At 35.5% G+C, this 68,673-nt stretch overlaps 9 protein-coding genes and 2 non-coding genes across 12 annotated transcripts in view; 8 read left to right on the forward strand and 3 right to left on the reverse strand.

Moving 5' to 3' along the window:
- The first annotated feature begins 8,047 nt into the window (after nt 1-8,047).
- TRNAM-CAU lies at nt 8,048-8,131 on the forward strand. The gene is given in 2 exon segments: nt 8,048-8,085; nt 8,096-8,131. It is a non-coding gene; the product is annotated as a tRNA-Met (tRNA).
- A 96-nt stretch (nt 8,132-8,227) lies between these two features.
- Nucleotides 8,228-8,311, forward strand: TRNAM-CAU. Its single transcript is given in 2 exon segments — nt 8,228-8,265; nt 8,276-8,311. It is a non-coding gene; the product is annotated as a tRNA-Met (tRNA).
- Nucleotides 8,312-16,461: 8,150 nt separating this feature from the next.
- On the forward strand, nt 16,462-19,155 carry LOC115999070 (auxin-responsive protein IAA27-like). The gene is made up of 5 exons (XM_031238817.1): nt 16,462-17,298; nt 17,665-17,894; nt 18,157-18,298; nt 18,474-18,535; nt 18,745-19,155. Exons 1-5 carry the CDS (start codon nt 16,787-16,789, stop codon nt 18,777-18,779), a joined length of 981 nt encoding a protein of 326 aa, XP_031094677.1. The 5' UTR covers nt 16,462-16,786; the 3' UTR covers nt 18,780-19,155.
- Nucleotides 19,156-19,767: 612 nt separating this feature from the next.
- Nucleotides 19,768-26,974, reverse strand: LOC115999068. 2 transcript variants are annotated; one of them, XM_031238816.1, is made up of 6 exons: nt 26,759-26,974; nt 26,509-26,584; nt 22,710-24,744; nt 22,357-22,428; nt 20,889-21,597; nt 19,768-20,655 (listed from the first exon to the last, which is right to left on the reverse strand). In XM_031238816.1, the coding sequence occupies exons 3-6, from the start codon at nt 24,676-24,678 to the stop codon at nt 20,052-20,054; spliced, it is 3,354 nt and encodes a 1,117-aa protein (XP_031094676.1). In that variant the 5' UTR covers nt 24,679-24,744; nt 26,509-26,584; nt 26,759-26,974; the 3' UTR covers nt 19,768-20,051. The 2 variants fall into 2 exon arrangements, with proteins under 2 accessions (XP_031094676.1, XP_031094675.1); XM_031238815.1 differs by lacking the exons at nt 26,509-26,584; nt 26,759-26,974 and adding an exon at nt 25,745-26,047.
- Nucleotides 26,975-30,437: 3,463 nt separating this feature from the next.
- LOC115999267 (aldehyde oxidase GLOX1-like) lies at nt 30,438-32,687 on the forward strand. The gene is made up of 3 exons (XM_031239121.1): nt 30,438-30,890; nt 31,005-31,162; nt 31,247-32,687. The coding sequence occupies exons 1-3, from the start codon at nt 30,477-30,479 to the stop codon at nt 32,409-32,411; spliced, it is 1,737 nt and encodes a 578-aa protein (XP_031094981.1). The 5' UTR covers nt 30,438-30,476; the 3' UTR covers nt 32,412-32,687.
- A 5,765-nt stretch (nt 32,688-38,452) lies between these two features.
- On the reverse strand, nt 38,453-40,458 carry LOC115999531 (aldehyde oxidase GLOX1-like). Its single transcript, XM_031239377.1, has 2 exons — nt 40,407-40,458; nt 38,453-39,851 (listed from the first exon to the last, which is right to left on the reverse strand). Exons 1-2 carry the CDS (start codon nt 40,456-40,458, stop codon nt 38,677-38,679), a joined length of 1,227 nt encoding a protein of 408 aa, XP_031095237.1. The 3' UTR covers nt 38,453-38,676.
- On the reverse strand, nt 40,363-42,611 carry LOC115999266 (aldehyde oxidase GLOX1-like). Its single transcript, XM_031239120.1, has 3 exons — nt 42,150-42,611; nt 41,878-42,035; nt 40,363-41,793 (listed from the first exon to the last, which is right to left on the reverse strand). Exons 1-3 carry the CDS (start codon nt 42,558-42,560, stop codon nt 40,587-40,589), a joined length of 1,776 nt encoding a protein of 591 aa, XP_031094980.1. The 5' UTR covers nt 42,561-42,611; the 3' UTR covers nt 40,363-40,586.
- Nucleotides 42,612-44,626: 2,015 nt separating this feature from the next.
- LOC115999264 (aldehyde oxidase GLOX1-like) lies at nt 44,627-47,137 on the forward strand. The gene is made up of 3 exons (XM_031239119.1): nt 44,627-45,157; nt 45,278-45,435; nt 45,865-47,137. The coding sequence occupies exons 1-3, from the start codon at nt 44,651-44,653 to the stop codon at nt 47,030-47,032; spliced, it is 1,833 nt and encodes a 610-aa protein (XP_031094979.1). The 5' UTR covers nt 44,627-44,650; the 3' UTR covers nt 47,033-47,137.
- A 2,372-nt stretch (nt 47,138-49,509) lies between these two features.
- On the forward strand, nt 49,510-51,445 carry LOC115999532 (aldehyde oxidase GLOX1-like). The gene is made up of 3 exons (XM_031239378.1): nt 49,510-49,944; nt 50,044-50,201; nt 50,278-51,445. Exons 1-3 carry the CDS (start codon nt 49,510-49,512, stop codon nt 51,443-51,445), a joined length of 1,761 nt encoding a protein of 586 aa, XP_031095238.1.
- A 1,189-nt stretch (nt 51,446-52,634) lies between these two features.
- On the forward strand, nt 52,635-54,674 carry LOC115999930 (probable xyloglucan endotransglucosylase/hydrolase protein 26). The gene is made up of 4 exons (XM_031239887.1): nt 52,635-52,827; nt 52,928-53,028; nt 53,144-53,337; nt 54,037-54,674. The coding sequence occupies exons 1-4, from the start codon at nt 52,662-52,664 to the stop codon at nt 54,443-54,445; spliced, it is 870 nt and encodes a 289-aa protein (XP_031095747.1). The 5' UTR covers nt 52,635-52,661; the 3' UTR covers nt 54,446-54,674.
- An 8,277-nt stretch (nt 54,675-62,951) lies between these two features.
- The window catches only part of LOC115998687 (protein phosphatase 2C and cyclic nucleotide-binding/kinase domain-containing protein-like), a 9,616-nt gene continuing 3,894 nt past the window's right edge, over nt 62,952-68,673 (forward strand). The window contains exons 1-8 of the mRNA XM_031238318.1: nt 62,952-64,692; nt 65,969-66,100; nt 66,207-66,437; nt 66,583-66,708; nt 67,286-67,348; nt 67,476-67,558; nt 67,959-68,190; nt 68,275-68,585. Coding sequence (XP_031094178.1) covers nt 63,658-64,692; nt 65,969-66,100; nt 66,207-66,437; nt 66,583-66,708; nt 67,286-67,348; nt 67,476-67,558; nt 67,959-68,190; nt 68,275-68,585 — 2,213 coding nt within the window. The 5' untranslated portion in view covers nt 62,952-63,657. The remainder of the gene's footprint in view (nt 64,693-65,968; nt 66,101-66,206; nt 66,438-66,582; nt 66,709-67,285; nt 67,349-67,475; nt 67,559-67,958; nt 68,191-68,274; nt 68,586-68,673) is intronic.

Below are 68,673 nucleotides of genomic sequence, written 5' to 3' on the forward strand. Positions count from 1 at the left end.
GGGGGGGGGGGAGTTCTTATATCGTGGACCGCGGTCCACAATGCATAAAAGACGTCGTTTCAATAAGTGGGAGACGGAGCCCGTAATTGACACTACAGTTCATCTCAAAAGATACTGTCTTACATTTGTTTTGATATTATCGAATGAAAGTGTAGTTATATCGAAATGTAACTATAGTTGTGTTGAAATGTAACTGCAGTGTATATGAATAGATACTGAATAACAGTTTCTAATTTGTGTTTTTATATTATCGAATGAAACTGTAGTTATATCAAAATTTAACTGTAGTTGTGTTGAAATGTAATTGCAGTTGTGTTGAAATGTAACTGCAGTGTATATGAACTGAAAGTGAGTGGCGCAAATTCATCCGTTTGTTTTCATTAATCAAAACGACGTCGTTTTGATGCGCGGTCCACGATATAATTTGCGGGGGAGGAAGGGGAGGGGGAGGGCGCTCTACATCATGGGTCTAAGGACAGATTTATATGGTTCATGATATAATTTGATTAAATAGAAAAACTTATTTATCAAAAATAATAAAATAAAGGAAATCCAAGTTTTAACCCGCACGACATTCCCATGTACGATTTGGCAACAATGGAATCATAGGGTAGCTATGCAAGCCCTTTCTATTCTCAGACCAGTGTCGGCAATGATATTATATATCCAATCAAATCACGCCACACTCCACGCCGACAGAACATCTGAAAGGAGGTAAATCATAGTAACTCACTTGAACACAGAAATTAAACATCTGTTTATTGCAAGAGCTCCTTCACTAAAGGTTGCTCCCCCACTACTGCTAGTGAGACTCAATCTCAGATCTTTATTCTCAAACTTCACCTGATGACCAACTGAATTGCTTATATACTATTATTGATAAACAGAGTTCGTATTTAAAGAAGACAAGTAATTATAACCGACAAGATATAAGGTTAAAAAAAACTTAAAATCATCACAATACAATAATACAATTGAGACGATGTATACAAACTTAAACGAAAATAACTAGACGTTTGAAATAATTAATAAGGAATAAAAATATCATTTTTCTTAATAATTATAACGAGACCTTGAAGCATATTAGCATATAAAGTCTATGCATATGGAAACGTCATTCTCACGTCAAGTATTGCATCCCCACATTCCTTGTACACTACTTGAGAAATATTATATTATGAATACGGTAAATAATGATTCTTTGATCTCTTAAATTAATGATTTTATGTTTCATTTCGGGAATGAAAATGTAATGCAGGCCCGCATATTTGTCAATACTAATTTTAGCAATTTATTACAAGCAAATTGCTTAACAAGTAAGTTTAGTATTACAAGCAAGTGTGTACTGTAATGATTCATTTTAGAGATATTACTTAATACTTAACAAGAAAGTTTAGCATGTAAAATAAGCTGGAGTGTGTTGACTACACATGACTTCATATTTAATCGCAGTTTGAAAAGTCAAATTCAGTATTCTGTTATCACAATGTGATATTGACTGCTACATAAAGTTGTGTTTTTGCTATTAGTTCTAGTTTTTGACGTATTAGTAAGTAAAATTTTACAAAATAAATAGTGGGGCATGTTTCAAAATTTATTATGGTGCTCCATTCTTCTAATGACACCAAATTTCTTTTCCCTAATATTCCCACTTTTCCTAATCATGAAACATTGATCACCTTTACATCTTCTAGCCCAATTATAATATTCTTAGCTTGATAAGATATGTCCACCTTAATGATTATAAAACAGAAAATATTTAAAAAATGAATTACAATTGACTTAGTAACCACAAGATTCTAAGTTCGACTCTCCATAAAAGATGTTTATTGACCTTTTTAGTTTAGCCAGTCAACTATAGGCAACATAGAATATATAGTTTATCTCTTTGTGATCCTTCACCAACTAAAATCATAAGACGAATTTCACAAAATGCACACTTTCGAGCAACGACAGCAAACTTTTTCGTAAATTAAAAAAATAATTAAAAAAATCACAAGAGCATAATAATTAAATAATTCCACGGGTGCAAATTAGTCAATAAAAGTTAAAAAGGGGGAGTCGCACTATCATTCATAATGTCTTTTGGAATACCAACCACCAAGATGGACAGGCTTTAATAGAGAAATGAATATTCATCAATCAATAATTAAAAGTAAATGAGTGATATGATTAATGGATGGGTGGGTAATATTAATTACAAGCCATGAATTGAAGACTCCTTTGACTTAAACCCTTCATTTTCAACCCTTTTGTCAATAAACCAATTCAAGATTTGTAGACACAAAAAAAACTGGCCATTTCACACACTACAAGTGGATATGTTGATTTTAACAGGGAAGGTGCCCTTATTCAATCTAAGTTGGAGTAAGTCTTTGAAGATGTAATTGCATTTTTCACTATGTTAGGAGGAGGTTAAAATCTTCTTCTTTATTATTATATATGTATACAAGCTTACCTACTTAATTGCATTTTTGGTATGTTATTAGGAGGAGGTTAAAATCTTCTGATTTTATCTCTCTCAAAAAAAAAAAAAAATCTTCTATTTTTATTATTATATGTATACACGCTTACCTACTTAATAGTAGGGTGATATATAATCTTTTTTTGGGTTAATTCTAGTTTTAATTTAGAGTTACTTCCATTTTTTATCCTAGATTTATACGTGACAATTCATTTTTAGTCCCTTTTTATTAGAACATCTTCATTTGGTCCTAGAATTATCATGGCATGACCAATTTTAGTCATTCAGCAACAAAATCATTGAAATACCCATTAAATACAAAGACATTTCAATCTTTTTTATACAAAGTATGTTGAATCGCTATATTTTTTATGTTTATTTTTTTTTTTTGAAAACATTCATAATTGAAGACAGAAATGTCTTTGTATTTAACGATATTTACACTAATTTATTAATAAAGAAGAAAAAATGATCATGTCACAATAATACTAGGATCAAAAGTGGATGTTCTTATACAAAAGGACTAAAAGTGGATTGTCATCTATAAATCTAGATCAAAAATGGAATTAACTTTTAATTTATTAATTATTATGTTTTTCAATTGTATAGAATACAGTTGTGGATTCATAAGTTCGAATCCCATCCATACCATTTGAATTTACCAGAAAAAAAGAATACAGTTCTGGAATGGTTTTTTTTTTTTAGTTAATACCAAATGTGGTCTTCCAAGTATGGCCGGTGGCTCCACGCACTTATATTTGTTCATTAATTTTAAATTTGATCATTGCTTAGCTTGTTCTTAATTAATTTTAGTTAATAATACCAAAGGTGGTATTCCAAGTAATGGTAATCAGTTTAAAAGTTAAGGACCAAATTAAATATAATGGGTATACTGTATTCAGAGGATCACCATTGGTATTAATTTTTTTTTTCTGTGTCTTATAGATGATAATATATGTAATACTTCGAAGTTGATTTGTCCATATCAAGTAAAAATTATATATGAATATTGATGACTTTTTGTTTTAATAGAAAGACTAAATTGAACAAGTGGGGTTTATAGTTATGTTATCTAATAGAGAGAGAACAATAATTGACAAATTTTTAAAGGAAAATGGTACTTTTAGTTTTTCAACTGTAACCGATTGTAATTTTAGTTTTTCAATATTTGAAAGTGTAAACTTAGTCCAAGTTATTATCAAAGGGGAAGATAGGAACCAAATTTAATTTGTCACTTAACAAAGTAACTTATTTGATCCAGAATGAATCACTGCACATTTATATTAAAAAGATTAATTAAATCTATATGGCATTCTCAGTGCATCCATAATGACAAAATTGACAAAATAAGTATAACATAGGGATTAAATTAACATTTTGCGGTAATTCTTGATAATTACCAGACTAATATATAGATAGAAGAAACAATCCAACTCAAAGACATGGCCAAAGATGAAAGTAACTAGCTAGCTAGCAACATTCAAGAACACAACAAGTCTCAAAAGCTTTAATTTCTTGCTAGCATCTTCAACCCATGCCAGCCAGGAACAGTTTGAGCTAGCGTACATCAGGAAGATGAGAGCAAGCCAGCAGCCCGCATGCTGTCAGCCATCTAAAACAAAAAACATCATCAAAAAAAGTACAATATAATGTAAAGGTGTTGCATAAGGACTGAACATGTGATGAAAATCTGGACCGGGAATGGCATCCATCGTACCAATCATGCATCATAACGAAGTCATCCAACTTTAGAATTCTCAGATGAACCGCTTAATTATCACTTCACAATTTTATTTTCTTATACTTGCGTAGTGGTTAGCCTCACGTTTCGATAACAGAATACTGGTTCACCTGAGGGAGTAGTCTTCGCACGTGAACTGATATATATATATATAGATAGATAGATATCTGCTGAAATGTGGCCGCGCCTTCCCGTGCGGTATACGCCGTATACAAATATACACCACTCAATGTTAGAAAATGCATAACAATAAAAATACACAAAAACATAAATAAAAAAACACAAGCGCACCCAAAATAACATAACTCCCCTCCCACAATTGTGTATTTTCAAACACTGTGTGGTGTATATTTGCATACCTGGTATGTTTTTTGGTGATGCGTATCTAATGGTGCACATTTGTATTGTGTATTTTTTAAGATTGGGTGGTGCATATTTGCATACATAGTGGTGCAGTCACACTGACCACACGTTAAGGCGTGACCGCAACTCTACTATATATATATATATATATATATATATATATAATTCTTATTTCTTGAATTCCCACACTCCATATTCATGCATGTAAGGGAACACTGCACAAAAATTATTTGGATTTTGTGTATGGAGGTTTTAGCTAGGTGTAGCAGTGCAGCTGCAGTACCTTTCTTGAATATAATTCACCTGCAATATAATGTGACGAGATCCAACCACACATACATTCTCAAGTGCATCCAATAATCAATCCATCTATCATACTTCTCATCATCATTATATTAATAATAATTCTACATTCATCTCATTTTGACTTCATCTGTCATTTGTCAATGTCCACACCTTCCCCAATTCCCATCAAATATTCCCCTACCTGCTCCTTTTTTAAGGAGAAAAACATACAATCACTATTCAAGAGTGTACATTGGATAAATCTCGCATCAAGAGTGTGCATTAGATAAATTTTGCCTTATGATTCTAGTGATAAATGATCACAGAAACGTAAATCAGTTAGGTTTCTTATAATTGATCAACTCAAATCAAGAAAATCAGTAGGAGCGGATTCGAACTTTGGGTACCTGATTTTTTTCCTCCTTATCCATCTCGCATTTTCACCCTATATCTTTTGGCATACTCAATGCATATATCTATTTATGTTGACTCTTAGCTTATACATATTCAACACCCAATTCAATGTGTTACTACACCTAGCTAGCTATGATAGCCCTCTTCTCTTGTCATGCATTCCATCATATATCCCACACCTACTTTCATCTACAATTGATGGTACATGGACATAACACAATTGAACGTACCTGACCAAGTTGATGAACGTATATTTTAGTGACTTTGGTTCTTCTAAGAAGGATATCTAATAAAATTCTCCTTTAGGAGTTACTTGTTGGCCTTCTCGGTTTGAATTGGTCAACTGTGAACAACAAACTTAAACTGGTTTATTTCTTTGTGATCTTTTGTTTAAGATTTACCCATACTCTCATAACATATCTTTAAGTAGCAGCTGTAGACTTATATCCTATAAATGAAAGGACATATAATGGTACACGAAAGGTTGGCTAACATGGCCCCTACTACTTATGGATGAAGAAGCTAAGCACAAATTCAGAAATATGGATAATTAAGAATATAGGCTAATAGCATTGTAGTTGCATAGTATAATGTAAAATCATCATTTCAATGAAATTTTTTAATTATTTTCTTTTATTCAAAGGAAGTAGAGATTAACATTACATAACATACAAATTTAATTAGGTAAATCTAAACTAAACAATACCAATACCATTTTCTATAATCAACATAGGCCTTTTGGAAATTCTGAATGATATGTAGGCCGGTTTTGTTTGTCATATCTAGCTTCAAAACTAAAAATTCAAAAATCAGTAACTACTAACTTATTTTGAAACGCTTTTTGGACAACTTTTTAAAATAATATATTATTTGAATTTCTCCGTATTTTACCAAACAAAACTCCAAGTGGCTGGCAACTTTCATGAATTGTTATACAATCCACACACAAATTGACTTGTGGGATAGAAGAATATATTTTTCTAGTACTATAATTTTGATTAATTCATAATTGAATTACCGTCAAAAGCTACCTAAAAAGAATATTTTTGACATGTGTTATTATTATTTTTCTTTTGAAAACTTTGACATGTTATTTCATTCACAAATTTCGAACTTACACCTTGATTCAATATAAAATGTTTATAAATCACCAATATTTCACTCTACGGCCTCTTAAACTTTGTGCCTGGGGCTCTTAATGGGCTAAAAACCTTCCAAGCCTTTTGGGTCTGCAATAAGTAGTTCATAAAGAGCTCAAAACTTTGCCTAAAAATATTTTCTCATGCTCAAGCTGGAAGAACAATATTTGCATTAGTTTTAAATGAAATATTCATTATACTAATAAGAAAAAGAGTTAATACCACAAATGGTCCTCTGACTATTGAGGTAGTACTCCTTTTAGTCCTTGACTTTCAATTCGACCATAAATGGTCCTCTGACTTTCATTTTTGACCACAAATAGTCCTCCATTAAAATTTCTGTTAAATAGGTGTTAAATCTAGGGGTATTATCGTCAAATTGATATATATAATGGTCATAAAATAAAAATGTTTAGAACTTTTCACCAACAAGCATAATTGAAACAATTAACAAATATAAATACTCCTAAATAAAAAATAATGCACCTTATATCTCTTAATTATGCGTACAAAATGAAAATTTAATATTAGAGCTATCTGATTTAATTTAACCAAAAGATTAAAATGGAAATTTTTTTTTTTTCAAAAACCTTGCTTCCAGTATTTTCATGGTTGTTCATACATGGCCGATTAATATTTTTCACTCTTCATTAATCAATCAAACATTTTGTTTGGGACATAACTGAAGGCCGTCACCGTTGAATTAATATAATTAATCAATTACAAATTACGAACATTAATCATGAATTTTTATTTAATTTGTTCATTTATGTAATTTGTCACGTCCATTTTGTTTTTATATTTATTAACTTAATGTTTATTAATATTTGAAATTAATTATGTTGTCATATAATTATCAAAAAGAAGTAATCATAATAATATTAATCAATTTGACGATAAAACCCCTAGATTTAACACCTATTTAACAGAAATTTTAACAAAGGACTATTTGTGGTCAAAAATAAAAGTTAGAGGACCATTTGTGGTCGAATTGAAAGTCGAGGACTATTAGGAATACTACCCCAATAGTCAGAGGACCATTTTTGGTATTAACTCTAAGAAAAATGTTATTCAATTCCCCCTCTTAAATTTACCTTCTAATGTTTATCTCTTAGTGTTATAATAAAATATTTTAGATTTGTTAGTTACTCGTGAATTGATTGGTCCAACCACAAGTTAAAAATGTAATCATTTAATGATCAAATAGAACACGATATATTTAAAGGGAACAATATTTGAATCGAAGACATCTTATATCAAAGCTCCATTAATATATACTAGATCCTTTTTTGTTAAAAAAAAAATGAATTAGACTTGTGAGTCACTCAAATCAAGCTACTTAAGTTTAGATTTACTCAATATTCGGAGAAACCTCAACCAAGTTAGTTGGATAGTTGATTACAATGTTCTAAATTTGATTTTCTATAGGAGTTGTTTATAGGTGTTTTTGTTTTAATTAAGCCAGTTAATTATGAGCAATATAAGCTAGTTTACTTGAGTATAGTTCTTTTCTAACTATATCACTAAATAGAATTCACCTATATATCATATTCGAATAGCGGCTGCAAGCTTTTAGGTAAATGAAGACTCAATATTCAAATTTATTATCTATATGTATAATATAGGAGCCAAAAGTACAAAGGGGTGGTGGCGCAGTTGGCTAGCGCGTAGGTCTCATAGCAAAGAGTGATCCTGAGGTCGAGAGTTCGAGCCTCTCTCACCCCACAATTTTTACTATTCCCAGGCAGCAAGCTTTCCGGTAAAAAAAAAGACTCAAATTTATTATCTATATGTATAATGCATGAGCCGAAAATTAACAAAGGGGTGGTGGCGCAGTTGGCTAGCGCGTAGGTCTCATAGCAAAGAGTGATCCTGAGGTCGAGAGTTCGAGCCTCTCTCACCCCACATTTTTTCCTATTCCACACGCCTCCCAGCCACTATTGCTGTGTTAAATTTTAACCCCACCATGTTCTGAAAACAGTAATAATTCTGAAAAAAAAGACTGATATGATGGAGAACAAAATTGTTATGAGGCCTCTAAAATGATGACACATATATCCTATGTACAGTAGAGTTGTGGGAGATTTAGATGAGTGGAGATCCGTTCCCCCTTAGCTTTTAGTCCCAATAATTCATGGGAGCTGATCTGATCTGATCTGAGGGCCTCTAATGACAAGAAACAAGTGGGAGTGGGATACAATTGAGGCATTATTAGTTGCAGGCTTTTTGAGCAGATGGAACCCCACTTTGCTTTTTTAGCTTAGCTTAATTGCTTGCTCAGCTCTTTGATGGAAATGCCCACCTCTCATCTATCTGCCCCTTGTCTTCATGAGACCCATAAAAGGCACTATAAAGGCTCACCTTTTCTTTTTATTTTTTTGGATCTAAGTAGTCCTTCATGCATGCATCTCTGCTCATGCGTTTTGGGTAGGGTATACCCATGTATTGCATGGAGCCACCTCTTTCGAAATCCACCCATGCAACTAATTCTGTTCATTATATTGCGGAGTTAGTTTACCTGACACAATAAGATAAACCAGTCTTGGTTGTCTATAACTGATCAATTCAAATCAAGAAGCTCAATAGATAGTTTTTACGAGAAGTTTAAGTTGGAACATACCCCTATTTACAGATTGTTTAATTTTCACAGGTCGGTAAAGGCAAAATCTAGCACCCGATGATTGGGAGATTATTGGACAGAGACTGGTAAAGGGCTTAAAAGGCTAAGTCCAGCACTCTGCGTCTCGAAAATGTGTGATTGCCTATAAATAAATAAAGTTGTGCATTGCCACTAGCTATAGTTTTTAGCGCAAGTAATAAGGGCTTAATCTTAACAAGTGGTATTAAACTACTAGCTAACTATAACTTTTGACTTAAGTGGTAAGTGTTTGATCTTAACAAAACTGTTATATTATTTAACTTCTTAATTAATTGATAAAATTTATTAAAGACTAACATGGTACCCAATATTCCATCCGATACCAACATGCCATCATAGGTACGTAATTGCTTGATGTTACAAGACATAGTGTTCCAACTAACACAGTGCGAATATAGGAAAAAATTAAATTAAATGTGTTAAAATATAAATAGAAAGATGAGAATATAGATAGATATGTGTGAGATGATGAGTTTATTTATTATGAGAAATTAAGTTTTTCTTCGCCGACCACTTATTGTTACCTGGCTGCTGCGAATCTGCGATGTGTTGATCAAAGTCTTCCATTACAATAACACTTGAGTTGGATCGATCATTAGTGGATCACATCATTGGAAGGTTGAACTTAACAAGTCAACTATATTCCCCTCCCTAATTAATAATGTCTCCAAGGTTTCAACTTTTAACAATGACTGCCACTTCTATTACTACCTACTAATGTCTGTCCATCTCAAAGGTTTACTATGTATACATGTTCCTCTATATATGTACTGTCGTTTGAGTGTGATCACATTGCTAGATGTTAATTCCAGCGTACTTCCCTAATCTTTGGTGACAATTGCAAATTTAGTGTCAGACAATCGTTTTTGCCATTTAACACTCTAGAATGACTTTTACGATCAAACCCTATTTTAGGCAAAGGTATTTTCGTCTCTTCAAAAAAAAATATAAAATTTTTCAATGAGTTAATTCTAGCGGAGATCCCTTGTCATTGGTGGCAACTCCAAATTTAGTCCTCCGTTGGATTTAACTCATTGGAATAATAATAATAATAATAATAATAATAATAATAATAATAATAATAATAATAATAATAATAATAATAATAAAATTGAATAGGCGAAAATACCCTTAGCTTGCCTAAAATAGGGTTTGGAAAAGTCATTGGAATTGAAGGACCAAAAGTGTACAAAATATGATAGTCTGAGGTGTTAAATTGTAAAAACGACAGTCTGAGACTAAATTTAGAATTGTTACCAAAAACAATGGACCTCTGCTGAAATTAACTCTAAGGGAGTATAACAAACAATACTAATGACGGAATGAATGCCATAAACTTATAACTTAAAATAAAAGGTTACATATCTTTAATCTTTAATTTACGAGAAAGCTCACAACTGCTAGTCACAGATGCACTTTAGGTCAAACCCGCATTGTGACCCTAGTTGGTAAATGACTAAATCAATCTAAGTTGTATATGACTGACCAACTCAAACTAAGAAGCTAATGCTAATAAACTACTCCCAGGATGAGTCAAATTTAAAACTTTTATTTTTAAAATAAAAGTTCACCTATATCTAATCTCCAATTTCTCATATTCCGATCACTCAAAACGTGTATATAAACAATCCCCATATCTAATTTTAAGTACTTAATTATTTGGCCAAGCAACCCAAGCCTATATATGTAAAATGACAAAAACTTGTGTGAGACTGTCTCACTGTGAGACGGGTCGGGTCGTGGGGTAAATGTAACACTTATACGCACAAATGTCATACTTATATGCTCAAATGTAATACTAATTAGGAATAAAAATTTTGTTACTTCTAAAAGTAAATGTAATACTTTTATGGGAAAATATAATACTTTTACATTTCGATTTAAAAGTATTACATTTTTTCTCAAAAGTATTATATTTTCCCTTATAAGTAAGGAAAAATTGTCAACATTAGTTATTATGAAAAATGTAACACTTTTTATCTTATAATTAACAAAAATTGTATTCTTAATTAGTATTATATTTGAGTATATAAGTATAACATTTGCACATATAAGTGTGACATTTGCATGGTGCTTTGACCCGACCCGATCCGTCTCACAAATAAGGATCCGTGATACGGTGTCACACAAGTGTGACCCATGTACAATTGTACATTATGATATGTTTTGATTGTGTTGGGATTGCATTGCCGACCTAGTATAAGAAACCACGGCAAATATATAACCCAATACCATCATTTCCATTATGGTAAGATTATCTAAGAGATTAAGGAAGATTTTGTGGCCATGCTAATATTCTTAGGATAATGTTGGATGATATGTTGATCACTTTGATTTTCACAGTGTCCAGTAGGACTAAAAGAGGGTAATTAGGATAAACCAAATCCTAGGTGGGGTCAACTAATGTTGTTCCAAGATCCACCTGTCCCCTCCCTAGCTCTCCCAACTCTCTCCCTACTCCACAAATTAACTAATAAAAAAACATTAATTGTACTCTCAAAAGTATATATTTTTGGCACATATTCTATATTAATTTAAGGGTTAATTTCATTTTTGGTCTTATATTTATAGGTGACAGTCCATTTTTAGTTTTTTTTTTCTCAAAACATTCACTTTTGATCCTAGTATTATTGTGGCATGACCATTTTTGGTCATTCATCAACAAAACTGTTTAAATTTCGCCAAATACAAGAACATTTCAGTCTTCAGTTTTGATTTTTTTCAAAAAAATAAACATAAAAAATATAGCGGGTCAAACTATTTTGTATAAAAAAAAAGATCGAAATGTCATTGTACTTAACGACATTTTAATGGTTTTCTTGACGAATGACCAAAAATGATCATACCACAATAATACTAGGACCACATACGGATGTTTTGATAAAAAATGACTAAAAGTGGACTGTCACCTATAAATCTATGACCAAAAATGGAATTAACTCTTAATTTAATATAAAAGAAATACTAATGATTGAATTAGTCAATACATAAAAAAAAATTATGAAATAAAATGAAAATATGTATATGAAGAATAAAATGCACAGGTGTCTCAATTAGCGCATTGCATGCATAAACCTCTAGTTTAGACTATAGAGGTTGAAACCCAATCTCAAGAATACTTACTGTTTTGCCCATCGACGTTGTAGAGGAGATAAATGGTAAGAGTTTATTATGTTAATGGTCATAAGAGATCCAATTTTAAACTAGGAATTGAATTTTCATCCTGTAATTATAAGCACGGTTAAGATTTGTCTCACACACTCTAACTTTTGCGCGACTAGCTAAGTTTTAGGATAATAAGACCAACAATATAGAAGAGGGGTAAAAAGAATTGTTGAAACCTAATATAAGTATAGCATTTATAGGGAAAGTTAATCTTGGATGGATATGATATAGGTAACCCTATATGTATATGTTGTTTTTGTGGCTCAAAGAGTAAGCTAAGCTAAGGTAAGGTAGCTTTATGGTCCATTGGCCTTATCCACCAAACGTGGTGAGACTGTAGCTAAAGTGCCAGACATTGGTGGACCCAAGGATATGCCACCAACCAAAGCTTAGGCATGGGAGCTTAGGTTTATGGGTTTTGAGTTTGGCCAAACATCACAACATTGCACGTTATGTGTTTCCTTGGATATGTCCATATCACAAACCCTAGTGGGGATGCCCCAGCCCACATTTATTCTTTTGCATTATATTTCCCACCATTTTTTTTTTTTTAGAATTTTGACTATATATTAGTAACTAATTAAGTGATTCATCATACTTAAATTAATAAGTATCTCGGGTGTATGTCACTTCAATCAAGTTATATATATACATTTCATTTTATTTATAGTCTATTTAATTATCTTTTGCTAAATAAAAAAAATATTAGTTGACACGTAATAATATGTTAACTGCAATCTACAGACACGTACTCTGTAATATTTTAACAATATGTTATGCGTCTATAGTTAACATGCTATGTGTTTTCAACTTATTTACAATCTCATAAACTATTAAGGGTAGATACAAAATATGTCAATTGTACATACATAACTTTTGGACTATGGTCTACAAAGTATGATGGACCATGATCCATGGTATAACAATTGGCATTAATGAGACTAGTTCTAAATTAATATGATAATTTACAATTGGGGTATCAACATATAAAATGTTAGATTTATTTATATATAAAAGACAGTACAAAATTTGACATGCATTTTAAATGGTATGGTTGAAAAATATCTAATTTCCGTTTCTGGTATACTCACCAACCATACAACTAGGCTTTAGATTCTTGGAATGCCGACATGCTGGTTAGTTGGAGAAGAAATAAATAAATAAATACACACATACATACATGCATAAACACTACACTGATATTTGTATTTTACATGATTAATGAGACTAATCTAATTATTTAAAAAAAATGAGACTAATCTAATTGAAGTCGAGTCTCATTTGAAGCGTTATTGCATGTATATACATAAGTTCAAAAAATCGTACTTTATATATACATATACTAGCTAGTGTGTTATTGGGACGATAATAGCCTTATAGAATGGAAGTACAAAAAAAAAAAAAAAAAAAGTTTAAACTGTTACACTGTTTATGGTATGGAAGTGAAAATTGAATCATTGAATTGGACAAGTCAGAAATAGATTCGACAAGTTGAAGTGGTTTTTATTCCATTAGGAAATTTATTTAAGCATATTTGAATATATGAATGATTTTGATGGAAGTTGACAAGCTAGTATTCCTAATTCTCAGGACCACCTCTATTAATAAATGGGAATTGAATAAAAATAAAGAACCCAACACTTAAGAGGTAAATGCTCATATATATATATATATATATATATATATATCTAGGGTTGCACTCTCGTGCGAACTCTCGCCCAGGTAAGAAATGAGAACGCTCCACAGCCGTCCACGTGTCCAGATCAACGAATCAGATGCAATTTTAAAAAAATGACGCGGTGGCATTTTCGTAAATAACTGAAACTTTGGTGCACCTAGTTTCACTTACAAGTGCACCTAGTTTCACTTAAAAGTGCACCTAATTTCACTTACAAGTGCACCTATTTTCGCACTTATTTTCACTTTCAAGTGCGAGTAATTTACCTTGTTAATATTTATGCACATATTTTCGCAAATATTTTCACTTACAAATGTAAGTAATTTACCTTATTAATACTCATGCACTTGGGTGCAACCTAGGTGCACCTAGTTATAACATTAGGTGCACTTAGTATTGATGCTCACTGTACAATTCACTTGCACCTGTAATACATTTTACTTGCATTTGCAATACATTTTACTTGCACTTGTGCAAGTAATTTACTTTGTTAACATTCATGCACCTGGTTGCAACCTATGTGCACTTAGTTATAACATTAAGTACACCTAGTTATAACATTAGGTGCACTTAGTATTGATGTTCATTGTACAATTTACTTGAACTTGTAATACATTTTACTTAAACGTGTGCACCTATTTTCACTTGCAGGTGCAAGTATTTTACCTTGTTAACATTTATGCACCTGGGTGCACCAATGTGCACCTAGTTATAACATGACGTGCACCTAATTGTAACGTTAGGTGCAACTACATTCCGGACACGTGTCGCGCTGTGATTCGTCCGCATTTCTCTCCTGGGCGGCCAGTACGCATTTGAACGCGATCCTATATATATATATTTATTTATTTATTTATTTATTTATTTATATTTATAGGATGTGTCTTAACAATTTACAATTTTATAGGTTAAGCTAATTTTATACTTCTTTATTCTTTTATGATTTCAACCCTTTGGCCGAACTCCATGCATTATTTTAGAATCAAATATTATTGTATAATAACCCAGCTTGGTTAACGTGAATAGTGTGCACTCTCATCTCTTAGAAGAAGTCGGGAGTTCGAACCCCTTCTTGTAAGAAAATATCAATTTGACCAGCACTTTGCACTTAATTGTCTGTTCGACAAGGATTAGTCTGAGTATGGTAGGATTTAAAGGTGGGTGCATCCCTCTTAATTGAACTGGTCCGGTGGAATTAGTCTCAGTATGACACCTCGTGATATAACCAACAAAGTAAAATTATTAATTTAGATTAATATATATATATATATATATATATATATAAAATGAAGCATATATACAATTGAATTGTGTGATGGGGAAAGGTAAGAGGTAGGTTGATAGAGAGGTTTCAATCTAATTTGCTTTTTTAACACGCACCCAACTGCCAACTGGTACAAAAGAACAGTACATACGTCAATTTCTCGAATCTAAAACTATCTTTATCACTGTTCATACAAACACAGTTCCCAGAAAGCTAGCGAGAGTGTCGTTTGTTGGGTCTTCACTTTCAACACCTCATCCCCAATCTCCGACACTCATCAACCTCACCTCAGATCACCGGCGCACCATGATATGATGATGATTAATTATATATGAGGTTTAATTAATTACTTTGGCTGAGGATTAATCCCATATATGATATTATTGTTTCTTTTGTACATCTGCAATAATAATGTCGTATTATGTGTTGCATGCATGCATGCATATTTAAGAAAAAAACATGTTTTAATAATAATCCAAATTAGACAGCAAGAAAAACAAGACATTAGAAATGCGACACCCTTTGTTGTTTTGGGGTTTTGTGGTTCAGAACGGAAGACGACAGCGTCCTCTGCCTAATCCCTATCGCTCCTCGTCCTCGTCCTCATCCTTAAAGCCTGTACCGCTGCTGTCCTTTACTTGTCTTCATCATTTTTAGCTTATTAATTTACAATATTTAGTAACAAGCTAAGGGAAATCAACAACCATACTCAGAATATGCACTGAATAAATCCTGTTTCGCGATCCTGATCAGTAAAAGTTGTTCATAATTAACTGTCCAAACCAAAAAAGTCAATAGAGTAAACTTGTAATTATTATCAAAACAACAGTGTAATCAGCTTGGTTAAAGTTGTCCCTAATTTACAATATTACTCCATACTTATAACTTACTATATAAATACATCATCTATTGAAAATTTTTAGGTCGTCGAAATGGGTTAGAATCTATATTTATAATATCTAATATAAATATACAATCATGTATATTATATTTAATTATATTAGCTAGCATGCACCTATACGTTACACTGTGAGTCTGTGACGTCCAACTAGATATGTTATATTTAGTTGTATTGATACTTTTGACACAAGTTTCGTTAACGTCGATCCTATAAATTTTTATAATTTAAAATCAAATTAAATATGGTTCAAGGTAGAATTTGAACAACTTTATGATATGGATAGAACTTTAAACTTTTTAATCACACATATTATATCTGTTGTAAGTTAATTGGTTTACCACCTCTTTTTACAGGCTGAATTTTTATCATATTCCATTTCTCTTTCTCTCTCCCTGCTAGTTCTTTGTATGCTACAGTGTACAGAGACAGATGAGGCAAACCATGATTATATAGAAAAAATAAAGATTGTAGTAATAATCAAAAGAGAACCTTTTTGGTTTTGGTTTTTTCTTGTGTATAATCAAATGCTTCCACCACTACTACTACTACTGCTACCCAAACCTCATCCCTCACTGTATTCTTGAATTTTACACACTGCTATAGTACTTCTTGTTTGGCTAAAAACACATACTTTACTTCTATTGCTCCATAAACTCTGAAACATTATTTTTTTTTGGTGGGCATTTGTGAGTGATAGTGTTGTGTGGGAGTTGATGTCGAAACCCTTAGAGGAGCATGATTACATAGGCCTATCAGAGTCCCCTTCAATGGAGACCTCTGAGAAGAGCTGTGTTTCATCAGTGGAGAGTGAGGGGAAAGGCAAAGATTTGAACTTGAAGGCCACTGAGCTGAGATTGGGGTTGCCCGGTTGTGAGTCCCCAGAGAGGGATAATGGGTCCCCCCCGGTGGGTGTTTTGAGGGGTTTGGTTTCTGGGGCCAAGAGGGGCTTCTCAGACACCATTAATGGTGGTTCTGGGAAGTGGGTTTTCCCTGGGAGTGGTGGATCTGAGGCTGATATGCCCAAAGGTGCTGCCTTGTTCTCTCCTAGGGGTGTCAATGGTGGTTCCAAGATTCTTTGCCCTGAGAATAATACCACCCAGCAGTCTGACGTGGCTTCCACTGTTTTGAAAGAATCTGCTCTGCCATCCCCAACCCCTAGGCCAACTCAAGACCAAAAGCCTCAGGTTTCTTCTGCACCTAGCCATGGGGTTGCCCCTGCTGCAAAGTAATTTTCTGATTCTCCTTCTATAAATTTATCTGTTTATTCTGTTTTTTGGTTTGATTATTTGTAATAATTATGAAGAGTATGTTATTCTTGGGAAAATTTTGTACTTTTGAAGAAGTTCTTATTTTCCAAGTATGGTTTGAGAAGACACTGATCCTGAAATCTGTGGATTTTGAGGTGGTTACCTTAATAACTATGTTGTTCACTTGTTCTGTTGCCTTTTGGTCTAATTCTGAATTTACTTGAACCTGGAAGATCAGCTAAGTTGGATAAGATAAGAAACAGGCTAAGGTAGTTTAGTTAAGTACTTAAGTAGCTAGTTTCCAAGAGTCCTCATGTTTCTCTTGTCCTTGTGATCTGGGACAGGGCCCAGGTGGTTGGATGGCCCCCAATTCGATCATATCGGAAGAATTCAATGGCTGCTAATCCTCCCAAGACGAAGGAAGATTCGAATGGAAAATCGGGATCAAGTTGTCTCTATGTCAAAGTCAGCATGGATGGCGCCCCTTACTTGAGGAAAGTTGACCTCAAGAACTATAACAGCTATAAGGATCTGTCTGTGGCCCTCGAGAAAATGTTCAGCTGCTTTACAATTGGTATGGTAACTCGTCTCTCTAGCTTGCTTGCTTTATAGAATACGTTTTTTACTGTCACAGATAAACGATTAAGAACTGATATATGGGTAAATGTTAGAAAATGTTAGTGTCTCATTATCTTTGTAGCATATTAGTGTATCGGTTTTGAATCATATGACAAATTCCTGCCCGAGGTTGTTAGCAGATAAACAAACAAATTCTCTCACAATCATATATGTAAGAGTCGTATTCACAGAGTTAGTTGATTTATGGTTTAACTCAGGTCAATATGAAACACAAGGGATTTCTGTCCATGATGGTTTGAGCGAAAGTAGATTGATGGATATTCTACACGGTTCAGAATATGTTCTTACCTTCGAAGACAAGGATGGTGATTGGATGCTCGTTGGCGATCTCCCATGGGAGTAAGTCGATCTGCAAAATTTTTACTCTGAATCTTTTCAATATTCACATCTTTCAAGTACCAAACAATAATTTCTATGCCTCTGATCTTATTCCGATCTGCAGCATATGATTTTCTCGTTATACTTTGAAAAAAGAAAATGATTTTGTGATTGTATATATGCTCGCTGATTTCAGGATGTTCGTGGATACTTGCAAGCGCCTAAGGATCACAAAAAGTTCAGATGCAATTGGCCTAGGTAAGAGACCTAAGAGAACAATTTGAACCTATATCAGACCATAGTTCTTGTTTTACTTTGTTCATTATTCTTGATCAATTTAACACGATTATAGAGTTGAGACGTGTCTATAGATGCTCTCTTTGTTGAGCATATAACATATAAAAACATAAATGTGCAGTATAACTATCAGTTCAGACTTTTATAATATACTTCGTGTACTCTTGTAGCTCCTCGAGCCATGGAGAAGTGCAAAAACCCCTAGACACGAAGTGGTCTGAGTGCAAATGGATCCATTTTCTCCAAGCAAACTGAGATTATAAAATGGATGCTAGAATGAAGGCATTGATCATCTGCATATGAAGTCAACCATCCACCTGGTGTTTTGTCTCTGTGTCAACTTCCTTGTACCCAAAACAAAATTCTAGTGAACTGAACTAATAAATAGATGTATTCATAACTATTCTAGGCTTTTTATAGGCTTTAATTTGCTGTGTTTATTTTCCTGTATTCTTATTTCTTTGCTAAGTGGACTGGACTCTACTATTATTAGTATTATACATTGTAAATCAGTGGTATGCCTTACTTCTGTAACTCTCCTTGTTCTGCCACAAAAGCCACAATTTTATATTAGTTCTGCACTTCATATATGTCAATATGCCAAATAAGAAAGTTCATTATACTCCTAAACTTTTAAATGTAGCAATTAAACACATTAACATGTGATTTTTGTGTATCTAGGCTCAATAATCGACTATTCACCTATAATAGTCAATTATTAAGGTTCTAGCATGCGAAACTATTTTTTTTTCAAAAAAAAAAAAATTACATATGAATATTCAAAAAAAAAAAAAAAAGCATGCGAAAGTATTGATCCACAAACAAATCCCTAATAATCAGCTATTATGTATGAATAGTCGGTTATTAGGCTCAAATGCACAAAAATCACCAATGTTTAATTGCTACTTTTAAAAATTCAAACATCTAATGGACTTTTCGTAAAAAGTTCAGAAGTTTATTTGATTTTTTTTTCCAAAAATAAATAAAAGAGTTTGATTAGGCTCGAGAACAATTTGTGTCAAATATTAAAATGCTTGAATTTATAGCTATATTCATTATTCAAGCTACTCAAGTTAAGCTCGGTTCAACGGTAACCAAATCGAATTTAAACATTCATCAAATCCAAGTCGAATAATTTGGCTTTCTGAGTAACTCAGTAACATTATAGAATTGGAAGGCAGGAAAGATCTCCATGGCAGAAATCTGCTTACATTCACTTGCAGACAATTAATTAATAAGAAAATTTTCAAGAAAACACCTCAGTTGCTTCTCTTCCAACTAGTTCAACTTTCAAAAGGATGATGGCTCAAAGCCTCAAAAAGTAGTGACAATAACAATACAAACTGGTGCAAAACCAGAAAAGTCTGATATAAGAAAGCTAACAACTTTGCACTACAACAAAAATGAATCTCTTGAGTATACTCAGCAACAAAAATAGTTTGAATCAGTTACCTTTCTCTCGTCTCGTCTCGTCTCTTCATTCGCCAAGCGTAAACCTAATGAACCTCCTGACCTTTACGTTCTCCCCGAGAGTCGCAACAGTTTGCTTCACCAAATCCTTCACCAAAACGCTGTCGTCCTTAATGAAGGGCTGCTCCAGAAGAGTAAGCTCTCCAAGCCTTTTTGAAACCCTGCCCTCCACGATCTTCTCCCTTATGTTCTCGGGTTTATTCTGCAGGTCTTCTCTCTGCATTTCCAATTCTTTCTCCTTGCTCACAGTGCTCTCGGGAATATCTTCACTGTTTACGTACTGTACCTGTGGGCACGCCACAACTTGCATTGCTAGATCATCAACAAGTTCCTTAAATTTTTCGCTTCTCCCCACAAAGTCAGTCTCACAGTTGACTTCAATCAGAACCCCTATTCGGGCGTCATGGATGTATGACCCTATCCTCCCTTCAGCCGCAAGACGGCTAGATTTTTTGTCAGCGGTGGAGAGGCCTTTCTTCCTGAGATACTCCTGTGCCTTTTCTAGGTCTCCTCCGGTTTCAGACAGAGCTTTCTTGCAGTCCATCATGCCAGCTCCGGTTTCTTCACGCAATTGTTTAACCAATGCAGCTGAAACAGCAGTCTTGGGAGCCCTGAGTTGAAGCATTGAATGTTTCAGTTCATGGAAGCACACGTAATCCAGTACATCAAAGTAATTAAACAGAAAGGAAGCGTAAAGGTGTGAAAGGAAACAAACTCCAAAATATCATTCCAGAATTATCTTTCGTTTTTTTTTTTCATGATCGACTTTAAAGACACCTAAGAAATAATACCACCATAACCAAATTTAACAAGAATCACATTTCAGAATAAGGTAGAAACTTACTCAACAGTTTCCTTGGCTTCAGCAGCAGCAGGCTCCTCCTTAGCTGGTGGTGGCACACTTTTAGCGGCAGTCTGGGCAGCCACCTCTGCAGCGAAATCTTGGCTTTTTTTCTCTAAACCTTCCCCAAGGTTGTATCTCACAAATCTCTTGACTTTGATGTTCTCTCCAATGGTTGCAATGGTCTGCTTGACCCAATCCTTGACCACTACTTTATCATCCTTAATATATGGCTGCTCCAGTAGAGCAAATTGCTCGAGCCTCTTCCTTATCCTCCCATCAACAATCTTAGATCTAATCTGCTCCGGTTTTGACATTAGATCTTCCTTCTGCATCTCAATTTCTCTTTCCTTGTTGACAATCTCTTCAGGAACATCTTCCGTGGCAAGATACTGTACTTGAGGGCATGCAGCAACTTGCATGGCTAAGTCATCGACCAATTCTCTAAATATGTCTCCTCTAGATACAAAATCTGTCTCGCAATTCACCTCTATCAGGACGCCTATCCTACTGTCATGAATGTAAGAACCAATTCTTCCTTCAGCTGTGGCTCTACTGGCTTTTTTATCTGCGGTTGCCAACCCCTTCTTTCTAAGATACTCCAGAGCTTTAGCAATGTCCCCGCCAGTTTCAGAAAGAGCCTTCTTGCAATCCATCATTCCAGCTCCTGTTTCATCACGCAACTGCTTCACAAGGGCTGGAGAAATAGCAGCTACACTCCATGGAAAATTGTAATTCATCAGTATAATGGACTAGGCATAGAAAACATGTTTATGGAGAAAACAAAAAGGAAAACAGGTGAAGCAGATATAAATAGAGTACTTCTGGAATTTCTTTAGTGTCAGGGTATTTATTAATAATTATCAATAACCAGTATGATCACTACCCGCTTTCTTCTGCTTCATCCATATACTTTTAATGTCCATGCTTCTTTTGTCCTTTCATCTGCTCTTATTATTCCCATAATATTAATATGACTGGATTAGAAACTATGTAAGTGGTCCTTGTGGGTTGCAAAGAGCAACCACCCACTTGTGAGGCAGAAGCAACAGGAGAATAAACAAGATTAGGAGAAAAATATAATACTTAGTCCAATATAATTGAATGCATTGAATTGTACAAAGAACTACAATATTGATGGGTGTTTACACAAAATTGGGGCACACGATAGGGAAACTAGAAATCCTTCCATCTCTAAGTTTCCAAATAATCGGGAAGTAAAGAAATCAAAAAATTCCTAATAGTTCTAATATTCCTAATTTAAGTTATGCAACCATCCTAATCTCTATTTAGGAACACTGTAACTATTATAACACTACTGAGTGAACATAAATTAAAAATTTGCTAAAACAAACAAAGACCAGCTTGGAGGTATAGATATTGAAGATAAAACTATAATTGCAGAAAACTATTAGGAGTTTCTCAACACCTTTCAACATGAAAGAACAACTGAGAAGGAAAAGATGCAAACCTTTAGTTTCTTTCTGCACATCATCCTCTACAACCGAACTTGCAGTCACAACTTCTCCACTAATCTGATTTTCTATATAAGAAGAAGGGGTAGTCAGCACAAGGAATTCATGTGACAGTTTGGACAAACTTCAGTTTCAGTTTATTATTATTCACACAACAACATCAGATGCCAAACCAAGTGTGATAAGTTAGCAATATCTTTTTGGTATATTTAGGAGTTTACAGTAGTACCTCCAGACTCTATAAAACCCACTTTGAGAAAATCATGTAACTAATACATCACAAATTACAACAGGTAACTGAGATAACAACTTTTGTTAAAGGAAAAAGTAAAAAGAAGTGGCAACAAACCTTCAGTCAAGTTTTCGTTGTCTTGAGAAACAGCATTCTGTTCACTTAAGCTTGCAGTACTGCCATTTTCCAGCAAATCAGTTCCACTTGGTTCCTCTTCACCTTGAGCATCGGTTTCTGCAGCATTAACTGCAGATGGCTCTTCACTTATTTGATCGATTGTAGTTGTGCTCACTTCAGGTTCTGCAAGCTGATCTGCAGTTTCACCTTGAGCATCGGTTTCTGCAGCAATAACTGCAGATGGCTCTTCACTTAGTTGATCGATTGTAGTTGTGCTCACTTCAGGTTCTGCAAGCTGATCTGCAGTTTCACCTTGAGCATTGGTTTCTATAGCATTAATTGCAGAGGGCTCTTCACTTAGTTGATCTGTTGTAGTTGTGCTCACTTCAGGCTCTGCAAGCTGGTCTTCAGTTATAGGCAATGAATCATCCTCAGTTGCAGAAGGCTTTTCACTTGGCTGATCTGTAGTGATTGTGCTAGCTTCAGCCTCTACTGTTTCAGAAGATGCTTCCAATTCTTCAACTATGTTTTGACTTGCACCATTTGCTTCTTCAAGAGAATCAGTAATGTGGCTATTGACATCCTTGTCCTCATCTGTGGTTGCCACTACTTCCTCATCTTTGACTACAGTTTCAGGCAAATTATCATCTTCCACTGCAGAAGGCTTTTCACTTAGCTGATCTGTGGTGGTTGTGATAGCTTTGGCATCCTTGTCCTCGTTTATCGTTTCTGTAACTTCCCCATCTTTCTCCACTGTTTCAGACAGTGTATCATCTACCATACTAATGTCCACACCTGCTTCATTGATATCTTTTTCTGACTTTTCAGCCAGAACTTCCTCCTCCCTCTTATCTAAAAATGCAGAAATTTCTTTATTTTTGCGAAAGGCTAATAAAAAGGGATTAGTTGCTTTGTAGATAACACCTTGGTTGAGCACTGAGTCCAACTCTCCGGTTGCTTCTTCTTTCTTCATGGTCAAAGTTGCCTGTCCTCTAGTAATGCGCAAAACACGGACACTAACTTCCTGACCTACTTGCAGTGAAGAGCCCCCCATGATTTCCCCAAACCCTTCATCAGCCATCTCCGATGTTGGCAGGAACCCCTCTTCCCCTTCAGGAAGTGATATGAAAGCACCAGACCTGGTTAAATTCTTTACTGTTCCTTCAAGATCCTGCCCCTTCACAAACTTCGATGTCTTCTTGACATCGTCTCTTCTTTGGTTGTTCCTTTGAGGGGTTCTCTTAGGTGCTCTAGATTTATCACTGCTGGCAGGAGCGTCTTTTGGCTGTTTTTGCCTACTGGTTTCATCACTTTCACGCATAGTCAGTGATATCCGTCCTGTCTCCATATTCACTTCGAGTAATCTCACTGTTACCTCTTGTCCAACAGAAACAACACTAGTAACATCCTTCACAAAACTGTTACTCAAATTAGAAACATGAACAAGCCCATCTGTGAAAGCTCCAAAATCAACAAAAGCTCCAAATGGCTGGATTGATCTGACCTTCCCCGTGAAAGTTGCACCTGGAATCAGATCTTCATTCTTAATAGGAGGCATCTCACTCTTCCTAGCAGGCCTTGAACGTCTCGATGGAGCAGGGGTGGGACCGGCATCTGACTTGACAGGGGATTTTTTGTTCTGTTCATCAACATCGGGTGAATTTTCTGGTGCTTCCGTAGGACTCTTATCTACAGTGGCCGAGTCTGCCTCTTCTACTGCTACATCAGTCTCAGCTGATGACACTACGGGAGTTCTTAATTTAGGCTGTATATCAAAGCCAACTCTCAAGTGGGGAAACAATCTAACAGGTGTCGAAAACGGTATGGCATATCTTTGGGTAGATAATGTTTGCCTGCCAGGTTTCTGAAAAACGCTGCACCTTGTTAAAAGATTGTTCTTTCTGCTAATGAGGATATTGCACGGAGTTAGTGAAATACTGTTAACTGTAGTGGGAATCACAGGAGCCATGCTGAATGAATATGTGAAGTAGGGTAACAAGCACGAGCTATACGAGTTTTTGCATTATTCCCTCACCTGTAAATCAACGAAAGGGATAAATTAAATCCAGCCAGCAACTGGAATGTTGCATTAGAAAGAAATATGCAATTCATGTGTTCTTTTTCCAGCTTCCTCTTTAAAAAAGACTTAGCAAAAGTCAGTAAAACAAGCCACCGATATTAGCAATCAATATATGTAACCTATATCACACCCTATCAACATTTAGCTTATTTTGCTAACTGTAAAGTCACACCTTATAAGCATTCGGAGAACTGGTAATAATCATGCCTGCTGTAGGCACCATTAGGATAAAAATTAACACCTAAAGAAACCAATTACTTAATGAAATTCATAAATACATACATACATAAATTTTATCTTAGAACTTCTATCAGCCAAAGTACAATTTGACTAAGGTAATTGAGAAATCACACTTAGAATTTAGATGCCATTAAACTATTCCTTTACAGTCATGGAGGCTCCACACAAATCCTACATACCTAGCTAATGTGATATTTCAATTCCATATAAACTTCATAAACCAACTTCTTCACAAACAACCAACAAAACATGTTTTCAATGCTAATCTTCACTCCATATCACTGTATCAAATTAGGCAGTCTTTAAGTTGCTAAAGTTCATGATACTGGAAATGGGGGTCAAAATTAATTCCTAGGAAGCAACTTTCCAGTTTCCTCTATCCACCCATCAAAAATTTAGAAAAAGCTAAACACTTAAACCAAATTTATTCCACACTTTCCAGCATTTTAAATTCATCCAACTAAATAAGCCTCCTAACCCAAATCCAAAATCCTTTGTTATTTCCAAATTCTCAAACTATGCAGCCCAACCACAACATTCAATGCTCAAGAATTACAAAAAAAAAAACATTAACAATGAACTTCAATCAGCAAAAACCCAAAGAATGAGAGGAAAAGAATGAAATTTAGCAGAAACCAAGACTCATCAACCAATTTTAAACAATTGGGACCAATGCACAACACCAAAAAATCGTAGCTTTACATTAGTATAGTACCAGAAAGTATGGAATTGAAGAAAATTGTGGGATTCCGAGGAAAACCCAGCTTTATGTGTTTGTGTCACCGCTTAGCAGAGGCCTGTGTTTATTGTAGCGAGTTTGAGTGTTCGTTGGTATGGGTAAAGAAGTAAGAGGGAAACGAGCGGTGGGGCTTCAAATCCTTATCCTGCCATCATCTGATTAACACCGTGGCTCGCGGCTCGCGTGTTGGCTTGGTTTCACATACTCACTATTGCGTGTTGGCTTGTCGACTTGTTTTTCCCACAGCCACACTGAAGAGATATTGAGATACGGAGCCACCAGGGCCGTTCCAAATATTTTGGAGGCCCTGGGCGAAATTGAAAAAAAGGGCCCCTATATGAACATTTTGTTTTCTTCTTTTACTTTTTTCACTTCCGAATGAATGTTTTTTAGGCAATATTGTATAAAATTATTATAAAATCGATATTAATAATTAAAAAAAAGGAATATTGTCTATTGAGTATTTTACATTTTTAGGCAGATTAGGCAGGCAGCACTGCAGCAGGCGATTAGGGCATTATCAATATCATCATCAATATAATCTTGATTACGTACTCAAGTTTTCATTAGATTGTTCAAGATTATCTGGTTTGGTCTCTCTAAATTTTCATTTCATTATAGGATCCTACTATATATTTTAATAAATTTCCTTTTTTACTTCCGGATAAATGCATTTTAGACAACATTGTATAAAAACATTTATTATGAAACTGATTTTAAAAAAAAGAGAACAAAAGCACCTGGCACTTATGAATCAATCAATCAAAAATCTTTAGTTCGTCCAAATGCCCAACGATAAACATGACCTTCAAATCCCTGCATATAATAAACCTAATAAATTTACAATTTCATTTTACATAGAAATCCTAATAGATAGAATTAAAACTGAAATAAAATTCATAGGCAAACTGTGTAAAACATATAAATCTTAACCAATAGAATTAAGCAAATAAGCAATCAAATTAACAAACTATTTGATGAAGATAGTACCCAAAAACTAGGCAAACTTAGGCAAAATAGCAAGGCTAAACTGCACCAAAGATGGAGTCATGGAGGAAAATGGTTGTTCCTTCAATCCTTCTACTGATGAGCTGCCGAAATGAGAGAAGAAGAAAAATGGTTTTCTTCTCTTCCTTCTCTTCCTTCGCCTACAGCCTACTGCTTCTGGCAACCGAACTCACTGCCTTTCTCTATTTGCTCTGTTCTTCCGAAAAATGAGAGAAGAATGGGAAAATAATCCCTCTTTTGTTGCCCACTCTACTGAAACAACATGAAAAAGGTGGAGTCCCTTAAAAAAAACAAACATGAAAAGGTGGACTAAGTGGAATCTTTAGCATTCCTCCACCAATAAAGACAAAGAAAGCAAACAAAAATAGGTGGGAATCCTTGTCCTTTGTCTGCCAGCCACTTCCCTTTCTTTTATGCAGAATTTTTTTTTTTTCAACTTCTTTTATGCAGAATTTTTTTGTGCAGAATTAGTAGTATATATATGTATGACCTATGGCCTATGGGCCCCTAGGGAGATGGGGCCCTGGGCAGGTGCCCAGGCTGCCCCCCCCTTTGGGCCGGCCCTGGGAGCCACTTATCCGCCCACTCAGCTCATTGCAGCCAGCCGAGGCTGTTTTGGTAAATAAATAAAAATCAGTTTATCTATTTCTCTTTTCTTTCTTTTTTTTTTTTAAAAATACTTATGATTATTTATCAATAGTATATGTTTTATATTTTCTCAAATATTTTTAATCTAAAGAATTTAAACTCCCTCCCACCACCAGAGTTCAAACATATGATTACTCATTTGGAATGGTAATCAAAATATCATCACACTATATGGTAAAAATTATGTTGGTGTAATAATGTGAAATGATAATTTGTACATTTTAATTTATTCCTTGTAAAATGATAAGAACGCATTTTCAAATTTATCATCTTTGACTTTTTATTTTTTCATTTATGTACAAACTTTAATAACGGAATATTTCGTTAACTATTTATTATTATTAACTTACTCATTGTAAAATATTTTTTAAAACTTTTTAATAGTAATAATAATAATAATAATTGATAGACATTTTATTTTTATATTATTATAGTAATTAAATTAGTGTACACTAAATGGAACTCGTGTCTATTTTTTTTTTTCTATTCTTTTTTCAAATCGTTTTCTTCTTTGTATTAAGAATTAAAATATAATACTATTTACTTAATTTGATTTGTATCTTTAGTGTTGATTCTTTACAATATAGTAATTGTTATATACTTTCTCAAACATTTTCAGCCCAAAGAATCTAAGCTTCTACCACTAGGGTTTGAACCTATGCCCATCCATTTGGAATGGTAACCGGATGCCATCATACTACATGCATGGTAGTTGGCTATACATTAGATTTCTTAGCTTACACTAGACTAATTTTTAAGTCTTTAGAACTCATGTTCAAGAATCACTTTGTCATTCTTGAAATCTCTTGAAGAATTATGTCTTGAAGATGAAAACCCCCAGTAAACTTTTATGTATACCAAATAATCATAATACTGAGGATGCAGAATGACCAGATCTGAATATCTTTGGGAAATGACTAGAATATGGTTGACTTAGATAATAATGACATAAACTTTTACAAATATGGGATAATTTTATTTTTTTTATAAAAATATTATATTTGTCGTCAATACAATTCCTTGTACAATTGTACTTGTTATATGATAATTTGGATCCAAAGCTAGGCACCAGAAGTGCCTTAACAACTTAATTAATATATATGCAGGAGCAATTAATAAGGCATAATATAACTCAACTCGCTAGATAAATGTATTCTCTTTAGAACACGTACACCATTAAATGTTAACCATGTAGGTTACAAATGTGTGTTTGTACAAAAGAGAAATAAAAATAATGAGATGGTGTGATATAGAGCGAGTTCTGGAGCCCAAGCATTCACACAAAGACCCATAATTGATTTTAATCAAATACACTCTCCCACAATAGATGACATAAAGTTCCGCTACTTAACATCATTGTCTTGCGAGCAAATAATAAATTTAGATATTGTTGGACATCAGCCGAGTTGGCTGATTTCAGCCCATGCTCGATTCGAGACGTGGCACTATGGCTTACCATGCATAAAGGGATGTGGTTAAATGGTTAATGTCCACCTACTTATCACCTATTTGGAAAAGTCTCTAATTGATTTAAAATTCTCAAAATGAGGGGAGATGAAAATTGCAACATGTATATCATTGAATTACAAAGGTCTTTTTATGACTTGAAACGGTTAATGATTGACTAAGTATTTTCCTTCCTGAAGAAGGAATATGTAAATAATGTGTGTCATTATGTGATCATTAAAGAGTTGCTAATTGAGTTATTTATTTATTATCTCATTCTATGTTGATTGTATAAATAAAATTGAAATCCATAAAGAGCTTGATGACATATAATATTAGTTCATGCCTAAAGACAGAGTTTGAAAGAAAGACTTGAGAAACAAAGTATTGTATGGACTTGTAGTAGATCGACTAGAGTATCTCATTGAAGAAATGTTACACACGAATTAGCCTACATTGAAAAATATTTTTAAAATGTTTTATATGGATAAGTAGCATGCATGTACTTATCATACTAACGGTTGCCCGGTAATCTCTTGAAGCAGATCGATAAGGAACCGTTTAGACTCGAAAAGAATAATGAGAACATTCTGGGACTAAATATCCATTACTTCATTATCATTGGAGCACTACTTTAGAACCAAAAGTTTTATAATCGCAACATATATGATATTTACAATGAAATTGTTAGCAACATTCAATGTTCCTCCTATAATGAAATATAATATTGGAATAGTATTTAACATATAAATCCTCTTATATCTTCGAGATACAAGGGTTTTGGTCTTTATGTGAGAAACTAATATATAGTTTTGATGGCTTACTTGGGTTATATTTATTCTTTTGCATTATATTTCCCACCATTTTTTTTTTTTTTTACAATTTTGACTATATATTAGTAACTAAGTGATTCATCATACTTAAATTAATAAGTATCTCGGGTGTATGTCACTTCAATCAAGTTATATACATTTCATTTTATTTATAGATATTTAAATATATATATATATATATATATATATATATATATATATATATATATATATATATGATAGATACTAGTTTCGACTTAATTGGATTAATTAATATTAGTAACAAAATTACATAAAACTATTTTTGAAATCCCAGTAGTAGAGATATATATACCACAGTATATATTTTGTTATTGCATCATAAATTTCTTCAAATAAAAGAAATAATAGATTTGATATCAATTGAACAAATGGATAAAATAAATTAAATGAGCACATATACAAAATTAAGACAATGTTTTTTTTTTCATGTCATTGAATTAATTAACTTAACATTTTAATTTTTAAAAAAAAAAAAGAGAAGAAGAAGGAGGTGAGAAAATTGTATGGCCACCAGCTAGCTAGGTAGTTTGTGTAGCAAAAGAGTTATGGATATCCATAATTTAGGTAGTTTGTGTAGCAAAAGAGTTATGGATATCCATAATTGTAGGCATTTTAATCTCAGTTTTACGTACACTGCAAATACTGCATAACACCAAGTATATATATCTAAAGAGGCAGGACGAAGAAGATCAGAATAAAAACAATTAAGTCCATTGGAGAAGCCAAATAAAATTATAAAAAGAGTTTCTCCAATGGCGTCAATAATATCAATAACTACTACACTAGCTTATCTTCTTCTTCTTCTCCCACTATTATTCTTGGTTTCCACCGCCTATGCTGCTGAGAATTCATCCGCTGATGGAGATGTTTTTCTTCCATCAGCTGTGAAAGAGCCTTTAGCCGCTCCTGCCCAGAAACCAGATTTGGAGATGGATCCTTTAGCCTCCAAGTGGGAAATTGTAACTCAAAACGTGGGTGTTTCCGCCATGCACATGCAGTTGATGATAAACAACAAGGTTGTCTGGTTTGACACCACTAATCTTGGTCCCTCCGCACTTATGCAAAATCCTAGGTGGTGCAGAAAAGATCTCAAGGGACTTGATGACTGCTGGGCTCATGGCGTTACCTATGATCCCTACACCGCTAAAGTTGTCAAAACACTCGGGGTAAATATATGTCATATCTGATGTGTAATATACATGATTGCACTCAATACTGTACTGTGGGTATTTGATAAAAAATAAATTGTTAATGTGTAAATTGTATTTTTTTATGTTTAGCTGACCCTGAATCCATGGTGCTCATCGGGAGGGCTGTCGAGCACCGGAAAATTGATAAACACGGGAGGCTACGACAATGGTATTCGAGGAATTAGAATCGTGGATCCCTGCGATACCTGCGATTTCAGGGAAAATATTGGACTTGCTTCAAACAGATGGTAAGCATGCATTATATTGCAACACTACAGTGATGATGTTTTTTTCTATTTCTTAATTTACTAATTAAAATGTAAAACTGGAAGGTATGCTTCTCAACAAATGTTGGAAAATGGTGATATTATCGTGGTGGGAGGGAGAAGATCTCCCAACTATGAATTTATCGTGCCAGATCAGCTTAAATTCCCAAACAAACAATTTCCACTTCGGCTGCTCGTGGAAACCACCGACGGCCATCTGGAGAATAATTTGTATCCATTTGTGTACCTTCTCCCCGACGGCAACGTCTTCCTCTTCGCCAACGATCGCTCCATTATTTTCAACCCTAGAACCGGACGGACCATTCGGGAGCTCCCCAAGCTACCAGGGGGATCTCGGAACTACCCGGCGTCGGGGCAATCGGCGCTTCTTCCTCTCAAGCTAACGCCGAATACCAAAGCCAATGATTTTGTGAAGGCGGAGGTTATTGTTTGCGGCGGCAATACACACGAAGCCTTCAAGGTCACGGAGAGACCACCGAGACAATTCCCGCCGGCGTTGAAGGATTGCGGCAGGATTGTTGCGAATCAAGTAGGGGCACAGTGGGAAATTGACGAGATGCCGTCGAGGAGGGTTATGGGAGATATGTTGATTCTCCCCAACGGGGATCTCCTCCTTCTTAATGGCGCACAAACAGGGACCGCGGCGTGGGATGCGGCTGAGGAGCCGAATTTCACGCCGGTGCTTTATAGCCCTAATAAACCGAAAGGGAGTAGGTTTACTCAGTTGAAGCTTACAAGAATCGCCAGAATGTACCATTCATCTTCTGGGGTTATGCCCGATGGTAAGATCTTAGTCGCCGGAAGTAACACCCACGCTACCTACGATTTCAAAGCCAAATACCCAACCGACATGCGTGTCCAGAAATTCTCCCCACCCTACTTAGCTCCCGCACTGCAAAAGTTCCGCCCGGAGATTGTGGACATTACCCCAAAGCAATTGGTTTATGGACAGAATTTCAAGATTAATATCAGGCTAGATGTTCCTGCGGACATATCCGGTATTAAGGTTACCATGTATCCGCCGCCTTTCACCACTCACGGATTCTCTCAGGGTCAAAGGATGCTCATTTTGGGACTCACCTCTGTGGCCAACAAAACCATCTCTGCGGTGGCGCCGCCCTCTGGCAAGCTCGCACCACCAGGCTACTACTTGATCTTTGTTGTGCATCGTGGCGTACCTAGCAAGGGAATGTGGGTGCATATTAAATAGAATAGAATAGAATATGCCCGCACAGGTTGGGCTCGCTTGTTCAATAGGCAGTATTTGAGTGCATTTAGCCCTATACTGTTATCTACATCCTCTCACATGCTTTATAGTGGTGTCATTAGGAGCTTTCCTTAGGGTTGATCGAGAATTCAACCTTTTTGGGAGAAGTATAGAATAGAAGATTGGCATTGAATTTTTTTTTTTTTTACCTCAATACTTCTGTAATCTTGTACAGAGTACCATGTAATAATATATAGAGAACCAACACTTTTTCGTTAATCACTTATGCACTCAGTTCTTAAATTCTTTACATTAAGTTTTATCAAACTAAAACATTAAAATTTATAATAGTTGATTAATAATAATAATTATAATAAAAGTAATTTAATATTTTTTTAACTAATTTATTATAATAAACATAAATTAATAAATATAATAATTTTGTTATTTCCCGTGAAATTAAGTTGTACGTGTTTTTTTTCTTTTCTATACAAGTCATAAATTATGCTTAAAATTTATGAAAATATAGAGCAAAGGTGGGTAAGTTAAAGTGGAGAGCCAGAAGTATTAAAGGAATGGCCATAGGAATGGGCGCATCATGACATCGTAAGATGTCTCGCCCGAATGAATTAGTTGGTACTAGAAATGTTAGAAAAAGTGAACGAAAAGAGTAATAAGAAATGAAAAGGACAGAGACACTTCCCAACCAGAAAGCAAAGTTCCCACTGATGGTATACTTAGTGTAAGCGAGCTCTAAGATCACATCTTTGGAATAAAATCCAATAAAGTAGACAATATAGAGTAGGTAAGTTAACCATATTGAATGGATCGGAGTAGGTTTTTGTGAAATTTGGTCAAATTTGTTTTGGCCCTTAGACCACTTACTAACTTCGGCTTCCACCGCCGGCCTCCGGCTGGAGCTCTAATGGAGCTTTGAGTCGGCGGTTTTAGTCACACCTTCTACGTTTGCTTTGGCTCTTCTTCCGCCCCGACCACCGTCGGCAGCTCCCGCTTCCAACCACCGCCACAGATCTTCTTCTTCCGTTTTCTTTCCCTTTAAATAAAATAATAGTAGGTAGGTATTGAGGTTTGTGTTCGTACTCCCAACCCTACTTTGGCTTTACGACTTTTTATTTTCTCTATTATTGTGTTTTCCTCTCGTTACTTTCACGGGCTTTTTTCCTCTCGTTACTTTGCTTTTCATTATCATTAGCATAAATCATTTAGTTTGGTTTCGCAGTGTTGATCTTATCCTGGGCGAGCAAAAAAGTATGATGACGAAGACCCAGATCTTTGATGAAGCCTTAAACTCCTTGAAGGAACATAGCTTCCTAGTTATGAAACCCCAAGTTTTCTATAGCATAGTTAGAAAAGTTGTTCTATGTCTGACGGTAAGGAATGATTTACCATTTCATTGATCGTTGATGTAAACGTTTTATGTTATGAATTAATGGAATAGCTACATCTTCAAAAAAAAAAAGTTTTGGGGATCTCCACAAATTTTTAACAGAGCACACGAATGTTGCCTAATGTATCAGAGCACTTAAATGTTACCTAACAAATGCATGCATAGAGTTGATGAGCAATTATTGCCCATATTTGCATGCGATTCGGATTATGTGCCTAGCTAACTTCAATTAATAATTATTTGCATATATACTATTTTTTTTGTCAAACCACGAAGTGTCCTGAGTAAACCCTAACTGATGTAGGAGACATCTTTAAACTTGTACCAATGTACCATACTCAGACGACTAACCCCCCAATGGCTTCTTTATTTCTTCATGTTCAAAACAATAAGATTGTTTAGATTCAACGGGATCCAATCCCATCCATTTTTTTTTTTCAAAACTTGGACTTATATTGTATCATAACACGGATATCTAGTTAGTGAAATAGAGTCTAACGTGTGATTTCCGCCGAACATAAAGGAAAAGGTTCTTAAGGTTTGTGGAAACGTGATATATGGATATTTGAATTCTAGCAATTTGAAAATAGATCAGGATCGTCGGATGACTTAAAATTTAAAATGAAGTCGGCGGATCTATATGTAATATGTATATCGATACGGATAGTAGAATCGTATTGTATTAGGGGGTTCTTATTTTAGATCTAACCAAGTTGATGAATTACTCCTAAAGGTTCCCATCAAACTAGTGCTAGTTGATGAGAATGACTTCGGAAACAGCAAAGTTCAATTTTTCTGGGGTATTATCTAAATTCCAATAAAATATAATCGGATCAAGTATGAGTTGGCGATCAGAACATATATGGATAGAACTTCTACCAGGGTCTCGAAAAATAAGTAATTTCTGCTGGGCTTTTATCCTTTTTTTAGGTTCATTAGGATTCTTATTAGTTGGAATTTCCAGTTATCTTGGTAGAAATTTGATATCGTTTTTTCCATCTCAGCAAATCATTTTTTTCCCACAAGGGATAGTCATGTCGTTCTACGGAATTGCGGGTCTCTTTATTAGCTCCTATTTATGGTGTACTATTTCTTGGAATGTAGGTAGTGGTTATGATCTATTCGATAGAAGGGAAGGAATAGTGTGTATTTTTCGGTGGGGATTTCCTGGAAGAAATCGTCGCATATTCCTCCGATTCCTTATAAAGGATATTCGGTCTGTTAGAATAGAAGTAAAAGAGGGGATTTATGCTCGTCGTGTCCTTTATATGGACATCCGAGGCCAGAGGGCCATTCCTTTGACTCGTACTGATGAGAATTTGACTCCAGGAGAGATTGAAAAAAAAGCTGCTGAATTGGCCTATTTCTTGCGCGTACCAATTGAAGTATTTTGAAAATAAGGAACTAAAAAATAAAAAACGCAAGACTACTTTGGTTCTAACTGAACTTGATGTTTCATCAGAACAGTCATTTAACCAAAGCAAACGTATATGAAACAAACATAAAACGAAACTCCTTTTGTGGTCTTTTATGCGTACGCAAATTCACACAACTCAATAACTTCAATACCAAATCGAAATAATAGATTCATCTCAGATAGCAAACCCTTTCGTTTTCTTTTTTTAAGTTCAATATTTCTTGGAATTGATACTTTAGATTAGATCTAGCATATCTTGTCAATCATTTTTTTTTTGGCAGTTTATTTTTCTCCCTTCTTTTGTATTCTTTAAGGATCAACAATTGGATTTCTTACTAAGAATAAGAATGATAACGAGCCAATTTCTGTTTTACCAGTCATTTTTTATCATCACAATATCTTTTCCTCTCAAGTATTCTATTCCTGACTATGGGTCATCAGTGAAATTTTTTCGAAAGATTGGATATTTTGATAGAATTTGATAGAAAAGTAGTTCGTTCGTCTCAAAAAAAGATTCTTAGCCTATTTCTTTCTGTATTCTTTCTAGATTCAAAGACTCACCAAGAAAATAGATTCATACCCTCGATCAAACTCATGAAAAAATGGCAAAAAAGAAAGCATTCACTCCTCTTTTCTATCTTTCATTTCTAGTCTTTTTGCCCTGGTCTAATCCTGATTACGAATCAATAAACCTGAAGAGTGAATTCTTCCTTTCGTGAAATTAGAGAAACAAAATTTCTTCTTCTAGGGGTCGAAATTTGATAATTCCAATATTGATAATAGAGTTTTCTAGCTTTCTCTATCGCCCGAAAAACCATTTTAGCTAATCCTGCGATAATCTGTAAGAAACTCTTTATATATCTATTTGAATTATTCAATTAGAAGACAAGAACAAAATACAAATAAATGAAGAGAAATAATAAGGTTGATTATCATATAGACTCATGTAAAAAGATGAAAAAGCCCATTTATTTAGTTCTACATTCTTTGCACTTATTCTACCTATTTCGTTTCGATTCCAAATTCTAGAATTCTATTACTATATAATCTAAATAAGAAAATTCTCTACGAACTCATAAGAATTCAAATTCTTCATTCTAATTATTACTTAATTACAAGATATCTTTAATTTGATATTTCTATTTATTTTATAGAATAGATTTATATTATAGAATAGATTTCTAGAAAGAATAACAGATACAAATAGTAAATCGGGGTACCCTTCTATGATGAACCTTCCCTCTATTTTTGTACCATTAGTAGGCCTAGTATTTCCGGCAATTGCAATGGCTTCTTTATTTCTTCATGTTCAAAACAATAAGATTGTTTAGATTCAACGGGATCCAATCCCATCCATTTTTTTTTTCAAAACTTGGACTTATATTGTATCATAACACGGATATCTAGTTAGTGAAATAGAGTCTAACGTGTGATTTCCGCCGAACATAAAGGAAAAGGTTCTTAAGGTTTGTGGAAACGTGATATATGGATATTTGAATTCTAGCAATTTGAAAATAGATCAGGATCGCCGGATGAATTAAAATTTAAAATGAAGTCGGCGGATCTATATGTAATATGTATATCGATACGGATAGTAGAATCGTATTGTATTAGGGGGTTCTTATTTTAGATCTAACCAAGTTGATGAATTACTCCTAAAGGTTCCCATCAAACTAGTGCTAGTTGATGAGAATGACTTCGGAAACAGCAAAGTTCAATTTTTCTGGGGTATTATCTAAATTCCAATAAAATATAATCGGATCAAGTATGAGTTGGCGATCAGAACATATATGGATAGAACTTCTACCAGGGTCTCGAAAAATAAGTAATTTCTGCTGGGCTTTTATCCTTTTTTTAGGTTCATTAGGATTCTTATTAGTTGGAATTTCCAGTTATCTTGGTAGAAATTTGATATCGTTTTTTCCATCTCAGCAAATCATTTTTTTCCCACAAGGGATAGTCATGTCGTTCTACGGAATTGCGGGTCTCTTTATTAGCTCCTATTTATGGTGTACTATTTCTTGGAATGTAGGTAGTGGTTATGATCTATTCGATAGAAGGGAAGGAATAGTGTGTATTTTTCGGTGGGGATTTCCTGGAAGAAATCGTCGCATATTCCTCCGATTCCTTATAAAGGATATTCGGTCTGTTAGAATAGAAGTAAAAGAGGGGATTTATGCTCGTCGTGTCCTTTATATGGACATCCGAGGCCAGAGGGCCATTCCTTTGACTCGTACTGATGAGAATTTGACTCCAGGAGAGATTGAAAAAAAAGCTGCTGAATTGGCCTATTTCTTGCGCGTACCAATTGAAGTATTTTGAAAATAAGGAACTAAAAAATAAAAAACGCAAGACTACTTTGGTTCTAACTGAACTTGATGTTTCATCAGAACAGTCATTTAACCAAAGCAAACGTATATGAAACAAACGTATATGAAACAAACATAAAACGAAACTCCTTTTGTGGTCTTTTATGCGTACGCAAATTCACACAACTCAATAACTTCAATACCAAATCGAAATAATAGATTCATCTCAGATAGCAAACCCTTTCGTTTTCTTTTTTTAAGTTCAATATTTGTTGGAATGCATCGAACTGGCATAATCTATTAATCTACACAAATAAAAGTTAGGCATTGGTCCATGTATAATTTAATATCATTTTCCACATATATATATACATTAAAGTGCAATTAAAATGATACTTCCTTATCTATTTGTGGAGTCTCCTATAAGGTGAAAAGGCCAGAAATTAAGGTTTGAAAGAAGAGAGGAAGATAGAGAACGCATAGGGACTCCATTTTGGAGAACTAGAGTTGGTAACACAAACTCTTTCCCCCACCAACAATCATAAGTATATGTTTTCACAGAAAAAACAATCATAAGCATATAACATCTACCAGTATTCTATAGGAAATCACAAATACCATTTCATAAGAAACAAAATTAAACAATTGTATAATTTTGAGATGTTTCAAACCAGCAAAATCTCCAAACCTCTACTATACCTTCCTCAGGTCCCACGCACTCTTCAAATTCTTTAATTTAAAATTATTATATTTATCAATTTATGTATTTATTTATATTTATTTATTAAAATAAATTAGTTAAAAATTATTTATTTACTTTTTATGATTATTATTAATCAAGTATTATAAATTCTTAATTTTTTGAAGTTTTATAAAACATGTAAAAGAATTTAAGAACTGAGTGCGTAAGTACTTATCGAAAATGTTGATTCTCTATATATTATTATATGGTACTCTGTACAAGATTACAGATGTATGGGGTAAAAATAAAAACTTCAATGCCCATCTTCTATTCTATGCTTCTCACACCCCGACTCAATAGAACATGTGAGTGGATGTAAATCACGATAACACAATGACTCAGTCTTAAAAATATGAGCCCAACCCGTGCGGGCATCTTCTATTCCATGTATTCTATTTAATATGCACCCACATTCCCTTGCTGGGTACGCCACGATGCACAACAAAGATCAAGTAGTAGCCTGGTGGTGCGAGCTTGCCAGAGGGCGGCGCCACGGCAGAGATGGTCTTGTTGGCCACAGAGGTGAGTCCCAAAATGAGCATCCTTTGGCCCTGAGAGAATCCGTGAGTGGTGAAAGGCGGCGGATACATGGTAACCTTAATACCGGATATGTCCGCGGGAACATCTAGCCTGATATTAATCTTGAAATTCTGTCCATAAACCAATTGCTTTGGGGTAATGTCCAAAATCTCCGGGCGGAACTTTTGCAGTGCGGGGGCTAAGTACGGCGGCGAGAATTTCTGGACGCGCATGTCGGTTGGGTATTTGGCTCTGAAATCGTAGGTAGCGTGGGTGTTACTTCCTGCTACTAAGATCTTACCATCGGGCATAACCCCAGAAGAAGAATGGTACATTCTGGCGATTCTTGTAAGCTTCAACTGAGTAAACCTACTCCCTTTCGGTTTATTAGGGCTATAAAGCACCGGCGTGAAATTCGGCTCCTCAGCCGCGTCCCACGCCGCGGTCCCTGTTTGTGCGCCATTAAGAAGGAGGAGATCCCCGTTGGGGAGAATCAACATATCTCCCATAACCCTCCTCGACGGCATCTCGTCAATTTCCCACTGTGCCCCTACTTGATTCGCAACAATTCTGCCGCAATCCTTCAACGCCGGCGGGAATTGTCTCGGTGGTCTCTCCGTTACCTTGAAGGCTTCGTGTGTATTGCCGCCGCAAACCAAAACCTCCGCCTTCACAAAATCATTTGCTTTGGTATTCGGCGTGAGCTTGAGAGGAAGGAGCGCCGATTGCCCCGACGCCGGGTAGTTCCGGGATCCCCCTGGCAGCTTGGGGAGCTCCCGAATGGTCCGTCCGGTTCTAGGGTTGAAAATAATGGAGCGATCGTTGGCGAAGAGGAAGACGTTGCCGTCGGGGAGAAGGTATACAAATGGATACAAATTATTCTCCAGATGGCCGTCGGTGGTTTCCACGAGCAGCCGAAGCGGAAACTGTTTGTTCGGGAATTTAAGCTGATCTGGCACGATAAATTCATAGTTGGGAGATCTTCTCCCTCCCACCACGATAATATCACCATTTTCCAACATTTGTTGAGAAGCATNAATGATACTTCCTTATCTATTTGTGGAGTCTCCTATAAGGTGAAAAGGCCAGAAATTAAGGTTTGAAAGAAGAGAGGAAGATAGAGAACGCATAGGGACTCCATTTTGGAGAACTAGAGTTGGTAACACAAACTCTTTCCCCCACCAACAATCATAAGTATATGTTTTCACAGAAAAAACAATCATAAGCATATAACATCTACCAGTATTCTATAGGAAATCACAAATACCATTTCATAAGAAACAAAATTAAACAATTGTATAATTTTGAGATGTTTCAAACCAGCAAAATCTCCAAACCTCTACTATACCTTCCTCAGGTCCCACGCACTCTTCAAATTCTTTAATTTAAAATTATTATATTTATCAATTTATGTATTTATTTATATTTATTTATTAAAATAAATTAGTTAAAAATTATTTATTTACTTTTTATGATTATTATTAATCAAGTATTATAAATTCTTAATTTTTTGAAGTTTTATAAAACATGTAAAAGAATTTAAGAACTGAGTGCGTAAGTACTTATCGAAAATGTTGATTCTCTATATATTATTATATGGTACTCTGTACAAGATTACAGATGTATGGGGTAAAAATAAAAACTTCAATGCCCATCTTCTATTCTATGCTTCTCACACCCCGACTCAATAGAACATGTGAGTGGATGTAAATCACGATAACACAATGACTCAGTCTTAAAAATATGAGCCCAACCCGTGCGGGCATCTTCTATTCCATGTATTCTATTTAATATGCACCCACATTCCCTTGCTGGGTACGCCACGATGCACAACAAAGATCAAGTAGTAGCCTGGTGGTGCGAGCTTGCCAGAGGGCGGCGCCACGGCAGAGATGGTCTTGTTGGCCACAGAGGTGAGTCCCAAAATGAGCATCCTTTGGCCCTGAGAGAATCCGTGAGTGGTGAAAGGCGGCGGATACATGGTAACCTTAATACCGGATATGTCCGCGGGAACATCTAGCCTGATATTAATCTTGAAATTCTGTCCATAAACCAATTGCTTTGGGGTAATGTCCAAAATCTCCGGGCGGAACTTTTGCAGTGCGGGGGCTAAGTACGGCGGCGAGAATTTCTGGACGCGCATGTCGGTTGGGTATTTGGCTCTGAAATCGTAGGTAGCGTGGGTGTTACTTCCTGCTACTAAGATCTTACCATCGGGCATAACCCCAGAAGAAGAATGGTACATTCTGGCGATTCTTGTAAGCTTCAACTGAGTAAACCTACTCCCTTTCGGTTTATTAGGGCTATAAAGCACCGGCGTGAAATTCGGCTCCTCAGCCGCGTCCCACGCCGCGGTCCCTGTTTGTGCGCCATTAAGAAGGAGGAGATCCCCGTTGGGGAGAATCAACATATCTCCCATAACCCTCCTCGACGGCATCTCGTCAATTTCCCACTGTGCCCCTACTTGATTCGCAACAATTCTGCCGCAATCCTTCAACGCCGGCGGGAATTGTCTCGGTGGTCTCTCCGTTACCTTGAAGGCTTCGTGTGTATTGCCGCCGCAAACCAAAACCTCCGCCTTCACAAAATCATTTGCTTTGGTATTCGGCGTGAGCTTGAGAGGAAGGAGCGCCGATTGCCCCGACGCCGGGTAGTTCCGGGATCCCCCTGGCAGCTTGGGGAGCTCCCGAATGGTCCGTCCGGTTCTAGGGTTGAAAATAATGGAGCGATCGTTGGCGAAGAGGAAGACGTTGCCGTCGGGGAGAAGGTATACAAATGGATACAAATTATTCTCCAGATGGCCGTCGGTGGTTTCCACGAGCAGCCGAAGCGGAAACTGTTTGTTCGGGAATTTAAGCTGATCTGGCACGATAAATTCATAGTTGGGAGATCTTCTCCCTCCCACCACGATAATATCACCATTTTCCAACATTTGTTGAGAAGCCACCACGATAATATCACCATTTTCCAACATTTGTTGAGAAGCATACCTTCCAGTTTTACATTTTAATTAGTAAATTAAGAAATAGAAAAAAACATCATCACTGTAGTGTTGCAATATAATGCATGCTTACCATCTGTTTGAAGCAAGTCCAATATTTTCCCTGAAATCGCAGGTATCGCAGGGATCCACGATTCTAATTCCTCGAATACCATTGTCGTAGCCTCCCGTGTTTATCAATTTTCCGGTGCTCGACAGCCCTCCCGATGAGCACCATGGATTCAGGGTCAGCTAAACATAAAAAAATACAATTTACACATTAACAATTTATTTTTTATCAAATACCCACAGTACAGTATTGAGTGCAATCATGTATATTACACATCAGATATGACATATATTTACCCCGAGTGTTTTGACAACTTTAGCGGTGTAGGGATCATAGGTAACGCCATGAGCCCAGCAGTCATCAAGTCCCTTGAGATCTTTTCTGCACCACCTAGGATTTTGCATAAGTGCGGAGGGACCAAGATTAGTGGTGTCAAACCAGACAACCTTGTTGTTTATCATCAACTGCATGTGCATGGCGGAAACACCCACGTTTTGAGTTACAATTTCCCACTTGGAGGCTAAAGGATCCATCTCCAAATCTGGTTTCTGGGCAGGAGCGGCTAAAGGCTCTTTCACAGCTGATGGAAGAAAAACATCTCCATCAGCGGATGAATTCTCAGCAGCATAGGGGGTGGAAACCAAGAATAATAGTGGGAGAAGAAGATGAAGAAAAGCTAGTGTTGTTATTGATATTTTTGACACCATTGGAGAAACTCTTTTTATAATTTTATTTGGCTTCTCCAATGGACTTAATTAATTGCGTTTATTCTGATCTGATCTTCTTCGTCCTGCCTCTTTAGATATATATACTCTGTGTTATGCAGTATTAGAGGTGTACGTAAAACTGAGATTAAAATGCCTAAAATTATGGATATCCATAACTCTTTTGCTACACAAACTACCTAGCTAGCTGGTGGCCATACAATTTTCTCACCTCCTTCTTCTTCTCTTTTTTTTTTTAAAGTATTTTAATAAAAAGTTAACATATATTTGATCGCTGTACTTTAGCCATTTATCATGTCAAATTGCTAAAAAATTACAAAGAGCACCGATTTTCATTATGTTTTCAATACAAAATGCTAAACATAAAAGTGCTACGCTTAAAGCAACATTTTTTGACTTGGTAGTTTGGAAAAAAAAAACATTTCTCTTTTGTCAAAACCTTATTAGGGTGCGTTTAGTTCACATGTGAATTGGAATCGGGATGTGAAGCAAATATCTGGTAATGGTAATGTGTTTTGGTAAAAGTATTTTGCATGTTTGGTAGTAATATAATGGCATCCAAAGCATTAAAAAAAATCAAAACAAAAAACTAAAAGTACTAATAATTCAAACTTAAAAGTTAAATTAGGAATAAGATGAAATGATACCTATTTTTAATTAAGGAATGAGATTTTTAATTGAAGGGGTAAGCAAATCTCATAATTGTGTTTTAAAAAGTTGTCAACCAATTGAAGTGCTCTCCTCTTTGGTTTTCAATTCTTCACGGCCGCCACCTCCGTGAAGCAAGCGGATCGGAGGCGGCGTCCACTTTCATTCACTGTTTTCTCCTCTATCTCTACCGCTACTGGTCGTTACTCTCTTATTTACGCACTGTTATTTCCCTTTGCTTTGTTTTATTGGTTTAATTTTGTTTGCAGTTTTTGTGTTTTTCCTCTCGTTGTTTTGACGAGTTTCTTCCTCTCGTTTACTTGGCGAGTTCTTTTTTCATAATGTGTGAAACGATAAAACTAGTCATAGCGTACGTGAATCTCATCCTGGGTGACAAACATGACAATGAAAAAGAAACTCCTATGAACTATGATATGCAGTTCAGCCCGATGGAGATATTGTCAATGGATAGAAGAATGACGATGGAGATATTGTCAATGGATAGAAGAATTGAAATAGATACTCAGGTGGTGTGCAAGACTATTCAACCAGTACCGGTCTTGGGTACGTTTGACCAAATCATTAAAGAAGCTTTAAGTTCCTTCAAAGAATTCAGCTTAAGTTTGTGAAACAGTTTGCGAATCAAGTTTTTTATGCTAGGGAAGTTGTTTCTATGTCTGACTGTAAGGAATGTTTGACCATTCCATTGATCTTTATTGTACTCGTTTCAACCTATGATTAATGAATTAGCTTCTTTATTTTCAAACAAAAAAAAAAATTTGTCAACCAAATACTAACTATGATTTTGATTTTCATTCCTAATATATAAACCATGAACCAAATACACCCTTATTATTGTTATAAATGTTAATATATTATTAAATAAAAAAAGAAATAATTAATTCAAGACTATCACAAAATGATATATAGTAAATTATCCCTTTCCATGCCAATTCATAAAGAGATGTGAGATGCATGATTTACTCATTTACACTATGCAAATGGGAGCAAACATCTCTCTTTTTATTGAGGATTCCATGCTCCTTAAGTAAAATTACCAATGAAGGGTGCTATTATATGATTAGTGCACAATTCGTGATAAAACACACAAACTTAATTGAATTCGTACAAATTGAAGCTAAGCCTATTCATAGATATTGCATGGTTAGTGCATAGTTAACCTTATTAATTGTTTCCTTAACAAGATTTCCATGTTTGTTTGCATGTCCATGAATTAATTAACTCTACTGAGAGAATTTTCTAGCCATCAGCTAGTTTATAACAAGTGTTATGGATATCCATAATTTTAGGCCTTTTAATCTCAGTGTTACACTCCATAACATCCATCAGTATATAAGAAGAGGCAGGACGAAGAAGAAAAACATGTCCATTGGAGAAGCCAAATAAAAAGAAGAGTTTCTCCAATGGCGTCACCGCCATTAAAAGCCCATCTTCTTCTTCTCCAGCTATTCTTCGTCTCCACCTGGGCCAATTTATCCTCTGTACAACACTTTGGTTTCCTTTTCGGAGATGTTTTTCATGGTCATCACAGAGATTCAGACGCGGAGGTGCCTATTGAGCAGCAGGCATACCATCGCCAAAACCCAGTGCCTATTGAGCAGCAGGCACACCATCGCCAAAACCCAGTGCCTATTGAGCAGCAGGCACACCATCGCCAAAACCCAGATTTCGAAATGGATCCTTCTGCCTCTTCCTGGGAAATTGTAACAGAGAATGTGGGTGTTTCAGCCATGCACATGCAGTTGATGATAAACAACACGGTTGTGTGGTATGACACCATAAATCTTGGTCCCTCCGCGCTTAGGAACAATCCTAGGTGGTGCAGAAAAGCTGCCAATGGTCGGACTGACTGCTGGGCTCATGGCATTATCTATGATCCCAACACGGGTAAAGTTGTCAAGACTCTTAAGGTATATATACATGATTGTACTAGATACTGTACGATTCTGGCTTATTAGATAAAAGTTTGTTGTTGTTGTGGTGTATGTCCATTATATTATGGGTAAGTTTTATGTATTTTTATTGTTTAGATGAACTTGAATCCATGGTGTTCATCGGGAGGTCTGTCGAGCACCGGAAAATTGATTAGCACCGGAGGCACCGACGATGGTCTTCGAGGTATTAGAATCCTCGACCCCTGCAATGACTGCGACTTCCAGGAAAGTGTTGGACTTTCTGCAAACAGATGGTAAGCCCGCAATATATAGTTTCTTACTTCCTTTCAAAATATTCATATATTATTGTAACTTAATGTATTTATGTTCTTAAATTTCCTTACCCACAAAAGGATATATCCTTGGGAGCAACCGGCAGAATTTGTAGGAGTGATAAATCATAATGATTTCAGTCACCAATAAAGTGTGAATACTAGTGTCTAGTATTTACATAGAGTGTGGCTTGATTTCAATCGCCAATGAGATGAGAAGACCACTGTCTAGATCCACAAAAAGCTCACCATATCGAATTGAATGAAACTTTCTCAGACTACTTGATTTCAGCTATCCACCAATATTTATTGTCCATATAAGGAGCTCACCGAATCAAAATGTGGCTTTCACTAAGACTATCTATTTAGACTCATTTTGCTTTGAAACCTGTTTGTTAAACTCACGCGCAGGTATGCTTCTCAACATATGTTGGAAAATGGTGATTTTATCGTGGTCGGGGGGAGAGGAGCTCACAACTATGAACTTATCCCACCAGATCAGCTTAAATTCCCAATCCAACAATTTGGGCTACCGCTGCTCATGGAAACCACCGACGGCCATCTGGAGAATAATTTGTATCCATTTGTGTACCTCCTCCCCGACGGCAACGTCTTCCTCTTCGCCAATGATCGCTCCATTATTTTCAACCCTAGAACCGGAGAGACGATTAGGGAGCTCCCGAAACTGCCAGGGGGGTCCCGAAACTACCCGGCGTCAGGGCAATCCGCGCTCCTCCCCCTGAAACTCACGCCGAATACTGGGGAGCATGATTTCGTGAAGGCCGAGGTTTTGGTCTGCGGCGGCAATACGCACGAAGCCTACAAGGTCACGGAGCGAGCGCCGAGGCAATTCCCGCCGGCGTTGAAGGATTGCGGCAGGATTGTGGTTAATGAAGAAGGGGCAGAATGGGAAATTGACGAGATGCCGTCGGGGAGGGTTATGGGGGATTTGTTGATCCTCCCCAACGGGGATCTCCTCCTGATTAATGGCGCGAAAGCCGGGACCTCCGCCTGGGACGCGGCGGAGGATCCGAATTTCACGCCGGTGCTTTATAGCCCGGATAAACCTAAAGGCCAAAGGTTTACCAATTTGAAGCCAACTCAAATCGCCAGAATGTACCATTCCTCATCGGCAATTTTACCCGACGGTAAAATCTTAGTCGCCGGAAGCAACACCCACGCTAACTACAACATGAAAGCCAAATACCCAACCGACATGCGCGTCGAGAAATTTTCGCCGCCCTACTTATCCCTCGCCCTGCAAAAGTCCCGGCCGGAGATCTTGGAGGACTCTTCAGACAAGCATTTAATTTACGGACGGAATTTCAAAATCCAAATCAAGCTGGACGCCGATGTGGACATGTCCGATATTAAGGTCACCATGTATCCACCGCCGTTCACCACTCACGGGTTCTCCCAGGGCCAGAGGATGCTGATTTTGGGTCTTAACGACGCTTCCAACAAAGCCATCTCCGCCGTGGCGCCGCCCTCCGGCAAGCTCGCACCGCCAGGCTACTACTTGATCTTCGTGGTGCACCGTGGTGTACCCAGCAAAGGAATGTGGGTGCATATTAATTAAATACAAGATCAGATGGGCTTTTAAAAATCTTTCTTGTACAGAGTACTATGTAAAAATTACAAATTTATACTCACAATAAATGACAAAAAACACTTCATCCTGACCTATTTCTCCCTAAAAGTGTTAATAGAAGGTAGGGCTATACCCGTCCGACTCCAGTGATTTATCTGTTGCCATGGAGAACACATCTTCCTTGACTTCATCAACTGTAAATGGTCGAAGAAGTTGTTTTTGAAGTTGTTGATTATCCATTTCTGTAATTTTTGGCCCAAAATCATCAAGAGCCTCATCCACATGAACCACCTTATTATTAATTTTCATCATATAATTGGTGCTTTATAGCAGAATGCTAGTTAGTACTAGCACACGCAGTCTATGGGGACACTCATTTCTCAATTTTTTTTGTACTAAACAAAAATAATAGGCCAGTGCACTTACTACTTTAATGTGTAAGTGTGGGGAGATTAATAAGTTAAGCGCTAATTCTTACTACTTTTTTTTGTGAGAGAGGAGATTTAATAAGTTAAGCGCTAATTCTTACTACTTTTTTTTTGTGAGAGCAATTCTTACTACTTTTATGTGCATAATTGACATCAAACTCATATAATTTTATGTTAATTGGAAGCTAAGTATGTGTGCTTATTTGATCCTTTTGTGTCATTTAGGTGATTTGGAGGCATTGATCGTAAGAAAATTGGATCCCAATTAGATGTGTTTTGAAATCATATTAGCACAAAGGTGAGTTTTGAGAGTCATGAGAGGTTAAGAAAGTGAAAAAAGAGCATGTTGGAGCATCACGACATGACCTGGGGAATCAAAAGAAGAAAGAAAATGAAAAATATATATTTTGAAGTGATAGGACTGGTCCAAACATTTTATAGGTCCGGAGCGAAATTAAAAAAAAAAAGAAAAAAAAAAAGAAGAAGACTATGCCTTCGTTATATGAATATATGAATGTCAATATAATATTAAGTAATAATAGCATGGCACTTCGAATTCGATATTCAATTTTTTTTATTGTTTTTAAAAACAAAAACATTCGATTATGTATCGAGAGAGGAGTATGAACTCAAAGGCATTTCCGATTTTCTCTTATCTATCGGGAGTCCAGTTCAGCGTCACAAACCTTTTTTGTTTTCATGCCAGGGGGTACTTAAGAATATGTAAGTCACGATTTTTTCATTATTTGATCGGATCAAAAAAGAAACTTTGGGATTGCTAGAGACAAAAAAATCATAAATAGAACTATATAAAGCAACGGAGCCATCATAATATTTTTCAACTTCTCCGAAAGGAAGGGTGGCAATTTGATTAAAAAAAAAAAACTTAGATGAAAAAACTAAAATTAAAATTTAATAATACAAAAAAAAACGATAATATGAATTAGAAAATTACAATGAAATGAAATTGCAAAAAATGAAACTGCTTTAACACATACAAGACCATGTATAAATCTCGTTTAATGATAATAGGACATATATATCAATTTTTTTACTTCTCCATATTCATTTGCACCTATGGTCATGAAAATTTTGAGGTTTTATGAGTGTTCAATATTAATGTTAAAAAAAAATTGAAGTTAATTCACACTATTTGTATTCATTATCATTTTAAAAGTTAACCATCAAATGTCATTTGCAACTATTAATATGATTATTGTACCATTCATTCTCAACTTATATAAATCCATTAATGACAAATCAAATTTCATATTTCTTCCTATTCATTTGCACCTACTATAGTCCTGAAAAAGAATGAAAGTTAATTCACACCATTGCTTTAATTTAAATCTTATAAAATATTTCCTGATTCTTAAATCTTTTAAGAACTTTGTTGTTTGTAAAATCTTTACTGCTTATAAGATCTTTTTGAAATTTAGATAAATTTGAGCCAACAATTACAAAATAAATTTTCATAGCTAAGCCTAAACCAGCAAACACCTCGACAAAGAGGGCCCTTCAAACATGGGCCCTAAGCGGTTCGCCCAGTCCGCACTGGCTCAGGATTGGCCCTGCATGCACAGACTCACTAGTCATAGCCATGAATGCCAATTTGACAAAATTCTTAACCGTGTGATGATACGATAATGTGTGAAAGCACTTAATTAATTACCTACAAATTGAAACCTATTAATAGATATTACATGATTAGTGCATAATTCATGATAAATCACACAAACTTAATTGATTTGTACAAATTGAAGCCTATTTATAGATATTGCATGATTAGTGCATAGTTATCATTATTAATTCTTTCCTTAACAAGGTTTCCCATGTTTTTCTGCAGTCCATGAATTAATAATTCTACATTGAGAGAATTTTCTGGCCATCAGCTAGTTTATAATAAGTGTTATAAATATCCATAATTTTAGGCCTTTTAATCTGAGTATTACACTCATAACATCAATCAATCAATAGAAGCAGAAGGGAGAAGAAAAACATGTCCATTGGAGAAGCCAAATGAAAAGAGTTTCTCCAATGGCGTCACCATCATTAAAACCTCATCTCCTTCTTCTTCTTCTCCAGCTATTCTTGGTCTCCACCTTTGCCGATTTATCCTCTGTACAACACTTTGGTTTCCTTTTCGGAGATGTTTTTGATGGTCACAGAGATTCAGACGTCGTGGAGGCCGAGGTGCCTAGTGAGCAGCAGGCACACCAAAACCCAGATTTCGAAATGGATCCTTCTGCCTCCTCCTGGGAACTTGTAACAGAGAATGTGGGCGTTTCAGCCATGCACATGCAGTTGATGATAAACAACACGGTTGTCTGGTTTGACACCATAAGTCTTGGTCCCTCCGCACTTAGGCACAATCCTAGGTGGTGCAGAAAAGATTCCCATGGCCGTACTGACTGCTGGGCTCATGGCATTATCTATGATCCCGACACCGGTAAAGTTGTCAAGACTCTTAAGGTATTACATACATGATTGTACTAAATATTATTCTGACCTATTAGATAAAAGTTTGTTGTTAGGTAAGTTTTTGTATTTTATTTTTTTTTTCCTGTTTAGTTGAACTTGGATCCATGGTGTTCGTCGGGAGGCCTGTCGAGCACTGGGAAATTGATTAGCACCGGAGGCTCAGACTATGGTGTGCGAGGTATTAGAATCCTCGACCCCTGTAATGACTGCGACTTCCAGGAAAGTGTTGGACTTTCTGCAAACAGATGGTAAGCATGCATGCAATAGTTTCTTACTTTCTTTCAATATTCATATACTCTGTATTATTGTTAAACTCACTCGCAGGTATGCTTCTCAACAAATGTTGGAAAATGGTGATTTCATGGTGGTGGGAGGGAGAGGAGCTCACAATTATGAACTTATCCCGCCAGATCAGCTTCAATTCCCAATCCAACAATTTGGGCTTCCGCTTCTCATGAAAACCACGGACGGCCATCTGGAGAATAATTTGTATCCATTTGTGTACCTTCTCCCCGACGGCAACGTCTTCCTCTTCGCCAACGACAGGTCGATTATTCTCAACCCTAGAACCGGAGAGACGATTAGGGAGCTCCCGAAACTGCCAGGCGGGTCCCGAAACTACCCGGCGTCGGGGCAATCCGCACTTCTCCCCCTGAAACTCGCGCCGAATACTGGGGAGCATGATTTCGTGAAGGCCGAGGTTTTGGTCTGCGGCGGCAATACTCACGAAGCCTTCAATGTCACGGAGCACCCGCCCAGGCAATTCCCGCCGGCGTTGAAGGATTGCGGTAGGATTGTGGCGAATGAAGAAGGGGCAGAATGGGAAATTGACGAGATGCCGTCGGGGAGGGTTATGGGGGATATGTTGATTCTCCCCAACGGGGATCTCCTCCTCATTAATGGCGCAAAAAACGGAACCTCCGCCTGGGAAGCGGCGGAGGATCCGAATTTCACGCCGGTGCTTTACAACCCGGATAAACCTAAAGGCCAAAGGTTTACCGAGTTGAACTCAACTAAAATCGCCAGAATGTACCATTCCTCATCGGCGGTTTTACCCGACGGTAAAATCTTAGTCGCGGGAAGCAACCCCCACGTTATCTACGACATGAATGCCACTTACCCAACCGACATGCGCGTCGAGAAATTCTCGCCGCCGTACTTATCCGCCGCCCTGCAAAAGTTCCGGCCGGAGATCTTGGAGAACTTTTCAGACAAGCATTTGATTTATGGACGGAATTTCAGTATCCAAATCAAACTGGACGCCGAGGTGGGCATGCCCGATATTAAGGTCACCATGTATCCACCGCCGTTCACCACTCACGGCTTCTCCCAGGGCCAGAGGATGCTGATTTTGGTACTCACCTCTGTCGCCAACAAGACCATCTCCGCCGTGGCGCCGCCCTCCGGCAAGCTCGCACCACCGGGCTACTACTTGATCTTCGCCGTGCACCGTGGCGTACCCAGCAAAGGAATGTGGGTGCATATTGAATAGAAGATCAGAAGGGCTTTTAAAATTCTTAATTTATTGTAATCCACATTTCTGTATTCTTGTAAGGATCGGAGTACTATGTAAGAATGATTTATCCTCACGATAAATGAAAACCACCGGCGCTGCGAGCATTTTCATTAGTCTGCCGCACGTCGTTTTCTGGAAACTCAACGCGTTTCCGGCCAGCAGAGATACTGCTACCTACGAAAATGATGTTTTCTTGAATTGTTCTTCCAACAACTTTCTTAACATAAATAATATCAAGACTTTTTTTTTTCTTTTCTTAAATAAGACTAATTTTTTTTTTAGGTAAGGGAAACCCACAACCAGGTAAATTTGTCTTGTGACCAATAGACTGCTAAAATTAAGAGTAGAACTTGAAACTTTGTGGTTATCAAACCAACAGTTTGACCAACTTGGCTGAAGTGACCTCGTATCACGGCTAAATTGTAAATAGAAAATTATTTACAAGCACTATTGCAAAAAATCCCTTAATCGGTGCCGCCTAAGCATCTTAGGCGCCCTAGTCGGCCGATTACCTATTGCTCTTTTTTAATAGATTATTTCAATCAAAACAACATCGTTTTGAGCGAAATAATTGTAAATTTTTCAAATTAGTACGGAGTATTAACTATTAAAGTATTTTATAATTTATAATTATTAGTCTTTAAAAAATTAAAAATACTTAAAGCAAATTTTTTTAAATAAAAAATATATAAGCCCATAGGGACCGATTAATCCCGACCTAGGTGTCCCCGAGTACTAGAGAAGGGTGTAGCGATTTTTTCAACCACGCTTGCAAGATCGAAGGGGCATAAATTGTTGCCAGATAATGCAAAAAGTGTTGGAGTCCATAATATAATTTTCCAGCTTTGAAAATTAGCATGATGAGTGGGGGAGAAAATATATGTGTGAATTGAAGATCATTCCATTCCCTCTTTTTTCTACCAACCTGCTGTATGTTAACTAGGATTGACTTTTATAGTATAAAAATCTAGGATGGATGTGCATGAAACCAAACGCGCCACAGCTGTTTGCTTGCTTGCCATGTTTTGTTTCAACATTCAAGATCATAACTAAGCCCAGAATGTCAAACTAATAATAATATTGAAATAAAAAAGGGTTCCAGATTGTAGCCTATATAAGCCCATTTTCATTTCTCAGGTTGAACATCATCAGGAAAAGAAAAGAAAAGAGATTTTTGTCCATAAAATTAAAGATGGCAAATTTTAGAATTCTTTCACTGGCTTTGTTGATCTCCACATTTGCATTTTATGCATCTGTGGTGAATGGTTTGTTCTCAGACACCATGTTCATCTACTGGGGATATCAGCATTCCACAATGCAAGGCGACGATCTTCAGCTCGTTCTCGATCAAACCTCTGGTAAGTTTTCATGAATTTTTTAAAAAATTGTTAGTTGATACGAAACACGTCATTCAATTAAGTTTTTGCATAAACTAACAGCTGATTAATTAATGTTTAGGGTCTGGTGTGCAATCGAAGGGGACATTTCTGTTTGGGAGCATTGAAATGCAAATCAAGTTTGTGCCAGGAAATTCTGCTGGAACAGTGACAGCATACTATGTAAGATTACAGTTTTGGAGAAATTAATAAAGACAACACTGTAACTGTTGGATCTCCAAAAGGATTTTTAATAATCCTAATAAATCTTAATTAATACACTGATTTTGGATGACAGTTATCTTCTACTGGAGACAAGCATGACGAGATTGATTTCGAGTTCCTGGGGAATGTATCAGGCCAGCCTTACATTATCCACACAAACATTTTCACCCAGGGTGTCGGAAACAGGGAGCAACAGTTCTATCCATGGTTTGATCCATCTGCTGATTACCATAACTACACCATTCACTGGAACCCCAATGCCGTCGTGTAAGTTTAATTTATTCAACTTTTATGTATACTTCAATTCTTTTTTTTAAGTAACGAGAAAACAGCAGTCAGTATTTGAATGTGTACACGATAAATTACGCCTTGTGACCATGAATGAATGATCTATATGGATGGGTAGCTATAGTTTCTAGAGGCTTGAGCTTATTATTAGTTGGCAAAGACCTATGGTGGGTGGGTAAAAAAGATTGAATCAGTCAAACATAGCTGAAAATTCTGTCTTTTTAGACAACTCAAAAATGGTAGAGACCCACAAATCACCTTTCCAACTACTTTGAATATCCAAAAGAGTCCTGATTGCTAATTCTATCTTTTATGTGAAAAGTGGTTGGTAACACTGACTATCAATAAAACTGATAGATTTGAAATATTTGATGGGTTAAACATTATATTTGTTGTGCCTCCTAATTTTCAACCTCCAGTAATCGAATAGTGATCAAAATTTCTGACTGATGATCAAAAAGTGATTGAAAATTTTGACCACAGACAGTAAAAAACCTAAAAGGTACGGAGTAAAAAATTAGGTAATTTTGTGGGTTACAACCCTTCCTAAGAATTTCACTCCCAAATCAAGAACATCAACCAAACTCTAGCCTTTTTCAACACTACCTAACCTCTCTAGAGCTTAAAATTAAACCAAATAAAATGATCTACTAACAAATTAAAATTTTGACATTCCAGATGGTACATAGATGGTGTTCCAATCAGGGTATTCAGGAACTACCAGAGCCAAGGAATCCCATTCCCAAACCAGCAAGGAATGGGAGTATATTCCAGTCTGTGGAATGCTGATGAGTGGGCAACCAGAGGAGGGAAGGACAAGATTGATTGGAGCAACTCACCATTCATTGCCAGTTATCGCAATTTCAGCCCAAGAGGGTGTTACTGGAATGGGCCAGGAAGCATATACCAATGTGGAGTAGCTAATCCCCAGAATTGGTGGACTTCTTCTGAGTATTATCAGCTTAGCTATGCCAAGAAAGGGCAGATGGATTGGGTGAGGAATAACTTTATGATCTATGATTACTGCACAGATTACAAGAGGTTTAATGGCACAATGCCTGTTGAGTGTTTCATGCCACAGTACTAATATATATGCATCCATCCTGTTTGGTTTTGCTGCTGGGAATAATGAGTTCTTGAATTTTTGTGTTTCTTTTAGTGTGTGGGGGGATATGATGTTGAAGAGATTGGTTTAATTTCATCATTGTATTGTTGTGTATCCATTCTTTGAATTTGATTGAGAGGGAATATAATGAGGTATCCATTTCATGTTAAAGGATTAAAGAACTGCATATTATACACCAATGATTCTAATATTTTTTTTTCTTTGTATTTTTTCAATGAATTCATCAACAAAAAAGTTGCAGATGATTTGGCCTCTCTAGCTCTTTATCTTTAACTCTTCTCTTTGCTTTCTTTGTTTTCACAATAAAAAACTCGGATTATTTGTTTTCACAATAGAAAACTCAGATTTGTGGACAGAAACGATAATTTTAATTATGTTTGGTATCCAAAAAATATACCTGCAAGTCACTTACAAAAGTGATCGGGATCGGTAATATCAACCACCTAAAAATTTAAATTTATCAAAAAAATTTCGTATATGATCTAGGCCAACGATAACAAGGTTGTTAATTTGTTATTGACATTTCTAACCATAAGGTGGCCGAAAATTTTTAGAAAAAAAAATAAAAAAAAAAGGGAGTAAAATCTATCTTTGTCATAGTTGTGAAAAAAGTTCAAAATTTCACTAAATTTTGTCCAAATTTTAAATTATTAAAAGTGGTTAGAAATAAGTGATTTTATAGCACTGTTTTGAATAATAATAATACATATAAAAAATAATAAGTGTGAATGAATGTTATATCATTCATTGATGTTTATTTTTCCGTTACGTTTTTTATTTATTTATGTATTATGCTATAAGAGTTGTACTATACAATATTTTGGACAAACATGTTATAACTTATCTTTTTTAATACCATGAACAAGCATTCCCCATACATTTTATTATCTTCAATAATAATAATAATAATAATAATAATAATAATAATATACACATTATATAGCCAATGACCTTGTGGTCTAGTCGCACGAAGGGACTCCCAATGGAAAGTCATGATTTTGAGCTCTAAGTAGGAATACCAATATTGGACACCTATTTTTGTGTATCGTGCATAAAAAATACTAGTTATACTTGCATATAAAAGCTAAATTAGTTTATACGTTAGAATTTATTCTTAATTCCATGAAAATAACGTTGGACTGTTGGAGTTATGTTGTAGCATACGAAAACTCTTAATAAATGCCAAAAAATACTAGTTATTACTATTATTATTATATATAAAAGCTAAATTAGCTAGTTTATACGTTAGAATTTATTCTTAATTTCATGAAAAATAACGTTGGAGTTATGTAGTATACGAAAACTCTTAATAAATGCCAAAAGAAGCAGAGCTAAAGTGATATTATATATTTTTTTAATAATATTATTTAGAGCAAATTGTCATTTTGGTCTACTGACTATAGGGGTTCTATTAATTTCCATCCACGACTTTCTTTTTTTTTTTTTTGAAAAGGAACCAACTTTGGTGAGATTGGTTCCTTTTCAAAAAAAAAAAAAAAAAGTCGTGGATGGAAATTAATAGGACCCCTATAATCAGTAGACCAAAATGGCAATTTGCTCTAAATAATATTATTAAAAAAATAATAATATGTATACCACGACTTTTCAATTTGTATGAATTTTGGTCACTCCGGCCAAAATTACCGCGAAATTTCGCCGGAAAATCATAAACCCTAAAATAATGAGGGTATTTTAGACATTTCACATCTACTTTCTTCTTCTCCGGCGAATTCGAAGCAAAGTCGAACGAGGTCACGAATTCCGGCATAGCCAGCAGAGACTCCAGGCTCATAAAATCAAAGAATTAAGCCTAATAATGTGATTATCACTACCTCCAGTTACCAACATTGATCAGTTTCCCAATTCCGGTGACCGGCGACCTGCTCTGACCTGGACAGAACAAAGTCCGGTTGTAATTTGCTAGCTTTTGTGGATCTGTGAGAGTGGCATACGCGACATGCACTCTGATGAAGTCTTCGTCTGACGATTCCCGGCGAAAGCTAGACGCGACGTCTGGATGCAAAACCCTAGCTAGTCTCCTGTACGCAGCCTTGATTTCCTAACCAGTTGCGCCCGTATGAATCCCGAGAACTTCGTATAGCAAAGTGTGCGTGGCGGCGGCGGTGAGTCAATGGATAGAATATGATTGGCCTCGCTCGCAGCTCACGCCGTAGTGATAACATCGTCGCCGAAAACGCCATTCTGGATCGCCGGAGAAGAAAAAGAGCAGATGAATTCGCCGGAGAAGAAAAAATAGATGTGAAATGTCTAAAATACCCTCATTATTTTAGGGTTTATGATTTTCTAGTGAAATTTGGCCGGTAATTTGGCCGGAGTGACCAAAATTGATACAAATTGAAAAGTCGTGGTATGCAATTAACACGTTTAAAAGTCGTAGATAGAAATTAATAGGACCCCTATAGTCAGTAGACCAAAATGGCAATTTGCTCTATTATTTATTAGATTCATACAATGCATTCATTAAATGAGTTGGACAATAAACTTCATTGCTAAGAAGAAAAAAAAAAGTTATATATTATATTATTGAATAACATGGTAGTCTTGGTTCAAAAATTATGCATATATTTTTTGAGTACTATTGACCGGCCACAAGGTCTTTGGCTTATGTGCATTTATTTAATACATTATGTATCTGTAAATAAATTTGCCTCCACTGAGGCTCAAACCCACTCCCATCATCCATGTGGGAATGTAAATCGGGACATCGGATGCCACTAGACCACAAGGTCTTTGGCAGCCAATTTTGGCTTATTTGACCACTATTAGTTGTTTGGTTAATAAGCTTTTTGTAACTCCAAAATACTAAAATTCAAAAGGCTACTCAAAGCAGCCTTTTCAATTAGCTTTTCGAGAAAAAAATTATACCAAACAGCTATCGGCTAACAGCTAATCTATCAAACAACTTTCTACAATCAGCTAATGTTATTAACTAATCATACCTTCTAACTCAATCAGCTAACAACCATTTACCAAACAGGGCCCATATGTTAACTGCAATCCTTATACCATGGACCAGGGCTCACAATGCATTGTGGTTTGTGGACCCTGGTGCACGTGTATGTGTCTTAAATTGTGAGTTTTTGTGTCTTGTGTTATGAAATTCTGTATCTTAAGAATATGAATTCTGTACCTGAAACAAATTAGTAATTGAGTATTATGTTATGAATTTCAGTGTCTTGTGTTGTGAAATTTTGTGCCTATGAACACAAATTATGTACTTAAATTAGATTTTAAAAATAAGTAAATATATAACATGTGTATGCTTGTGTCTAATGTTATGATTTTTTGTGTCTTGCGTTATAAAATTTTGTATCTTACGAATATAAATTTTGTACCTCGTCATTTCGATCCAAGATTCATAATGCTTAGTGGACTTTCCATGATATAAATTGTCATGTTAAATGTTAATGCAAACACATAATAATGTTATTTTGGATTAGGATACACAATGTAGTGAACCCTGATCCATAATTTGCCCAAAAAATGGATGGGCTTTTTGGATATGAGAACAATCTGACAAGTAGTGTTTCTTTATTAGAAATGGATTCCAGGTCAGTCCAAATGAATATATGATATTTTTTAAAACATGAATATATGATATGATATACCAAAACTATGAAACAAACTTAAAAAAGTAACAAGAAAAAAGAAAAAAAAAGGATGCATTGAATTATAAAAATAAAAATTTGATTAAGTTTTAGTCAAACGTGCAGGTCCAACCTGAAGCGAATCTGAATTAATCTCACTATAAGATATCAAATGTCATATGTAGAAAAAAATGAGATCAATACTTTTTTTTTTTTACAAAATTTTATATTATTTGGCATAATTTTGTATTATTAATTTATAGTAAAGTTTTAAAATATATATAAAAAAAAACTATGACACTTCTTATATAATTTATAAACCTCATTATTTAATGCAAATATATTAACTCAAATACCATTTTCTTTTTTCAAAATATCATGGATTTGACTCACCAACCTTTCTTTATTCCTCTTTGCTCTCACCTTTATAAGGCTCCAAAACTCATACTTAAAGCAACGTGCTTTTTCTTGCATCTCTTTATTCTAGTCTATGATACACCACCACACAATGCAAAAAGGCTTTGATGTATGTGTGGGGAATGTGTAGACACCATTAAAAGTAAAACAATAATTATTAGGTGTCATTGCATTGTCACTATGAGAATTATATAAATAATTGTCCGTATAATGTTTCATAAATCTCATTTTTTTATGCTCAAATGACATGTAGTGGTTTTCTCATATGGGAGGTTACGAGATCGAGCCTCAGAGGGCGATACTAACTTTTGTGGCTGAGAAAGTATAACGCCTCATCTCTGTAAATGAGGAATCAATTTGAATCATGTTTATTTGACCAAAAATCTTGTTAGCCTAAACAAATTTTTTTTGTCTGTTCAAACCAAAGAAGGCAAGTCAACAATTGTCTCCACTGAGATTCAAACCCACTCTCATCATTCATATAAGAGTGTTAATCAACCCACTCTCATCATTCATATAAGAGTGTTAATCAGGACACCAAATGCCACTTGACCACAAGGTCTTTGGTTTAATAATGAATGTTCGTGAAACTTTATTTTATTATACTTACATACATAGTAATCATCGTCATGTTTCTAGCGTCAAGATGTTGGACTAGATTCTTCAAGTCTCTCTACCCAATAAATTTAGCGCTACCAAATCTCGATATGACCTAAGGAGAGATCAACAACCATATGTAGAAGCTATTGTATTAAAACATTTATCAACCCAAAGTTCATCATTAATCTATAATATAATTTAATCTATAATATAATTTGATGAAAACTTAGGATGATGAGTTAGTTGAGGTGAAGGTTTCAAACTTTTGATTGGAGCAAAGGAGATTGAAATAGTGAGCTGAGGGCCATTTATAGAAAGTAAGGCCAAGTGGTACCTGGCAAAGAAAATGTGGATTTATTGATAAAGTATAGATTCATCTGTCTCAAAGGTGATCTGAAATGCCTTTGTCCATTTGCCAATTGCCAACACCCATCACTTAGTAGGTATTAGAAAGCTATGTTTACTAAACAGTATTTGCTAATTAATTAAAACACCACTTTGGATGCAAGTTAATGGCTATATTATTTCTTTAATAAAATTCTCTTTATTAAAAAAAATATCTTTTAAATTAAAGCAGAATGAAAAGTGCAAAGCTTTGGTCTTGCCCACGCGCTAGCTTGCATTGCCAACTTTCTGTGTTATGTTCTTGATCATATACACACTCATGTTTTCATGTGTTTCTTTGTTAATTATCTTTGGGTTATTATTATTAATAATAAGGTTTAGATTTTGGCTCAATCATAGTAATGATATAATTTTTAATAAAAGTAAAAATACATCAATAGCAGTCATATTCTAACTTTTAGTAAATCATTTTATCTTGCTAATGATATTGATGAAATAATTGGAACAATGAATATGGATCCTGAGTCTAATCCCCGGGGTGATGCAGGTGTGGAGTAGTGAGAACTACTATGCCCGTTGTTCGTTGATAGCCTAGTATAAATACTTACACTATGGTACACTTTTAGAGTTCACACATTTTTTTAATTTAGTTGCATTTTTACATATCATAAGGTGCACTTTTGCGTTCACATATAAACACTCTTCTCATATGATTTTGGATTCTTGTTGTATTTGTGGTTCCCTGTGAAGAACATTTTTGTCCTTTGAATATGCTTATTACATTTTTATTTCTTAATCTAATCAAATACCATACAATAATACAAATTTTTTAAAGTCTATTTCTTGCACGAACAAACAATATAATACTTCGTATAATTTTTTATATTTCTTACTTATTCAATTCCTATGAAATAAGATTTATAATCCTTCAAAGTTCATCTTATGAACCGGCCAAATGTGTGGTAAGATATACAAATTCAATATAAGTATATTACAGTACTTATTATTATATATAATACATCTTTTGTTTGCCTAATAAATTATTCGTTCAAAATGAACTAGTTATAAATGTATGTAATAGATTCTATACAATTTGTATGTGCTTTTGTTTGATTAGTTTTAATTAACTGCGGAATTAAATTCTATGAAATATAAAATTTCATTTGTAAATGAAATAGCCATCATATCGGATTCCTTTAAGTATTTAAAATGATCATTGATTGATTTTATATTTTGATACGATAATTTATATGACAAATAACATTATATATATTGAGCATGCCTTTAATTCGATAATTAAACTTTTTGATAAAATGATAAGATATTAGAGTAGTTTCAATAGTAATAATTTTTTTGAGGTGCCAATCAGGATAGAGAAAAAGTAATAATTTTTTTGAGGTGCCAATCAGGATAGAGAAAAAGGAAAATGAGAGAGACGAAAAAAAAGGGAAGTTTGATGCTGAAAAAAAAAAAAACAGCTGACACGCCAGTGTGCGCTGTTTATGCACGCCACGCATAGAGCTACACCTCTCCTTTGAGTCATTTAATTTCTCGTTTCTCTCTCCTGACAGACTCCACAAAAAATATTATTACTGGAGAACCCCGACTCTTCTCTCTCCTCCATCTCTCGTTTCTCTCTCCTGACAGACTCCACAAAAAATATTATTACAGGAGAACCCCGACTCTTCTCTCTCCTCCATCTCTTTCTACAATATAAGTCATGTTATCATGTTATCGGGATAACCCCAGCTCAGGTGGTAAGAGTGATCCACCTACACCCGAGAGGTCATGTTATCTTCAAAAAAAAAAACACAACTGTAAATGCTTTCATGTTTAAAAGTTAATTATCCTGTAATTTTTCAAATAAAAAAATTGCGTTCATATTTCGATATTGCACCATTGTAATTATTTAAAAATTCATTGTCATTATTCTAAAATGAGAGTTTTCGTTTTTTCTTTTTTTTTTTAGTGTGTTGTTGACTACTTGTCGTTTGTTTTTACTTCCTAGTATACTGAGGATAAGGATGATATAAAGTTTGCCAATACGACATAGTATGACAAAACTCTACAATTATTAGGGGGTCAGAGTGAGAAAAATCATTACATGGGAGGGCATTATGCGATTTGACAATAAATAGAAGGACCAAATTCAAACAATAAGAATCTCATTATCTCAAGTGATTATGAGTTAGTACTTCAATTCCATTGTGATTGTACATGACGATTGAGTCAACTTTGTTGTACGTGAACTGCTGCAATATGATGTATAAAGTTTGTTTATTATTATTATTATTATGTTGCACGCCAACCCGAAAGACCCTAACTCCTGCTTTTGGAGATGGCTAAAATAGTAAATTACGGGATCGAATATACGCTAATGGAGGAAGGTTCAAATGTTGCACACTAGAGTAAATCACAAGATGTGCACTAGTGGAGCGATGTTTGAGTGTTGCACATTGAGATTTGTACACATTACCTGACAATTGATAATACTGACTGACATTACGTCATTATTCACATTTGTCTTTTCAGCTACTAACTTATGCCCTGCAATGGAAGGAGGGGGAGAGTTTGTTTGCTGCTTTTTTTGAAAAAAAAAAGTTAAAGATGGTTGGATTTTAAAAAATTATGTTTTAAACTTTTAAATTTTAAAATAATTAATAATTTAAATTAATACAGACATTTATTTAATTCCCTGTAGAGTTATAATCTATCATTAAATGATGATTTACTTATTTCATGTAAACATGATGTGAATTTTATAGTAGAAAAATGAAGGTTAGTATTCTTTAATTATGTCTATCTTTTTTTTTTTTTTTTTTTTTTTTTTGAGTGCTATTGAAGTTATAATAAACATCCACAAAAAATAAGGAAAAGAAAAACCAAATAGAAAAATTAGTCATAGACTCATAGAGGTCGATTAATAACCCAATTCGAATTGAATCTCCCATTTTTTAATTAATCAAACCTAATAAAAAAATTTATTAAATCGATTAATCAAAATATTTTAATAAAATTTAAAAATTATTTAAATTTTTTCAATCTATAATTTCACATCACAGAATAATCATTACATCAGTTATAAATAATAAAAATTTAAAAACTAAGTTAATAGTATGATTTATGAATTATAAAAAGAAATTAAAACATATATATTAAACAATTCAGTTGAACAAGATTAATTAAGTTAAACAACACTTTAGAACCAATTTAATAAATAACCAAAAATTTTAAAAATAAGATTCAACCCGATGACTTTTCTTATAAATCAGATTATAACATTCCAATTAAAAACCAAAATTGATCAATTCGTTAATTAACATAATTTTCACCAAATTATACACATCCTACTAACCTTGTTACAGCAATGCCGATTAGCGCGGGACCCTGTTATCTACAACATCCGCAGAAGGCGGCGCGTGTTTAAAAAAGCGCGTGGCCGAGCCCAGCTCCACAGGTCAAAAAATAGCTATTGGTACAGGTCCAAGTCCAAAGCCCTTCCACACATGCACTGTTACGTCTACACCATTAAAGTTCTCTCTCTATTTCATTGTGCGCTCAAAGACGCAGTCAGCTCTGCAGCTCAGCCACTCCTTTTTTTTCTTTCATCATTCTTAGAAATGCCCATCCGCCGTGAATCAACAACCCATAACTTGTATCTCACCTGGGTTTCCTCGGCTTCACTCCCATGTACTTATCAATGCTCAATTCAACTGCCCTTTTTTCGTTTTACTAATATGCAGCTGCTTCTCAGTAATTCAGATCAGTTATTCTAGGAAAGATTGGATTTTTATTTGTTCTCGCCCCATTTTTTTTTAATCCTTGGGTAGGTTGTTCAATTGTTACGCATTTGAATTGCGGGATTTCCGGATTTTTTGTTTGAGGTGAATTGAGTTGCGGCTTAGTGGGTATTTTTATTAGCTACTGTTTATACAGAAAACGGTGACTCGGTGAGTTGTCTTGCCTGTTCTCAGATTTGGGTTTGATCTTTTTGTTTTGCATTTGCATGCCAGTGGAGTACCAAGACTGTGGTTTTTGTATGTTGGTGATCATTTTTTTTTCTGGGAGTGTAGACTATCTGAAGCAGAGTTCTTGTAGGGATTTTGTTATAATTTTGTTGGTAGTTGGAATTAGCTGTTGATTGCTGATGAATTAGTGGATAATTTGATAGTGTGGAACTGGCTCAATTTGGTGGTTAGACTAATGGGTTGTGTGTATTCGAGGGCTTGTATAGGGGAGATTTGTGCTCCAAGGGCTGTGGAAGTAAAGGAGCCTGGAAATGGGAAAGGATCAGCTGAGATTGCTGTTTTCTCACCTGATTTGGGAGATGGGGAGGCAGGTGAGATTATGGATCACTTAAACCAGGTAGGCCTCAGTAGGGATCATGAAATTGGAATAGCCAGATTGTCTAGGGTTTCTGCTCAATTTTTGCCTCTGGATGGGTCACGAAGTGTGAAGATTCCATCTGGGAATTATGAACTGCGGTACTCGTTTTTGTCTCAAAGAGGGTATTATCCTGATGCTCTTGATAAAGCAAATCAAGATAGTTTTTGCATTCACTCACCATTTGGGACGAGTCCAGATGACCATTTCTTTGGGGTCTTTGATGGGCATGGTGAATTTGGAGCTCAATGTTCACAGTTCGTGAAGAACAAAGTATGTGAAAATTTGCTTAGGAATAGTACGTTTGATGTAGATGCTGCCGAAGCATGTAATGCTGCATTTTTGACAACTAACTCACAGCTGCATGCTGATATCTTGGATGATAGCATGAGTGGGACCACTGCAATCACTATACTGGTACGCGGAACAACGATTTATGTTGCTAATTCGGGAGACTCGAGAGCTGTTATAGCTGAGAAAAAGGGAAATGATATTGTAGCTGTGGACCTATCAGTTGATCAGACCCCATTTAGGCCTGATGAACTTGAAAGGGTTAAGATTTGTGGAGCTCGGGTACTCACCTTGGATCAGATTGAAGGATTGAAGAACCCTGATGTGCAATGTTGGGACACAGAAGAAGGTGACGATGGTGATCCCCCTAGACTTTGGGTACAAAATGGGATGTATCCTGGTACCGCTTTTACAAGAAGTATAGGAGATTCTATTGCTGAGACTATTGGTGTCGTCGCAAACCCTGAAATTGTAGTTCTGGAGCTCACTCCAAATCATCCGTTCTTTGTGATTGCCAGTGATGGAGTGTTTGAATTCCTTTCCAGCCAAGCTGTTGTTGATATGGTATAGTTTCCTCCTTTTCCTTTTGTTTTTGATTACAATTGTCAGTTTTCTTCAGATTTGTGTTTTTTTTACATCCATCGGAGGGGGGATACCCCAAATGTTCTGCTTTTAACTCTTAATAATTAGTACTTCCTCTATTCCATTTTATATGACCTACTTGTACAATAAAGTTTGACCGAAGTTATTTATAGTTTAGTTTTTGTAATATTTAATTTATTATTACTTAATAAAATTTATAAATTAAAAATTTGTATTAAAAGTTCTATTCAACACAAGTAAAATTTGAAAATTATAAGAAATTGTTAAAGAAAATAAGCGAATAAAGAAGAATTGGTTTGACCAATGAATAGTGAAAATGTTACTCCGTATAAAATAAGACGGAGTATTATGTTTTCTATAGTAGCCACACCACATCTGGACTTGCTAAACAATAAAAGTGACAAATTGGAGATTGTTAAGCTCACAGCCCGCCTGCCCCACCCAAACCAAACCCGTCTATTACTTGTAGGGGGTGGGCGCTATCCTTTTGCCTAATATGTGAAAGAAAAAGAGAGAGAAAACAAAAGCACTAAAGGAGATAATCCCCAAATTGGATCTGTCACATAAATATGCGTCTTTCTCTCACATTCCAAATTAATCAAGCTGTGCATAATATGACTGCCTATTATAATTAATATTTATCCCTTCTGACCTTCTCAGCCTCTTAATTTTCTTAATTGCCAAACATGTCAATAACGTTTGAGGGGATCATCCACTGAATGCCAAAAAAGAGAAAAATACAGGACAAAAGTTGATCTCATACTTTGCGACATAGAAGTAATCGTAACCGTCTTCCTTCATAAGTTATAAACTGGCTAATATAAATTCCCCTGTCTTGCTTAGGTTATAATTTATAAATAATGAAAATAGCATTTTTCTTATAAAAAAATATACAAAAAAATTAATAGGAGAGAAAATAACTTGATTGCCAACTCCTGGTAAGACATGAAGATTTATGGTTAAACAAGTAAATTAATAGGAAAGAAAATAACTTGAGTGCTAACTTGATAACAATGTGATAAAAGTATTACAATAGCTCATTAATTATAGGCTTGAGAGATAGCTAAGGATTCTCTTGATATTCCAACATATTAAATTTTAGTTGTTTCAAAGTGGCTAGCTGTTAATGAAATTCCTTGTTGTCTGGCAAAGGGTAGTTGGGGTTCATGAGTACTGTTGATTTCTCTTCTCTTTTATGTTTGGATGACTAATATTCCTATTGCCAATTAACTATCAGGTTGCAAAATATACAGATCCACGTGATGCTTGTGCTGCTATTGTTGCTGAATCATATCGCCTTTGGTTACAGTATGAAACTCGCACAGATGACATTACTGTAATTGTGGTACATATTAATGGGTTAACTCATGTAAGATGGTACCTTCTCTTTGATTCCATCAGTTTCTGCACTCGTTTTCATTATTTCAGTATCTTTTGATGACTCAGTATAATGATCTTAATATCTTCAATATCAGTCTGCTGGTGGTCAATCAACAAGTTCAGAAACAGTTTTACGACCCCCTTTGCCTCAGACTATAGAGGCATCAGGTGCAGAATCTCCAGCAGTTTTGAGCTGGAATACTAGGAATCAACGGACAAGGCAAGAAATATCACGGGCAAGGCTCCGTGCTCTTGAGAGTTCCATTGAGAATGGGCAGATTTGGGTGCCTCCTTCTCCGGCCCACAGGAAGACCTGGGAAGAACAAGTAAACATTTCTTCCTTAAATCATATTGCTTTTTATTGTGTTTTCTCTTTTATTTCTTGAGGAGAAACATGGTATATTCTTTAATACTAGTTGGATATTATTGAACCCTTAAACGGTCATTGAGTTTGTAGCATCTATGTGACAGGCACAAATTGAACAGGCATTGCACTACCACTTTCTATTTAGAAAACTAACAGATGCCCAGCGTCATGTCTTGTTGGATTCTATGAAAAGAGTGGAGGTTCAAGCAGGAGAAATTGTAGTGAAGCAGGTAATATATTTTTAATTGATCTTTCCGTAATGTCTGAATAATGATTTTTCTAAGGGGCTTGAGGAAAAAGAAGCATTCATTTACTGCAGTTTGTAACTTGTGCTACCTCAAAGGGTTTCTTGATAGGAGTTTCATGCTTTGATTATATAGGAAAAACAATCTTATCCAAATTTGCTTGATGACTCTCCGTTGTGTGATCTTGCTTGTTGTAAATGGATGATGGTATTTCCATTCAGTAGAAATTACAAGTTAATGCTCTGATGTTATTTTGAATGGGACTTATCTTCACATAATGGAGTGTGGTGCATAGAATCTCTCATCCAGCCAAGTATAGTTGAATTTTGAAACAAATACCAGTGCTTTAGGAACCAGGTAGACTTGCATGAAACTCGCAATTAATGGCCCTTTGTAGTTGATATGACTGTTCCACTGCCTTTGTCACGGATTTATTGATTAGACCTCTACATACATTGTATTTGTTCCAAGCTTGACATGGGTCATGGGTGCATCTTGAGCAAAAAAATTCTGTTGTTCCTCCCTCTCTCGGAGTAATATATAAGTGTATTGAATTTTGCAGGGTGGAGAAAGTGACTCGTTTTATGTAGTTGGACATGGAGAATTTGAGGTTTTAGCAACACAGGTAACTAAATGGTTTTACTTGATTTTATTGCCAGCGCCACAAATCTAAATGAATTTTGAGTAATTATATTGGTTACTAGTTATCTTGAGTAGATCCAATATGATGTCTTACTTGAGATCAATTATAGGATGAAAACAAGGGAGGAGTTCCTAAAGTTCTACAACAATATACAGCTGAGAAGCTATCATCCTTTGGAGAGCTGGCACTGATGTAAGATGTCTATCGTGCTTTCATGCTGTCTTCTTCTCAGCTAATTTAACATATTTTTTCAGATAGTGACACAAATTATTGAATTGAGTTGCAAAGCCTGAGGTTTCTATTTTCTTCTTTGGGATTCACTTGTATAAAGCAGCCTTTTAAAAGACGTAATAGTTCAAAGGCCATATATTTTGGTAATTTGCTTGAATCTATTGTATAATATGCTTGTTTTGCTATGCTAATAACATAATTTGTAATCAATTTTTTTTCCCCGAGACCTCTGGAATCAATTAGACATATTTAGACTAGATCGAGAATGAGATGATGTCTCCTGTCTTTGAACATTCATCAATATTGTGTTTCTTGGCCAGTTATCATCTTCAATATAAATCTTTTGCTCTGATTAATACAGGTATAGTAAACCCCTCCAAGCTTCTGTTCGTGCTGTGACTAGTGGAACCCTCTGGGAACTCAAAAGAGAAGATTTTAGAGGAATTCTTATGTCTGAATTTTCTAACCTGTCATCGTTGAAGTTACTTCGGTCTGTAGATCTCCTTTCAAGGTTGACAATTTTACAACTAAGTCATATTGCGGATTCTCTTTTGGAGATGACTTTTTCTGACGAACAGACTATAGTAGATGAGGTGCTTTATACTTTTTATCCTCTATATATACAAATGCCTTCTGCATTTTTTTCTCAGATATCTACTTTTCACATTTATATGCAGAATGAGAACCTCCTTGGCTTGTATATCATCCAGAAAGGGGGAGTGAATATTACATTTGACATTGATTCGGTGAAAAGTGAAAATGCATCAAGTCTGATTTGCGAAAACCAACAGGATAGTATGCCAAACAACAAGGGCATCTTGTTGCAAAAGGCAGAAGGGAGCTATTTTGGAGAGTGGACACTTCTTGGTGAACATGTTGGATCGTTGAGAGCTACTGCTGTGGGTGAAGTTGTCTGCTCTGTCATAACAAAGGAAAAATTTGATTCAATCATGGGCCCTCTCACAAAACTCTCACAGGATGAGCACGAGTATGTAAATTATCCTGTGTGTGAAGTATTACTCACCAAAAGCAACCGATGATTTTTTTTTTTTTTTTTTTTTTTTTTTTTTTTAAAA

Source organism: Ipomoea triloba, chromosome 12 (assembly GCF_003576645.1).
Source record: "Ipomoea triloba cultivar NCNSP0323 chromosome 12, ASM357664v1".
In the NCBI taxonomy this organism is placed as follows: Eukaryota; Viridiplantae; Streptophyta; class Magnoliopsida; order Solanales; family Convolvulaceae; genus Ipomoea; species Ipomoea triloba.

Bases quoted from the DNA above. Each gene is read 5' to 3' on its own strand.
- LOC115999070 (XM_031238817.1), top strand. From the start codon at position 16,787: ATGTCGAAACCCTTAGAGGAGCATGATTACATAGGCCTATCAGAGTCC. The intron at 17,299-17,664 runs GTAATTTTCTGA...GATCTGGGACAG, and splicing joins GGGGTTGCCCCTGCTGCAAA to GGCCCAGGTGGTTGGATGGC. The intron at 17,895-18,156 runs GTATGGTAACTC...GGTTTAACTCAG, and splicing joins GTTCAGCTGCTTTACAATTG to GTCAATATGAAACACAAGGG.
- LOC115999068 (XM_031238816.1), bottom strand. From the start codon at position 24,678: ATGGCTCCTGTGATTCCCACTACAGTTAACAGTATTTCACTAACTCCG. The intron at 22,429-22,709 runs GTTTGTTGCCAC...CTTCTTATATAG, and splicing joins CAACGAAAACTTGACTGAAG to AAAATCAGATTAGTGGAGAA. The intron at 21,598-22,356 runs GTTTGCATCTTT...CATGGAGTGTAG, and splicing joins TGTGCAGAAAGAAACTAAAG to CTGCTATTTCTCCAGCCCTT.
- LOC115999267 (XM_031239121.1), top strand. From the start codon at position 30,477: ATGGCGTCAATAATATCAATAACTACTACACTAGCTTATCTTCTTCTT. The intron at 30,891-31,004 runs GTAAATATATGT...TTTTATGTTTAG, and splicing joins AAGTTGTCAAAACACTCGGG to CTGACCCTGAATCCATGGTG. The intron at 31,163-31,246 runs GTAAGCATGCAT...TAAAACTGGAAG, and splicing joins GGACTTGCTTCAAACAGATG to GTATGCTTCTCAACAAATGT.
- LOC115999266 (XM_031239120.1), bottom strand. From the start codon at position 42,560: ATGGTGTCAAAAATATCAATAACAACACTAGCTTTTCTTCATCTTCTT. The intron at 42,036-42,149 runs GTAAATATATGT...TTTTATGTTTAG, and splicing joins AAGTTGTCAAAACACTCGGG to CTGACCCTGAATCCATGGTG. The intron at 41,794-41,877 runs GTAAGCATGCAT...TAAAACTGGAAG, and splicing joins GGACTTGCTTCAAACAGATG to GTATGCTTCTCAACAAATGT.
- LOC115999264 (XM_031239119.1), top strand. From the start codon at position 44,651: ATGGCGTCACCGCCATTAAAAGCCCATCTTCTTCTTCTCCAGCTATTC. The intron at 45,158-45,277 runs GTATATATACAT...TTTATTGTTTAG, and splicing joins AAGTTGTCAAGACTCTTAAG to ATGAACTTGAATCCATGGTG. The intron at 45,436-45,864 runs GTAAGCCCGCAA...ACTCACGCGCAG, and splicing joins GGACTTTCTGCAAACAGATG to GTATGCTTCTCAACATATGT.
- LOC115999532 (XM_031239378.1), top strand. From the start codon at position 49,510: ATGGCGTCACCATCATTAAAACCTCATCTCCTTCTTCTTCTTCTCCAG. The intron at 49,945-50,043 runs GTATTACATACA...TTTCCTGTTTAG, and splicing joins AAGTTGTCAAGACTCTTAAG to TTGAACTTGGATCCATGGTG. The intron at 50,202-50,277 runs GTAAGCATGCAT...ACTCACTCGCAG, and splicing joins GGACTTTCTGCAAACAGATG to GTATGCTTCTCAACAAATGT.
- LOC115999930 (XM_031239887.1), top strand. From the start codon at position 52,662: ATGGCAAATTTTAGAATTCTTTCACTGGCTTTGTTGATCTCCACATTT. The intron at 52,828-52,927 runs GTAAGTTTTCAT...ATTAATGTTTAG, and splicing joins CGTTCTCGATCAAACCTCTG to GGTCTGGTGTGCAATCGAAG. The intron at 53,338-54,036 runs GTAAGTTTAATT...TTGACATTCCAG, and splicing joins TGGAACCCCAATGCCGTCGT to ATGGTACATAGATGGTGTTC.